Here is a 62261-nt window from a genome sequence, read left to right as displayed (position 1 = left end):
CTTTCGTTTCAGTTTCCTTGTCCATTTTCCTCATTTGTTCCTCCATCGTTTCCATCTCCATCAGCTGTGTTTCAATCTCCTAAACTGATGAGATTTTCTTCTCCTCATACCTATTTGAGCACTTCTCCAGCATTATCATTGATTTCTTCAACACCAGGCTAAATTTAGCCTGGTGTTGACATGTAAACCCGTACCTCTACTGTATCTGCTGGTGTGGTCCAGATCTTAACCATGACTATTCCATTATTCGGTAGGAGCTTCTTATATGCATTTTGAAACTTTCTGAACATTATACCCACTTTACCATTACCATTGAAAGCTGGTTGTATAATCCCATAGCTTTCATTCAAATAGTCTACCCATATGAGTAACTTCATTTGGCTATTCCTAGGTCAGTACACTCCCGATTATCCGGGCTAATAATGATGGGGAGGGACGGCACGAATAATCGGAAAACAAGGATAATCCAAACTTTCACTGAAATGTGTTGCAATGTTCATAATTTACGTAAAAAAAACTTTATGGTATAATTTGAGCAGTTATTCTGTCATTTAAGAATGCTTTCCAAACTCTTTGAGGGCTTTCTTCGCCAGTTCGCAATCTTTTTAGCGACGAGAACGTGGTTGTACTCGTATTATTAATGCTCCATGTAAGGCCTCGTTCCGAAAACCACACATCCGTGGCTGTGTGACCACGGACACAGAAATGTGGTTTGCACGATTGCTTCAAAACCACTGCTCGACGTCGGGAACTACATTGCCAGGCACCACGCCGCGCAATCGCGTCTCGCACAAGTTTCCCGGGTTGCAACTGCTGCCGAACGTGTATCCGTGATCACGGAGCGCGGTCGCGCACTGCAAGGCTTGGAAAAAACGAACACGGTGCTCCCGTGAATACAACTAGCGTGCGATCGCTTCCGTTTTACGATGGGTATTCCAATGGAAATAGTAAGACCGGTGTATCCTAGCATTAATGCAGCAATTCCGATGATTTTGCGTCAAATTTTATTTTGTTATAAAGACCGCGGAAAAAATTGAGCGAGAGTAAAAAAAATCATGCACGGATAATCCGCACCCCGGATAATCGGGAGTCTGCTGCATTAGCTACAGTACACTATCCGGGCTAGTGATGGGGAGAGACGGCAAGAATAATCGGAAAACACGGATAACCCAAACTTTCTCTTAAATGTCTTGCAATGCTCATAATTTACAGTAAACATACAGTATATAATTATTTATGCAGTTTTTCTGTTATTAGTCATTATTCTAGAGTGCATTCCGGACTCAATGAGACCTTTATTCGCCAGTTCGCGATCTTTTTAGCAGAGCGCGGTCGCGCACTGCGAGGCTTGGAAAACGGGAACACGGTGCTCCCGTGAATGCAGCTAACGCGCCATCGCTTCCATTTTACGAAGGGGATTATAATGGAAATAATAAGCCCGGCGTATCCCAGCATTAATGCTGTAAATCCGATGATTTTACGTCCGATTTATTTTTGAAAATAAAGATCGCGGAAAAATTGAGCAAGAGTAAAAAATCGTGCACGGATAATCCGCCACCCGGATAAACCGCAGCCGGATAATCGGGAGTCTGCTGTATATGAGGAATCATTTTTTGCATTTTCACCTTCATGTTTTCCATTTTTCCCCTGGTTGGAAGGGATCTCAAGTTCTCTGCTCCTATCATGTTAATTTTATGAGATGTGAAGATTTTAGTCTCTTGGGTAGTGAAATGTTTTCTTTATTACACAAATAAAATAATTACAAATTACTAATGCTAGTGTTTAGGCCAAATAATCAGAAGCGATGACACTTATGACGGAACACTACTATTTCCATTACAGGACCTCTGTTTTGTTTATTTTTGCTTTGTCAGCAAAAATTGTTGTTTACCATTATTTGAGTCTCATTGTTTTCAAGGAAAATTGTTACAATAGTCTCTGCCCAGGGATTAGAATGGGGGCTAGTTTATCTCCGTAGCAGGGGTGCAGCTAGGAATTAAGGCTATGGGAGGTTTTAGGAGCAACTAATACTGGGAGGTATGGAATACGATGTATGGAGTATGGAATACTGGAGGTATGGAGGTGCAGGTACCTCCCCCAGAAAATTTTTATGATAAATGGTACCAAACGGTGAGTTTAATGGCTTTCTGGGTAATATTTTATTAATTCTTTCACTATTCCATAAGTAACATTTATCCAATTATGTTAAATAGATTGAATTTTTCAATTTCTCTGAGCTCTGGGAGGGTTTTATCCCCAAATCTCACTGCGCCACTGCTCCTGAGAATGCCATAATAGCTGATATTAAATTAAGAGTAGAGATTGCATTTCATGTAGTTGATGGATGACTAGACTTATGAGTGACCTATTTGGCTCATGTGACCTTAAGTAACGTAATTATTTAGTATAATTTTGTGGTAATGTACTCTAGTTATGTGATTGCCTTATTGGGACCAGAGTATGCTATCTTTCCCTCTGGAAGTATACATACTTACATTTGAATGACCAGGTTTCATGTGGTGGAAGTATTCACAAATGAAATTCTTGAAGTTTTTTTCACAGTTTTGTGTGTTGAAACTAAACTGATCAGTGTTATGCATTTATTAAAGCTACTTAAATTTGAACTTGAAGTCCTGTAAGGAAGGAATCCTTTTGATGTTTCATTGCTACTTACAATTTATAGTTACATTCTCACTCCATGTCTTTAATTTAAAATGAGAACAAGAGAAATTAATGCGTTTCATATGGCATAGGAGTGTAGTGTTTTTCATTGAGATTTTATTGGCTTTCACTTGGCTTCACACAACTTTGTAATAATTTATTAGACAGTGTGTATATCTTAAACTATTTTTTTTACAAAGAAAATGGTCATACAGTTTGTAGAAGAACATACAAGCAATTTAGGTTGGTACAGAAAATAGAGATATGAAAGCTTCGTCAAGACTAATGTATAAAAAGAAAATTTTGTTGAGCATTACAATAGTTTAACTTCATTGGTATGTAAATATGTGGTAAAAAAATAAATAACTCTTACATTCATTACATTAACAACTCAGGTTAATTTTTAGGTTCTTGGGAATAAAAACAGGCCAAATTTCCATAAATGGGTGTCTCATTGTAAGCTATCAACTAGATCCCTCATCATGAAAAAGCATGCTCTTAAGAGGTTGGCCAATGTGGGGAAACCCTGTGGGTCCGTATTTAAATATTCTCACTGCCAGGAGGGTGCAGTCTCATCTGTGAAAAAAGGTAGTAGAGAAATTCAAGATTGTAAAGAAATAGATGGAAGAAAATGATCTACACAATGGTTTAATTGAGTATTAGCAAGAAAAATTGTAAGAGCACAGATTTTTTCAGGATTCGAGTAGCTGGAAAAAAGATATCTTGAACAGTAATTGAAGCGAATGAAAATGATGATTAATTTATGAACTTCAGTTTGCTATTAAATCTGGAAATTAAATGTAAAGTATTAGAAGGAATTAATGCAAGAAAGTTGAGAAAATTCCTCTGGGCCATTATTTATTTTCTTTTTAAGATGTAATAGAAATTTAGGCAACCAACTTTCCATTAACCTTTTGCCAAAGTCTTTTTGCAGTGTTTCTTTTGGTATTCATCTTATTTCTAAGATGTAATGATCGAGATTGAGAAGTAAAAGATTAAGAATTGAAGTGCATTATATGACCTGGCACTTTCCAGGTGACTTGCGTTGTTGAAAGCCACTGTGATCATACTGAGATAAATTTCACATTGTCATTGATATTGTTATGACAATTGAACAGTTGGAAGTACATATGAGTAATTATCACTATTTATATGTACTTAATTTTTTGCTACTAATCCTCATAGATCAGGTAGAGAAAGCTTGGTCTTCCCTTGATATTTGGATTAATTAGAATTTACGTTGAAGATACAGGTAATGAAGGTAATTCTTGTTCTACGCGGAGGTGTTCAACTATAACTACTACAACTTTTGCAGCATGACTGCAGGGGTGAATTGATATGTTGCAACTTAATTGTTTTTTTTTGGTTTACCAGAAAGTGGCTCCCTATATTTCATACTTTGATTTTTCAATTCATCATTTGCAGAAATGGCTCAGTGAAATTTATACACGGTTTGTTAAGTATTGTATCACATTATACAGAGAAGTGTTAATCATTAAATTTTTATTAGGTCATGCAAACTTTTGTTAGTTGAATGCTGAGTGAATATAATAAAAGAGGTGCATTTAATACTGTTACATTGTAAACTGTCCACCACCCATCTCTACCAAAAACATCAATAAATTCCCAACAAATTGTCATGTCAATTTATTTGTCTATTTCACTTGCATGTGGTGTTATTACATCAAAAAATATAAAAGTATATGATCTAATTTCATAATGTCTCTCCTTTGTATGTAGGCAAGGACACATGGGCAGCACCTTCATTTAAATATGTAAAAAGTATAATGTATGATTTCACTCCAAAACAAATGAATGTAATTACAAAAGTAGTTAGTTGATATTCTCTCTCCTCCCATTCTAAATCCCACACAGGTACCTATTAGGTGCTCATTCATTCATTCCTGTGCTAACATTTCAGCTGATTCTGCATCCAATGGATCATCTCTCTTAACCAGCCTCTTCTGCAACAAAACAACACAAAATTTGCATCAAGCATCCCAATATCAATATTAGTGCATTAAAGGCCCAATCTCTCTTAAACAGCAGCTCTCTTCAAATTCTCATCTGAGACATGACATGATGACAGAACAAAGTCCCAGCATTATTTCCCTAGCTATTTTATCCAAATCCAATGTGCATGAGCCAAAGTACTAATAATATAGCATATGGAATCCACAACCTTTAAAATAATTAAGCTCAAATCCATTGCCTAGGATGGCTTTTTCATGCATCCCAAAGCTATGTTTTAACCTTTTTTCACCAAATGTCAGCTATAGCTGATACAGTTTTTCCTTCATGTTGTAACTTATAGGTAATGAATGCTGGCTATTGCTGATGGAGATTATTGAAAGAGAATGCTGCCCAAGCAGTGAACTTGGGTATGAAATACACCTTGAGATGCACCTTAATGAGTTTGGTAATTATAGTCGATTCTTCAGCTCATTTTCTAATCCTTTAATTGATATATCCCATATTTATCTGGAATTAATTAACAGTATTGGCAGTGTTTATATGATCATATATTTTACTCAATGGTGTTAACTAAAGAAATGGAAACATTAGAACAGTCCTAGAACATGCAATCACACTGCTGCAGATGCATGATTCTGGATAGCTGGCTTGACAGACTTTAATGAGTATAGGTTAACTTTTCCTGTCCCTTATGTTGACATTTTTCATGCAGAAATCTGGAAGTCATATATTGCAAAATTGACAATTGCTTTTGTTTCACGTGGAGCCCCCTTTATGGATTTGTTACAAAAAGCATGGGACAAAACTGAGCTATAAGAAAATACATTTGTAATGACACTATTATCCTATGTAGCTCTCCCAAGTCACCCACATTTTTCTATACAGAGCAATCAATATCCTGGGACTAACTTTCACCATGCTGCATACATCCATGTTACTTCTGTTAAAGATGAATTAAAATAGCAATTTTCAAGGACTGTTACCCAAGTGTTAATGGCTTCCACATGTAAACACAGTCAATGATAAAGTTATTGAAATTCTTGAAATTTGAACAACTCTTATAAAGAATGAAATGTTAGGAAAATGGACTCAGAGGACACCAAATGCTTATAATGATCTGTTCTGGGATTCATCAGTATTTACATAAATGATAGGCGATATATTAGACAAAATTGCAGTTATAATATTTTAGACCTTTTACCAATGTTTTAAATAATCTCTTCAGAATGCCCTACTAATCGTAATTGTGCTGAGTAAAAGGGAGTCTTTCAGCAACTTAAGGGTGGTATGAATACAATGTTACCAATGGATTTTTCTTGTATTATGTGTGCATTGCTCCCCTTGTAAACTTAAGAGTGCATTAACCTCCTTACAACCTCATCTCCAGGGGCTTTATCTGCAAGGGGAAGGTAAATTGAAAGAGTATTCCAGTTTTTAAACAGTGGTTATGATTTTCTATTTGTGGGCAGTTATTTTCACATTTGTTACACATTTTCACAAATAAACCAAACCATGGGTGGAATAAGAGCAATAACCATATGAAAGGAGAGAATTTTAGTTTCTAAATGAATTTTTTCATGTAAAAGATGGGTTTATCGACATAATACAAGTATTCAGGTATAGGTAAGCTGATTTATAATTCTTTACATTACACCTGCAAAATTATGAAAAGTAGGCACATCAATTTATTAAGTACTGAATGGCAATGCACAGATGACCTTTCTTTGAAATTTTTGCATCAGCTGATATGGTTATTAATTTAGCATCTGGTAGTAAAATTTTAAGATGCTGCAGGAATGTAAAATATTTTTATGGCTTAGCAAATGAGAATTTGACTAATTATAAAGAATAAAGTAGCCATAATTATGTGGTGATTAGAAAAATGATTTTTATAATAATGAAGTAATAACCTGTAACTTTGCCTGAATTGGCATTTGTAAAGATATTTAAGATGGTCGTTTTCTTACCATAATCCTCTTCTTTTCTTTGCATGCAAAATCAGTCTCGTCAATATCCTTGTAGCAGTCACTCTTATAATCAGCTGGTAGAGGCAACTTTCCATCAAACTCACACAACTTGGACAATGGCCTTGCCTATAAGAGAGAGTACATATGACACACAGGGATATTCTGTTGCTTTGAATGGATCATTCAAATTTATTATGTTCACTACATAACAAATGAATCACTAGTAAATCTTAAGATCTATCGGCCATTCATATGTATACCTATAATAAGGTTAATCATTGATTCCAACCAAAGATTGTTTTTGATAGGTGAGGGTAGCGCTCTACTCAAACCAAGCCACTGGCATGTAACTTTCACACTTTCAGGATGGGGAGATCAATTCCTTTCACTGGGCCACCACATACTTAGAGGATTTGTTTGTTGGTGCCGTAAAGGTTCACCTGGGTTATGAATGTAGGACCCAGTAATCATCAGTCCAATGCATTATCCAATAGGCTTCTATGCTTGACCCATGCAAAGTTAAGGGCAATAAATTTGTATAAACTTTTCTCAGGCTCGTTACCATATAGCAAAATTAGGTAAAGACAGCTGACATTAGGGCTCCGACTCAATTCTCAGTTATATTGAGAACGGGCAAGGAGTTGGAGCCAGAAATGTCAGCTACCATTATTTTCTTACTCAGTGATGAGCCTGGGAAAATTTCATGCACAGTAATTGTCAGGAAAGTGTTGAAGCTTATATGTGTATGAATAAATTTCTTGTAGGTTGAAGAAACATTACCTTTTAATTTTCATCAGAATTATGAAACAGTCAATCAGGGATATACCACAGAAACGAAAATTAAGACTGGAAGTAAGAGAAATGTCTGGGATTTTAGGCGATAGTTAGGGGAAAACTCCAGAGGTGCAGGTGCAAAAAGGTGAAAATCGTGGTTGAACTTGTGGTGCACTGCTGCATTAGAGTGGCAACTTAGATGTTTCGTGACCGTCTTGCATTGGGCAGCACAGGGTGGTGCCGACCTGGTGCAGTTCGACTTTATATCTGCTATTTATGGAAGTGCGAGTGCTTGATAAGACAAGTCGAGAAGTTGGCACTTGACTTGAGTGCTTCGAGAATTTCTAAGAATGTAGTAGTAGTTTTGGTTACAGAGCGGTTGAATCCAGTATGTTCAGAAATATGCTGACAGGAAGCGCTATTATGAAACTCACGTAAGAATACATAATTAATTACTCTGTTGACAAATTACTAGATGCTAATTCATGTCTATTTTCCTATTGGAGCTGTTCTAGACATCTTTCTTTCTTTCATCTCCCAATTCTGACACAATTACCATAAAAATTCCTCATCATATTTTCTCTCTTACATCAGCTCAAGTGTTTAGAAAAGAAAATGATCTAGGGTGTTGGGAAAATGAGGATATACTGGTACATACATTATTACATATTTTGCTTGGTCCAGAAAATACCATAGTTCATGCGTCTCAACTTGACTCAATACTTGCGAGTAGTCACGACTCGACTTAAGATCAAAAAGTGTTACTCTCACATCTCTACTACTATTTGACTTTACATCATGATATACCTTGTAGCATTTTGCCATAAAATCTTTACATATGAATGTATATTCATAGAAATAAAGTCAGGGAAAATAAAAAAAATTGGACTGGAAATCATAGAAATTGAAAAAGAAAATACAGTGTGAACCACATGAAAGAGAACCATTCAAATGCAATGTTTGCCGTGAAGGGCATCTTAAAATAAAATATTTTTTGCACCCTTGCTGCTCAACAGGTGAAGTTGAAATATGGGAGTAGTGCCCATTGAACGACAATTAGCTTAATGGGAGACTCACCCTCACAAGCATTCCTTGTCCTCCCTTCCCTTTTCCATTCCCTAACCTAGTTGGCTTCTGCTGTGGGCAGTAGAACACATCTGGAGTGGCCTTATCGAACACAATTGATTTCCTCATCATTCCATCGCTAACTGCAGCAATCAGGTCAGAGCATAGTAATACCTACAAGTATTCATAAAGTTTTAAATGAATATTTAAAATCGTGTGAGTACGAATCACTTTTGTAATCATTATTTAGATGTACTTACCAAACCCACCGCTGCTAACATAGGAATCAGTAGTTTAGCTGAAAGGGAGAAAATAATTTTTAGATATGTAGTTGACTCAAATAGAAAGAGGTTGATATTGTTCAGAAATATGTGAAAATTATTTATAATTGTTCATGATTTTCCTTTTCTGGTTTAAGTAGGACATAATGATGCCTCACTTAAAATAATATATCATCATAAAATTATACGCACAGAAAAATGGTCACACTCCTTATTATGTTCCCTGTAGCATCCAAGTTAATTTATTATTTGAAATTCGTAATTGTTAATTAAATTGTATTGTATCCTGGATGTGCAGCAAGACCTCAACACAATCTAGCAAGTCCGCACATGACAGTTAGGAGTGAGGTAGCAAGGGGTAATCCGGACTTTGAACATTTGAACACAATTACTTTGCTTCATAAAAGAAAACAAAATGTTGAAATATCATGAATAAAAAGCTTTTGTAAAATGAAGTTTTTTAATCATGGAAAGTGTGAAAATTAGTTTAAAATCCTCTACTTTGTACCGTGTTTTTTTTTTTTTAATTTTCCAACCCTGGTTTTGGAACCCCCTGAACAAAATTCCTGGCTACACCACATGGTTAGCATAATAGAATTTAAATTTAAGCAAGATTTCCTACTTGGAACCCTCACTTTGATCAGAAAAAACATCAATTGATGATATGAGAGTAGGATTCTGGGTTTTTCAGTCATGTTCGATGACTTAGTATGACAACAGTTTTTGAAAGCCATCCTGATTTGTGTTCAGGTAATAGGTGAGATGGTCTTCTACATGCTTCTGATTGGGTAGCTCTTTTCTCTGTGGAAGTTTTCAATCTTGATGATTTCTAAGGCTTCTCTGATCTACCTTGGATGGAAGTGGTTCTCCTTTGTCTGCATATTTTCCCCTGCAAAATCAATTTTGTGTCCTCAGGTAAGCTATGCTTCCTCTACTTAATGGCTTGTACAATGTACATGCTCCTTTATCCCTGTAGTTAGTCCTTTGGCATGTTTTTCAATTTCTTCAAATACGTAGGACTTCCCACAGGAAGTCCTACGTATTTGAAGAATTTGATAAACACCTTTGCAAAAATCCTGTGGGATGCGGTCATTTGGTTCAGGCCACAATGTGGTCATAATAATGTGGTCACAAGATTTCATTGTGGATGATGGTCTCACAATGAAATCTTGTGACCACATTATTTTTCTCCAGAGCTTTTTTTTCCTGATCTTCCTGCAATGCATAGGATTGTAAGGCGTGATGCAGGTTTGATATATGCACTCTCTGTAGTGGTATGACATTCTGTAGGTGGCCGTGACTGTATCTTCGAAGACATGGATGGCCGTAATGGTAGAGATTTCTACTGTTGCGGCCATTCTTGAGATCATTCTCTGGTAGTAGCGATTCTTATATAGTATTGTGGCCTGGTCCTTCTACTCTGAATTAATTGTTTCTGCGTTGGAAATGTTGAAGGAAGTTTTTAGTGCATTTTTATCAGTAAAATTTTAAAAAATTGAAGCTTTTGGCTTTGAGTTTTGAATAGTATGCTGACAAATGATAGAAAAGTTATTGGTATCATACATGAATGACAACGGTGCATTATGTAATGTCAAAGAAAAAAATGGTGTATTGAAACCATGTTAGAAGTATGATTTTTGACTGAGAACCTTTATAAAATGTTGATTCGATAGAAGCCTCAGAAAGCAGTGGATAAATTCTCAGAGGAAGAGCTCCAAGTAATTAAATGTAGTAAAGCCTCAAAAGGCATAAATAGCACATGATATTATTTCACAATGCACTATATCGAATGGCCCGCTGTTATTCTAATTTGTTTATCCTTTTGTTGCGCTCTATTTATGCAAGGTACATGCAATTATTAAGTTTTGTTTCCTCTTGTTTGATTTTTTTCTCGAAAATGGCTTGAATGAAAATTCTTAACGTAAAAACATATACTTTATTTTCCTTAAACCTGGTTGAAGTTGTTCGTTGTAGGGAATCGTATATTTATGAATGTTTCAATTGCCCATTCATTTTTCGTAGTAGCTAATTAACAATTTAAAAGTTAAGGTATTTAAATTAAGTGGTAGAAATAGCGTCAAATAAGTCAATCCGTATTTAGGAGTAATGATAAATAAAATATGTACCAACTCTATAATCTTCGATTAATCCACGTTATTATCTGGTTTCCTCAAATAAGCGGGGAATTCCTTGGTGAAATCGATTTTTAACGCTGCAAATGAAGTTTTGAAATTCGGTATACATTTACTTTTACAGCAACGCTGCGGAATATTCAACCCTAGTGTTAATAAAGGTTAAAATTAACAGTGTAACGTTTGCTGTGGTTGGTGTTGAATCTTGGGGTTGAATTGACTTTTCGACCCCGGTCTTATCATTCCCTCTAGCCGAGTCAAAAGGCTGTTTTACACAGGGCACATCTTTGTACAATCTGACGTGTGTACGAAGGCGCAGTCAAATAGCGTTGTGTAAAGCGGTGAATTCCTATAGAACGAATGGTAGAATGCATTGACGTGAGATGGCAAAACAGCCCATTCTAATTTCGTTCGTGCTTTCGCGCAATTTCACGCCATAGTGAGAAATTAATGAATTTCTAACCTGTGCAATTACGTTCCCCGTGTAAAACGGCCCAAAAGGAAGTATCAGAAGCAGGGACGCCGACTTGCAAAAAATATTGGGGGGGCCCAAACCGGGGATCTTGCCCAGGGAAATTTTATAATTAGTGAGTTATAACTTTTATAAGCATTTTAGAAGAGTCATTAGATCAACATTAGAACCCTGATAACTCGAATCTCGATATCTGGACACTCCGAGGAAAATCGGCAAGGCTGACACATTTTTTCTTCACACTCATAACGAATTTTTGGGGGGGCTCGGGCCCCCTCAGGCCCCATGGAGTCGGCGCCACTGATCAGAAGTATTTTATGATAAACTCTTCGAACGAATTAAAAAAAAGGGCTACTTGATAGATTGCATTGCAGGGATTTCCCACGATTCGGGTTTTAACTATCCCTTTTTCAATCCTTCGTGCGAGTTGGCAACTTGCGTTAGATGCCCTAGGGTAGGAGGAATTCAGGGGAAATTTATCATCATGCAAATGCGAGGTGAAATTTACGATTTTCTCCCCAAAAGATTGAACGATAGAGACCATGATTCGTAAGTTTTCGATGTAGTATTTGGAGGAGACGACCGGCAGCTTAGTTTACACGTGCCATAGGGGAGGATAGGTAGAGAGAAACCTGGCGTCGACATTAGCTTGCTCTTGATTTAAGACGCAAACGGGACCACGGATAATCGTCCTGTATGACGGACAGAGTGCTGTGCTTGAAGTGCCCTCCGCTATAAGCTCTCCAACAGGGATGGGGAATTCAATGAGATCTCTCCTCTACCGCCAGGACTTGAACCCGGTCTCAAGGAGTGGGAAGCCATCACTCTAGCCACCACATCACCCCGATCCCCTGTATTAGGTGAATAGTGAGTAAATTCAGATTAGTTGGTATCTCAATATTGTCTATGTTTTTGTGTCAAATTAAATATTCCTTCCACTATATTTTTCGAAGAAGCGGCGAGCTTATTTGCCCTTCCCTCCGTTATACATGTGCCTAAAAATATTAATTGCGAGAAGATAACTGCGGAACCATGATTTTTTAAAGCATAAAAGCCATGCAGTTATTGGACTTCGTAGATTTGGTCCGCGTGATGTGCGCTCTACATGCGGATACAACCATTCTCCGAAGCTTGGAGAATTGGAGGTGAGCGTTTGTGCTCCGGATACTGCCAGCTGAGGGTATTCGTATTGTTGGGATACTATTGATGAGCGGATTTGATCGTAGCCTGTCTCTCGGTGGCTACGATTTGATTCGGTGGGGGATTGTTGAGCGTTTATGCAGTGGAGGTATCGATTCGTATATTGTCTAATTTATTGATGATTTACAAAATTAACGTCCTAGGGCGTGCCCAGGATCATAACTAGGGGGGGAGGGGCATGCCATGGCCTAGGGTAGTGGCAAGGCATGGGATTTATGAGATTATTTCCTTGAAAAAATAGTTTTATTTTAGTTACCTACATATCTTATAATAATGTATATAATTTTTTGTGGGTTTAAAGAAAATTTGTTGAGTACTTTCGTTTCAATTTCATTTTCGTTTCAACTGATTTTGCTTAAAGACTTTTTCGATTTTTGCTTCTGTGGGGGGGTGGGGGGGGAGAGGGCAGCTGCCCCCCCTGCCCCTCGCTGGGTACGCCCATGTTAACGTCCCATCTGACGGACAAAGTGCTTGACTTGACTTGCTCTCCTCACAACCCTTAAGCAGAGATTGGGCAGTCTCCGAGAAATCTCTACCATCGCCGGGATTTGAACCTGGGCCCTCGAGGTGGGAGGTCAACACTCCATATTCACTGCACTAACTCGAACTTTAACCCTCTCTCCGTATTGAATTGACCTACGACCCAGCGCGTATCGTTACTTGCGGCTGGTTCGAAACGAGTTTCCTTCCAATGAGAAACACTGGTACAGAACAACAAAAAAAGACGAGAGGCTGCTTGAAAGGTCACACTAGCAGGGATTTCCTACGATTCGAGTTTTAACTATCCCTTTTTTCATGCAGTCCTGCGAGTGGGCAGCTGGTGTGAGATTCTTAAGTGTATGAGGGCTTCAGAAAAACATTTCTCAAGCCACGTCGAGGTGAAATTGAAGATGAGGAGAAATTTCTCCTGAATTAATTGAACGGGTATTCCCCCACGCGCCTTAGGCTTTCGGGTGAAAGGTGAGATGCGGTCCTATACCTCAAGGAAGCGTCCTCTTACTTTTAACCTTTCTTTACGGCGACTGACTTCGCGGAGGCGGTGAGCGTGTCGTGGGACTGCTAGGGAAAGGTGTGGATTTCTCCTGCGTCCTAGAGCAGTTATGTAGCTGGGAAAACATTATGTAGGATATGAAGAAAGCACAGGAGACCTGATGGTAATTTTTGATGAGTAAGAGGACGCATCGATCTCTTTCCTCCTGCCATATTTTATCTTTTTATGAATTATTACTCATGTAAAACTTCGAAGGTTTCAGTTTATGTATGAAAAGAAACCCTTCCAGCATTTAAGTATGTTAAATATAAAAATATCTTTCCTGAGAAAATGCTGCGGTAAAATTTTATATTCGCCAGCCTCGGTGACGGCGGGGTTGAGTCTTCGTCTGCCAAACCGTACGCCGCGGGTTCGAGTTTCGCATGGGTAACTAAAAAAATTGGTGGTTTTTAATGTTTTTCATCTATATTATAAGAATGATTGTATTCACGGAAACCTGTTTGCGTTGGAAATATTTTCATTTTTTGAGATACGGGAAAATGTTAAGAAGGGTCCGCTGTGTATACCAAGGGCGGATAAGGGGTATGCGACCACCCCTCCCTGTAATTAGAATATATATATTAAGTACATAGGTGGCGCTCCAGAGCTAGATTCAATTTCGCCAGTGTAAATAGCAATGTTTAAACGTGACTGGAAAATATTTTTATATCACTTATCCCGGAAAACACATTATCGCTGAGGGGTATTGCATATCACCAGGAGTCCGTGGAAAGTAGTGAACTATGTCAACAGCTTTTTAAGTGAAGGTTCGTCGATCAGTCAGATTCTTCATTAAAATTCCATATTTTAATATATTATAAATCTAACCACCTTCAATTTTATAAGCGTAGACCCTACTGAAAAATCGTGTCGACCGTGGTCATTATGCCGATATTCAGTTATTTTATTAATACTTATTATTTATTAATTATTTAATTAATTTTCAACCTGACGTGCCCCCATATTTTGGATCGCAGTAAGATGCATCACCAATTGTGTTTTGCCCTAGAATTTAAAATACTTTTGAAATTGACGTTAAATTCGTGTTTTCAAGTGCCCAAGAGTTTTTCTTCATTAGCAGTGAAACCGTTAAAATAGGACAATATTTAAACATTCAAATTCGTATTTCCGCTAATGCATTTATAGTGAGATATGTAAATTATCTATTGTAGTAATGTTTACATTTACATTTTTATGATATTATTAAAATATTTCGTTTTGAATCCTTCGCATTAGATTCTAATGTATTAACCGAGAACTCAACTCACGTTTATAGTTCTTGGTGCTAACATTTGAAGGAAGGTAAGATGAATATATTTTATACCCACGTCAATTATCTTTTTAAGTGACCTTCAAGATTCTTCATTAAAAAATTTAAAACTTGATGTTTGCCATACTCACATTTGCCTTACTTAGTTTTATAGACCATAGAATCTACTGTAAATTCGTGCCAACCATGTTTGGTCATTACACTGAAGTACATCAATTGAATTACATAATTAAAGATTTCAACCTCTAATGCATCCACATTTTGGGTCGCCGCCAGATGTATAACCATTTCCCAGGGAGAACACCAAGGGCAAAAAGACGTCTTATAGGTCATGATATGGTCAATGGTTTTACTTTGGTTTTAAAAAGAAAAAATTACCAGCAAAAATGATGAGCAAAAGTTGTTTAAATAGTTTGCTTAGCAGTTCTAGAACATTCTGGAATCCATTTTCATGAACATTATTCGTTAATTCAAAATATATTTATTTCATCATTAACGTGGTCTATGTTTGGTTTTGAAATGGCTTATAAGACGTCGAATAAGACGTCTTCAAAAGAGGTCGAAAAGATGTCAAAAAAGATGTCATTTAGATGGTCAGAAAATCCTCTCGATCTCATATTAATAATACAAATTCCCTACAAATTTTCCCTATGCCGGAAAGTTGCCAGCTTATATCGTGGTTAGGTCATGGTGGAGGGAAGGAAATAGGTATTATTGACCTGTGATTAAGAGGTTTTTTCGACCATATAAAAGACGTCTTTTTGACCTACCAGAAGACGTCGTGATTGGGTCATGTTGGAGGGAAGGAAAGAGATATTATTAACCTGGGATTAAGACGTTTTTTCGACCATCTAAATGACGTCTAAAAGACGTCTTTTTGACCTTGGTGTTCTCCCTGGGTTAACAGAAATTAAAAAAACTTAACAAATTGAATTGCATTACGGCAAACTGAAAATGTCTAAGCGGCTTTTCTTCGAAATTCGCATTAAGAGCATTCGCACTAAGTATTTACGCCAATCATTCAGAGTACACTTTTAGCGATCTCACTTTTGTGCTAGAATTATTTATTTTCACAGGGGCTTAATCGCAGCTTTGTTTTCTAACAATGCATGTACCAGGTAGGTTGTCCCGGCCAGCCATGCGTCAGGGTATTCTTCATTGTTCTCGTGGAGTAGCTTGTAAACTTCCGTTTGTTGACTACGGAGTCGAGCTCCCGCAGTCCGGAGCATACCGGAGCTCCTCAATAACCTCGTGCCGCAAATGAAAAAGAGATGCCTCTTGGGTACGTGTTGAAATGCGCGCGTCTTGTATGCCACCTGGGCAGTGATCACTCACTATAAGCGGCAATGGATGGAAGCAAGTGCCGCTCGGGGTTAAAGATCTAACGGCTGGAAAAGAAAAGAAGTGAGAGGACGCGTTACTGAAGAAATGGCCGAGGGGACCCGCCACCCCCTATCGTAGTCTGACAATGAATTAGTTAAATGATCCATGCGAGAGGTTTTTTATATATTTCTAAATCGGCGTAGGTTCACGTACATATCATTATTCGCGTATAAAATATTACTTGGCGACCTCGTTTAAAATTAGTTAACCTTGGTGCCAAAATGATGTAGAGTTGTTGGGGTATTTGACCTAAGGTTAAGATGGGGATTTGATATGTATTCCACTATTTGATTAGTGGCATTCCCCTCAGTGAAATATGCATATAATGAAGGGGACTGGGCCCCCCAGAAATGAGGATTTATACAAGCCTCTCACTTTCTTTTTTGACGCATTGCCTTCCATAGCGTAAGCAATCACTTTGAAATTTAATAGAGCAAAAATAAGTTATATATCTCTTCGCCGCCTCCAGTGCGTCGAAGGGAAACATACTAAAAGTCCTTGACAATATTCTTGAACACATAAATAAATCGTTCTTGGGGCGTGTGATAACTTGCTGTTCTAAGGAAAAAAATAATGAGCTTAACATTACTTGCGAGTCTTGGTCCACAAATCAACTTCTGATCGATATCGCTCCTGAATGGATATCGCTTTTGATACAGCGGGTTTAGAAATATATAAAAAACGTGGATTCTCTTTTAAGGCGCTTTCCGTCTCGGATATGAGGCGATCTAGAAAGCGGGTTTGTGGGTTGCTCGCAATCTGCTGCGTAACGCTCAACTATCTTACAGGGAAGTATCTTAAGTGTCACCACCAGATCTCGTTAAAAAATTTCTAGGTTTTTAGGAAATGGATACCCATGGGGTGTAGTTTTGGTTTCAGCCGTCACCGCTTAATATTTTTCGAGATATTAACAACGGAAAACGCCCAAATGTATGCACCCCGAAGCACACCAATACACCGTCGCAATACACGGACGCAGGGGCGGATCCAGGATTTCTTTCTGGGGGGGTGGCACAAGCAAGGCCGTATTTAGGATTTTGTTCTAGGGGGGGCACAAGGATATCTCGTAATGCAAAACGAACGCAATGATAATGGGACCGTATTAAAAATCTTGCATATTTTTGAGGGTCTGGTGGGGGGGGGGGGGTAACGGGGGGGGGGGGGACGGCACATAGGCGGATCCAGGGGGGGCCCTCTGGATCCGCCTGAGCACGGACAACGGTGCTCTTTATCCTGGCAACGTTATAGGGAATATTGTTGTGCTACGTGTTGCATAAATTAAGGCGTTTTCTGGTACTTTCCGTCACTAATATCTCGAAAAATATTGAACGTTGGGGGCTGAAATCAAAACTATCGAATGAGTATCCATTTCCTATCAACTAGCAACATTTGAATGAGATCTGGTGGTGACACTTGAGGGATTTTCCTTGTTAGACAGGAAGGGCGACACCCTGGTAACTGCTTCTAAAATAGTGTCAGTATCTTCGAAATAAGTGGTAGTTACAAAGGCAGAATGGATCATAAATTGAAGGACCGCCGGCTCTTAGCTTATTTTAGCAGCAGAATACTTCTATTTATTTTTTTCAATTTGAATCCCTTTAAGTACATATCGATTTAATTTGGAAACCTTTCACAGAGAAAGAATATTTATAGGTAATTTTGATATTTTGCTAGTGGTCATCTCTATTCACGTACGCAATTGTGATTCAATGGGTCTAGATTACAGAAATACTTTTAAATCCATGTCTTTAGTAGTTACAAAAGTCGTCAGCGATTGTTGGCGATAATCTACGAGGAAATCCACACAGTTATTTTGTTCCTGGGTCTTCTGTTGAAAACTCTATCAAGCCTCAACTTTTTAATCAATAAAAGAAGTTTTTTAAGAAGATTTTTTCCGGCCGCAGCCTTTTTTTTTTACAAATATTGTAGTGATGTATTCCTCTTCGACGAATAAGTCAGTACTCGAGTGTGTTTTTCGGGTTTTCCTCCACGTACTTTCATATGTGATGAAGACATGTTTCGCTAGCGTCACAGTCAACTTCTTCTGGTCCGATTACTTCGTTGGTCAGACCTTTTCGAACCTGATTGTAACAAAAGCGACGTATGTCGTCGTCACTAATGAACGCACGCAGTAGAGGACCTGGAAAATTAATTCAACCGCACAACTCCACGAAAGCCTTAATTTCGAGACAATGGTTGATGAAAAGTGCTCTTATGGTAAATGGCTTAATCGATATTATTATCTTAAGGAGATATTTGATAGTTGGCCCTCGCAATGACGATAAGGCGCATTGGCAAACAGAATTACGATCCGAAACGAAAGAGATAATGCAAGCTGTCATGGATAAACGTTCATAATGGCTTGAAGTTACAAGTGCTCAGTGGAACGCATCGAATTGAATAAAAACACGGAAGAGAAGGAGTCCATGTGTGAAAGTACCCGTGACGTTTTCCACGTAATCTCCCACCCACACCACGTATGCAACTTACTTTTACGAATGACCGCAGATCGGGATTTGCAGAGGCCTTAATGCAGACTTTCCTCTCCGAATATTTTGACTCGACAAAGTATTGAATGTAACCAGTATCTTCGTCTGCGGTCACGCTCACGGTTGCAAATTCACATCAAGGATTCTCGAAAAAACATATGGCTTCGCTGGGATTCGCAAGTGGATGAAGCAAGACTGAACCATATGATTTGATAATGGCGAATTTCATTCTTGGTATCATATTGATTCGACGCTATGGAGTGTATATTTTGTACATTTTATCCTGTGATAAATGAAATCCAAAAATAAAAATAGCAACCCTAGTCGACGCCGAGTCAATGGCTCCAAGTGATGACCTCATTACCTTAAGGCAATAGATATTTGAAGTTTGGAATTTTAGTAAGTGAATATTACAGTGTAATGTTAAATCCCTTGATTCTCCTTATTTATTGGTGTTAGTCATTAGTTTTTACTTTCCTATTATTATTAATTTGCATTTGGAAAAATTAAGTCATTTTAAACACATTTATTAAAAAATACACGAGCTATGGATCTATAAATAGGAATCAGCATATAATGAAATAACTTAAAAGCCAAATCTGTGGCTAAACGTTTTGTTTCTTAGGTTGGCTACTGACATCAACAATAAATCGGCTATGGGCTCCATTCCAATCATTTAATGACTATCGATTTCATTTATTTCCTAGTTCTAGTAATTTTCAGGGTTTAGCAAGCCTCATCAACATTTGCCTTTATATCAGTTATGAAAATATCAACTCGGAAAAAGTGCTGGTGAAAAAAATCATAATTTCTTAGATAGAGCGTAATGGTAACATGAATCCATTTGATATGTCCTGACAATATCAAGATGAGAGAAAAGTTTTGTGCCGATGATACATGAGGAATAAAGACCGGTGGAGTAGATGTAGAGCGTTGGGAGTGCTGTGGCAGATTCAGGATAGGGACAAGCGCGGGGCTAAGAAGGGGGTAACCTCCCAACAGTAGTGGGGGTGTGAACAAAATTACCATAGATCCGCCACTGCTGGAGTGAATATCGCAATATTTCTGATTCCTCTTCTTTAAATCGTGATGAGCGAAAGGTTTAGAGAATGAAATTAATGATCGATCATAAAAGATGATATGTTAGACTTAAAGTTCCTTAGGGTGCGATTCATAGACGGCACTTTAGGCTAAAGTATACTTTAGCCGGGCTAAAGTCTGCTTTTTCCGTTTCATAAACGCCACTTTAGAGGAAAAATGGCCGAATCGTCACTTTACCGTAAAGTGCCCAACCGGAGCTCACTTTAGGGCTAAAGTGTCCTTTACGGATGAATAAATATGGCTGCACCGGCTGTTATTGAAGTTGAAATATGAAGATATTTGGGTTACGGAAATGAATATGAACTAATTTTTTGGTGAGAACACAGCAGCAAACTGGCGCGTTTCAAGAAATAACCATACAAGTAATATATGTCTTTTCCCTGAATATATATCGAGTCGGTATTGATGGAGTTGACCCAATTCTTATATTTTGAAGTTTAACTCTATCGGTCGTGTGATAATTACAACACAGTAATTGGTTGAACAGGTTGGCATAATTTATGTTGATTTTATATACAAGTTAATTGTTAAGTTCTTAGGTTATTTATACGTTCATATTCTAGAATTTTCCTTAAAGATACTTGAATATGATAGCAAAATTCTGTTTACATTGGCGTCAATAGCCTTCGTACGCGAAGAATTGATTTTCATGTCGTTTGGTCAGCCAAATGCTAGCTTCTATACCTTGAATTGCATTTTAAGCGTTTTTATTCAAATTTAGCTTAATGTACTCTTGCCGTATGCCTCCATATCACGTTTAACATGTTTCTGTGATTTTGAAACTATATTGAGTCGAGTTTCTGTTTCCTTTTTCGACTATGCATTTGAATGTTTGTAATGATGATATAAGATCTCGTCATGAAAGGCAGCAAAAAAATTAAAACATACTTTCCTTCATAATCATATTATCTGCAGCAAAGCAATGTTTTCTCGAGGATGTAGGATTGTTATGAAATTTCATTTACACAGCATCACAGACTTCATTTACATTTTTTACTACAAAATTCGTGAATGGATACTCGGGTTAGGTATTCACATATGTCGAGGCATCATTTGAAGCAGACAAAGAGATATTTATTGATATAAATCCATTCTCACATTCAAAATGTTTCATTGTGTGGCCATTCATTCATTGGTTTTGATGATGTGGGTATTCTTGAATGTCCATTTCTCTAGTATAGTATATAACGCCTTAGCTCAACACTCTAAGAATTAAAATATTGGTAAGCAGAAAAGAATTCAGCAAACACCCATACCTCATTCAAAATATGCGTCCAACTGAGACAACCACTGATCGGTATATCTTCAAATAATTGGTACAGTTTGTGGTTAACGCGAGAGAATTCCACTATTTCACCCACCTTCAATGAAAGTACACCATCAAACTTCGCCTAGAATGTAGTCCTAACAACCGTTTGCAGTTAATCATAGAAAATGTCGTGAAAATATCATCATTTGAATATTTACATCGCTGGAAACATCGAAGGGCAATGCACGAAGCTAATTAAAAGTGAGCTTTTATTCAGCTAACTCAGTCATTAACGTACAAAAAAGGTAGTGGGGAAAAGCTTTCAATGATGCAGTATTCATGTACATTCGCACATAATATGAGAAAACGAGAAAATGCAGCTTAATAAAATCTTAGCAAAATACAACACGAAAACCCAGTCGCTAGAAACAATTGTAAACAAGTACGCATTTAAAATCGTGTGTCATCTTTTTCATCACTTTTTCGCAGCGTTCATTGCCAACACTCAAAATTTCAATGCATGATCGAGACTTTAGGAGCTAAAGTGCCACTTTATAAAGTGATATCCTTGAAACGACTCTGCATCGAACTTTAGCTAAAGTCTCACTTTACCGTAAAGAGAGACTTTGTTAAGTGAGCAATTTCAGTGTCGTCTATGAATCGCACCCTTAGTGCTTGGTAGCCAGGCCCAGAAAACTCGGCCAACGTTGAGTTCCTCTTGGCTTCAATAAATGGTCACAAAATAATAAGAATTCATTTATTGGTTTTCTCCTTGAGTATTTATGGCTAAAGGGCCATTAGCTTCCGCTTCAAATTCATATTAAATGAAAATATATACACGGCAGTATTCATCAGTTCATTCTAAATGCGGTATCAATTTTGTGATCAGCTATCTCTAAATGATCTCAATTACCATGCATTGTCCTCTCGTCTTTTGGAAGCTCAGCAATCAACGATTTGTTTCCTATAGTTGCATGCTCGAATCACGATAATAAATATTTTGTATCTCTCGATCGAGGTCTCCATGAGGAATCCATGAGGTTCCATAGAAGGTAACGATTCTGTTGTTTAAATTATGATTGCTATTTTCAGTTGATTTCCAATCAGGCGTATTTCGATAACCAATAGAACTTTTCACTTTAAAAGATCAATTTTTATATGGTTTTAATCCCAAAAAGAATTTTATTTCAAATTCTACTATCCAGGTCTTTTTCATTCCCAACCTCATCAGTCAACGTTATTTTTTGAAAAGAGCATCAAATCAACGTAAAGTATTATAAAAGCGTAATCGCTCTATCGCCGATGATATTGAGAGATTAAGCGGTTCTTTTCCACTGTTGGATTTAGTTGTAATTACACAAAAATCTTGATAAAGGTTATTTTTGACAAATTCGAGTCTTCCGGAAATAATCATTGGCTATAAGTTTCATGGAAAAAGAATCACGACTCTCCACCTGAATTGAAAAATGAAGAAGAATCAAAATTGTGAAAGTATATTTTGTATGTTTATTATGGACTATCAATCGATGGTAATTATGGTCTATTGGTCTATACAGGGTAGAATTCGTAAGGCAAATGAGTTGTCAGAAAATATTTCGCTCGAGGATTGAGTTGTTGAATAGCGACGTTAATAAAATCCCGCAAGATGTTCGACGTGATATAATATTAATAATTCAGTAGAATGTTGCGTTTGACAAATAATCAGATAAAAATGTAGCACAAGGACCTTAATTAACTACGCAGGTGAATAATACTCAATATTCGCACCTCATTATTCGCTACCGAAGCATGAAGAATTAGGTGGAAAGTCAGAATTTTGAGACGCCATATCCTTTTAGAAAAACTTAAGTTTGAAGGCACTGCCGGAGTTTTGTCCTGCCGGCGTAGTTTGAAATGAGCTCCTCCTTAATTTATCTACGGAAACTTTTATTGCAACGTGTCCCATTCAATTTGGATTATTTAATTCCCATTCATATCCAAGATAAAAAGTAGTTAGCAATTGTCGCACCTTTTTTATTCCAGGGATTATCATCAACGGAAACTTATTAATTATAGTTGATATTTTATTTCTTAAACATATAGATGTCATTGACGAAAATAGTATCAAAGGTTGTGTTTACGATATCTCATCTTTATTAAATTCTCTTCGCCATTTTTTCTGTCTCTTCATGACCTCTCTAAATTCCCTAACGCGGAAGTAGCTTCTCTAGAACTCTCCAAATTCTGCTGATATCGTGCAAGTCCGCGACCTGATTCGTAGTTCTTGCAGCAAATCTTTGCGGGAACGATTGTGGAGATGCATATTAGATTTTGTACGTTTCAAGTTGAAAAACTACCCTCGTTTTTGTTCCTTTACAGCAAAATTAGAGTAATAAATGGTGTTAACTGTACTTTCAGTCAGTTAACAGTCGTAAATCTTCATCTTACTCCGCCACAGCTATGATAACAAAATGGAACAGATGCCTGTGGTTCTATTCCCAGTTTAACCATTACATTGTTAAATTACTTAAAGCTTCAGGCTTATCTCATCGAAATAATTCAATTATGGAAACTTATACAAAGAAAATCTTACTACACCACCACACTTCGCAGAGAAAGAGCTGCTATTTTTAAATTATGCACGGCATCTGGAAATTTACCCCATGAAAAATAATTAATTACAGCCAAACTAAGGTCTATTCAATGAAACCACTACCCATCCCGAGAAGCATTCGGCATTCCGAATATGTACCATAATAAATATGGCATTGAAAAAGGCGTAGCAAGGTACGTGGTCTCTCCTTGTTAGTAAGATTCAGTGGCGCAGCGAGGGGGGGGGGTTTGGGGGATAACCCCCCCCCCCCCCCCAGAGCTCAGAGAAATTTTTAAGTTTAATCCATTTTACTTAATTGGATTGATATTACTAACATAATGGTGTAAGGATTAATAAAATATCCCTCAGAAAGCCGTAAAACTCACCATTTTGAACCATTTACCTTAAAATTCCGCAATTTATTAATATAACACATACCGCTTATCCTGGTGGGTATTCCATACCCCCACACACCCCGGTATTAGTTGCACTTAAACCCCCCCTAGCCTTAATTCCTAGCTGCGCCCCTGGTAAGGTTCACTTCAACATCGTAAATGGAACGTTACTAATTGCTATTTTTTATTTCCCCCTGCGTAGTTGTTTTTTATTTTAATTTATCTCCTTTCATTCCATTCCTTTTCATCCTTCGTAAGAGATGACAAAACCGGCTATTATGAAAACCTTCGTGAATTCGCAACCATACGGGGTCGGAACCAGGGGAGCACCCAAGGCTGGTGGGGGGGGGGGTTTAGGTGCAACTAATACCGGGGTGTGTGGGGGTATGGAATATCCACCAGGATAAGCGGCAGGTGCGAGATTAATAAATTGCGGAATTTGAAGAAAAATTGTTCAAAATAGTGAGTTTTACGGCTTTCTGAGGGATATTTTATTAATCCTTACACTATTCTATCAGTAATATCAATCCAATTAAGTAAAATGGATTAAACTTAAATATTTTTCTGAGCTCTGGGGGGGGGTTTAACCCTCAAAACCCCCCCTCGCTGCGCGACTGGTCGGAACAGTCTAAAGCGACTGAAGTGAAAAGGAAGCGGTGGAGGATCTATTGTTGCTTAGGAAGTCGTACGTCTCGCTTTCGAACCTCTCAGGTGGGCGGGGACCTATCTCAAGGGAAAAGAAAGAGGGCCAAAAAGAACTGTGGGAAACTGCGCTGCTGTCATTCGAGATCCTCTCAGAAGTTTTTTTCCCAAGCCGGTGTTCCCGATACGATCCGCCTCAGATCTGCGACCGTCCACGGAGAAAGCTGTGATCGACCGAGCATCATTATGCCTTGCGCCCCATGGACATTGGCGTCGCCATTTACGGTTTGTTGCCTCTGACTGGACTGGGGGAAGGAGCCTATCTTTACCGCTCAAAATAAAATGATGCGAAATTCTGGACGAGGAATTAAGTTTTCAAGGCCGTCAACACAATATCCTCCCGTCATAAATGGATCTTACAAGAAATGGGCGCATATGAAGGGAGGCCTCAGGGGGCCCGCCCCCCAAAAATGAGGAGAGATTTTAGTGATTAAGCTATACCTGTCGTCTAGCTATGGTAGTACTTTCAATCCACCTACTTGCACTATTGTATTATCTTGTTTGAATTTCACACATATTTCAATAATGAAATATCATTCTTATGGATGAAAATCCTTTGATACTATACTAATTTTTATGGATTACGATCCTTTAATACAATACTCACGTATATATAACGTAATGTAACATTAAAATATACGTATGTATAGAATTAAAATATACTATAAATAATTTTAAATAAGAATCAAATTTTAATCATAAAATACCATGATTAAAGGCTGATCTTTATTTAAAATGACTTTACCCAAACTTAATTTATCTTGTACTCCCCACCGAAAATATCTTTACGCAACTGACAAGAAATAACAAGGATGTTAACATTTTTTCTCCTGTTCAGAGACCTCTTAGACACACCTCACTGAACATATTTGGCTAGGCTCACCCAGCGAATAATACCTCGAACACCCTAGAAATCAAATTTTTAATAGTTTTTACTTGATCCTCAAGCATGAAGAAAACGTCTGTATTGTCATCGCAGGAGTAGGGTCATAACTACTTCGAGTTAATCCAACACATTACCGACGAATAGCCTGAAACAGAATATCATTAAGAGCATCAACCCATAAGTTGTAAATATCAGTTATAAACAGTTGGGTATGGGAAAGTGCATTTCCTTTTCCTCACACGAATGGGGTGAAATTCGGCTCATAGAAATGTTTATGTTATTTAAATGCAGCTCTGATGCCTCGAAGGTATTTGTCTTCTTTTTTAATTCTTGATATTTTATATTTGGCTGCTCGTGGTAACACCTCACACCATTCTCATTTCACAATATCTTGTTACACTGTTTCCACACAAATGAAGTTTATGAATTCTTAGCGGAGTTACAGCAATAGATCTCACGCCCATGCGAACAGCTGACCATTCAGAACGAAATTCTTGTTTCAACAAAGGACCACTTTCTGTGGCCACTGTTAAGGAGAAAAGTAAATTATTTAAGAAAGGAACGTAGGATTTAAAAATTAATATTCCACGAAATTAATTCATTTCCTACGCTTCGATCATCGAACAGCTAAAAGTTTAAAAAATTGTAATTCTTTAAATTTTGATCTTGCGAACTGAAATCAGGTTATGTTTTAACAACATACGCAATTACTTCTCTCCTTTTTTTGAATCAAGGACGAATATGAAGTGATTAGTTGTGGCATCACATTTCATTTTTACCGATTCTCTCACATCGAAGTCATCCAAGAATTCGTAGGAAGTCCGTCATCGGCGTTTCTTGACTCATCATCAATTTTGAACAGTTTTCGCATCATATACAGTTGCTTGCCGTGCATATAAACATCATTATATGTATTTTTGACTGATTATAGTTTATCTGATATTAAGGAAAGCTTGCACAGATCCTTTAACTAAAGAAAAAGATAAAAAAAAACACCCGTTACACACATCCGTAAAAGGCTCTTGGCCTGACGAAGACACTCGCACTGCGTGGGTGAACGCTTGAGTTGTCATGACGATGACCCTTGCCGTTATAACGTCTTCTGTTTGCGAGTCTCACACGTGCCTCAAAGTATCACCAAACGGACTCTACACAGGTATATCTGCGCTAACACATTGCAAATACTGTACTCACCCATTTCGGCTATTTATCCTTCGACGGGAGGTGCGACCAAGGATGTATTCGTGAGCTGGTTGCTTTCGCCTTCGTCAACGGTGATCCTTCGAGTGACTACGCGCCTGCCTCCTCCTCTCAACCTCCCCTCTATTCCCAATCTCCCTCCCCTCCCTCCCTCTACCTTGGCCTCAAGGACGGGTGGGAGAGAGAACTTTCGAAACGCCCTCGGATGAAAGTGGGAGCCGAAGAGCCAACCAAGCAGCAGTGGCCTTACGAAAGAACGAATCGCTCTTATAGCAGTCTCTAGCGACACGTTAGGTGCCGTAGAGACGCAAAAGACCTCTCGGGCGTCCGTCCGGGTGATAAGGCTGCAGACGCGTCGCGACGTTTCGACGGAATCTTATCCATCGTCACCTAGGCATCAGAAAAGTAGCTCCAAGTACTCCTCTGAATAAAAAATCCAGGAAAGAGTCTTATCATACAATTATTAAGACTTTTTGAAGAAAATAAAGAAAGAATTAGAAACCGGCGACTACAAGGAAATGGGCCGAGGTTACCCTCCCACCCCCCGAGGAATGAGGATTCATATGGGCCCCTGGCTAAGGAGTTTAGAAGAGGTCTCACGGAAAGAGAATCCATGGCGAAAACTCGGAGCGAACGTGTGCTATTTTTTCCTTTGTCTACTCGCCTTCCAAGAGAGCTTCTCAGCGGACAGGTAGGACGCGGCAGTTGAATCAGCAGAGCCACCTGTGGAGGCGGAAGTGGTCGGAACTTTCAACGACTGCAAGTGAGAGGGAAAGCGGAGCACGCATGAGTATGCCCAGCGTCTAGTTATCCAAGTTTTCTTATGTTCGATATATAGTAAATGCAATTACGCAACGCGCAAGAGAAAGGAGTTTAGTTACCGGGGCAAGTGATGACTTGACATAATACTGCACGCGATTTCAAAGTATAATAAATTTTCTTTATTATTTCTACTGTATAAGATTCCTTTTTCTCAACTTATACGCAGCTGAACTCTACAAATGAGGCACCAAAATGCACAGAATTTATCAGAGAACATGCGACGGCAATTTTAGTTCTTAAATATTGCTATTGTTTCCTAAAATTGATTTTTAAATAATAAAAAAAAAACAAAAACAGGATAATATTCCTGACGTTAACGGCGCACAAACTGATACATTTGTTAATTTGCAACAATATCTCGCATTCTTTAAATAACTTTTATCAAAATGCGGCTGATTCCACATTCAAGTCTCCTGTTGATACGTAAGTATGAGTCATCATGTGCGTTTAACAGAGGATAGTGTAATTACTTTCAATGCTGTGTTTAAAGAGGTCCTCTGACCCCAGGTTGTACATGAACATTCCAATTAAATTTGTACATAAGACCCTGCCTTTTTTTTCTACATTTTAAAATTAGAAACGCGCCTATCCCTCTGTGGACCTGCATTGAAAAGAGCGGGGGAAGACCGCTGGGAGCGTGCGCAGCAAGCTCGTTGTGATTTAATACAAATTAAACATGGAGGGGAGAAGGGACATTTTGATGGAATTTCCATTTATCATAAAATAAAACTCTCAAATTTACACCTGTTCCAACGGATTCGTATTTCTAGAATTGCATGTAAAATTATTGAAATAAAATTGAACTGGAAATAAAAAGAAACACTAAAGTAAATCAAGAAGATCGAAAATTAACGTGGTAATTTATAGAATCGCCAAATACTCATTTCTCCTTGTAGTGTATATTGCTGACTTTCACGATAGGCACTACCATGGCTTAGTGCGATCTTTCTGGTTGCAACGTTAAGAGAAGATTGTGCTCATCACTCACGACCGTCAATTGATATCTGTACTTCTCTGGGATTCTATGAAATTTCCCTCTCCATTTCCATCATATTTTGGATTTCATGGGCACCCATTGATTACAATTATCGTAGCAATATTCTTGCCTCGAAGAAGCTGACGAAAAATGGCTCGAAAGTTTTAGCTTAATAACATCGAGTATTCTCTTTAATACATCATGAAATAGAACAATTAACAAAGTATTTATATAACTTTTAGACTCATAATATCCTTATTTTGCGTGTCAAATAAAATGTAATTTGTATTCTTAGATTTAATAAATAATGAGAAGATGCATTGACCTCGATCGTGAATGTTTTCTGAAATTGATTTATTATATATTTTGGGAGTACATACTAAAAAATAACTTTGATCAAAATATCTACGTGACTAGTAGGGAGATTGTTTTTAAACTAAATGCTTGGTAGGCCACTCTGTATTTCCTCTTTGGTGTCGGCTTAGTAACTTTTATAATGTATTTAGCACATTGTAATCGATAGAAACCAGGGAATAGTACATAAAATTGTGAGCAGAGAAGCTTGTTCTTTTTATGACCCTTTATAACCGTTACGAACACCTACTGTTCAAATAAGTTTCAACGCTTCAGTGACAAAATAACGGAGATCTCAAGCGAAGAATGCGAAAAGTGGAACTTAATACACGTAGCAAATTAGGTCCTCGGAGAAATTTTTCTCTCGGTTCTAGCTTTGGCCATTCACTCTCAGGTTCTCATGCTTGTGAAATAGTTCACACGAGTGGAGAAACCATAATGTAGGATTAATTAGTATATACGGACTCATTGGGAGATTATTATTTCACACCACATTCACATTATTATTCACATTATTATTTCACATTATTTCACTAACTTCACTCATTCAATCGACGAATATCTGTATCTCACTGTAGGTACTTGAGGCAATGCTTGCGAATATATTTTATACTCTGATTTAATTACGTTGATGAAAATCAAATGGATCGACCGAGTTAGTAACGAGGAAGTCCTAAGAAGGGTAGGAGAGAAGAGAAGCCTCATGAAAACCTTAATAAGAAGACGGAACAACCTTATAGGCCACATCTTGAGACATGATGACCTGATGAAGACAATCGTCGAAGGACAAGTGGAAGGCAAGAATGGAAAAGGAAGACCCCGAACAAAATATATGGAACAAGTAAAGAGAGATGTGAAAGAGAAGAAATACGTCGGTGTGAAAAGATTAGCTGATAGGAGAACTGAGTGGAGAGCTGCGTCAAACCAATCCTAGGATTGTTGACCAGTGATGATGATGGTGGAAGAAAATTTCTGTTTGACCGTTTACAAATCCAGGCAACGTATCGATGACTGCTAATTTTCGGGTTCTCCAGCACTGTCTGTCGTTAATAGTTGACAACTTTGTTTGCTTTGCTTTCGTCTTCAGGTCGAAGGTGAGAAGTTTTCATTTTTTGTCGTCTTATATAGCACTGTGCGCTGATTGGTCAGTACTATCTTCCATACGTTGCTGATTGGGTAGCCGTTGTCCCTGTTAATATTTTGTGTTTTGTGAATTTCAATTGTTTCCCTGATTTGCCTTGGGTAGTAGCGACTCTCTTTTGCCACTATCTTCGCTTTTTTGAAGTCAATTTTATGGCCCGCCTCGTGATGATCGTGTGTGATTATTAGTGAACTGTTTCAGTGCATTGAAATTCAATGCGTTCCATTTCAGTATAACAAATTTATATTGTAAACAACACAATTTAATAATTTAATGCGAATTTTACGTATTGCTTATCTAAAAAAATGACGTTGGTAAACGTAATGGTGGGGCTAAAGTTTGAAATCTAACATTTTTGACATACTTTTTATTTGCTCTGAAATTGTGGCTTTAAAGCCACCATAAAATTTTGCGAACAACGCTTCATCGACTAGCGCTGAATTCTAGCTTGAAATTGATTAATATCTATCTCTTGAAAGTGCGTCCTGTAATATAGGTGAAAAAGATTCGGACTGATTGTCATGAAACCCAAGGTGAACGCTCTCCGTGGAAGTTCTTTCCGAACCGAAAGCATATAGATGCATTAAAAAATGAAGAGTTTCTACTCTTTTTTGAGCCCCTATCAAAAACCAAATATGCTTATTGGTTTATAGATTTTGAGGTAATGCTGAATTTTTCTGCGGTGCCTCCTAAGTGAACAAGGTTTTTTTTTTATTTTAGAGTTCCATGATCATATATGTTTCTTTGAAAGGCAATGGTTGTAAGGTGGATTTTCGTTCACGAAGCCTACCAGAGCATTTGAAAGATAAGAGAAACATCGTCATACTTATGTTACTTTAATACTGAATGCATGAAATTATTAGTCTTAGAGTTGTGTCAGTGATAAAACAAACTAACCAGCCTCAAGTTACCTACTAGCAGAAATATCAAGACTGTAAAAACAGCAGGTTGATTTGAATTGATTGGAATAACACTATTAGTGGAAATAAAACCAACTGGTTGGCTGTAATGAATTGGCTTACAAAATGGTGAACCAAAAAGGAAAAGTAAAAAAAAACTGTGGTCTGCATCTCCATCATATTCTTGGGTCAATTGGTGGACTGAGAAGAGAAATAAATTGCTTTTTCTTATAAACTCACCCACGACTCATTGGAAGGAAGCGTCAATCTTAAACATTCATTTATAATCCTTTTGCTTACGTAATTATAAGATGCAGTAACTTGCCCTCCTAAATGGGATAGCGGTTCCAATGGGATTTTCTCTGATTATCTTGTAGCGTTGTTCTCAGTTTAAAAGGTCGTTAAATTTTTCCAAATAATATTCCTGCGTAAAACAAGACGTGTCGGATATTGCGTTCAAGTTCAATATGCGCTTGCTGTGATCCGATTACGTCTGAGAAGGGTAAACGATCACGGAAAGTCTAATAACGTCGGAATGTGCGGGTACTGAAAAGTAAAGACGCTAAACTATAATGAAGTGCTCTTCCACTTTAATGTTTGTAGTCCTTCTTCCGGGTTTTTTTTCCCGTGTGGGTAAGCTTCACCACCTCCACCAAGCTTCAAGTCTCCAGGTCCCATTACCAGCCGTTTCCCAATTCGCAATTATTCACCCTTCGTGTACTTTTCGATCGTCAACTTACGGATGTGACGACAGCAAGGGTGGATTCAATCGGCGAGGGCGCAAGGGAATGAAGGGTAAGTGAACAAGGGAACGCGGATGCTCCCTCGTTAACCTGCCCTCGTATTGCGGCATTCATTTCCATATAACTCAAAAAGTAGGTAAGTACTGTAATGAAGAGCCTAATTTTTAAGTTCACGTGAATAAGATATAACGAAAATTATAGGTATCAGTTTTTTTCTCATAACGGCTTAAATAGGAATTATGCCATTAACCAACATTTTTGGTATGCTTAGAAAATATCGAAATAAGCACCAGGCACGTAGCTAGGGGTTTTTATGGACTTCAGCCCTTACCCCCTAAAGATTTTCCCTTGAGTCGACTACCCGCTATGCATCCAATGAGACTAGTAGCCTAGGTGCCCCTCTCCTACGACACACCATTTGTTAATATAGTTGAATTTAATAATGTTTGCGAATGATTCACGTTCAATCTCGGAGGAAACGGGATAAAATTTACTAATTAATTAATTAAAATATTCAGGGGATGAAACTGAGAAATGAAAATTACCGAGAGCGATACCATCATTATCTTTGTGGCTAAGAAAAGACGCAGGTGCATAATTGACCGCCGGGACTCTGAACCGGTAGAATGATTACAGACCCTCCCTTCGGCAAAAGCCAAAGATGGCATCATTTCAACGAAATTAATGGTTTATTAAATGAAATTTATGTTTTCCGATACGTGCGATTTGACAACAAATTACCGAAGCACCCAAGAGCCCCACGATGGAGATTGGCTGTGTCTGATAAAAATGCGGGTATTTAAGTTCAAGCTCCGGTAAAAAATATATATGAAAGTATGCTTTTGCTGCAGTTATCCGTTGAAGTACACCTGGAGGATCACTTTTTTTCAAATTTCCATCCAAATGACGTCAAATTTTTCCCATAAATCCCCGTTTCTCCAAAAATCTCACGGTAATCGCGAAGGTAATTGATCTGTGAGACCTATGGCGACACTCCTACTAAGGAAACGGTATTAAAATGGTCATTCTTTGCGGGGTGAATTAAAATAGCCTTTCAAGTATTTGTGTTAGCTGAGTCGTTCCTTCCTGAGGACACGAACATAAATACTCTACACAGGATTCTCCAATCCCATGGTTCCATTGATTCTCACCAGTCGCAATAAATAGAGGCGTTCCAGTCGGTAGGATACAGGTAAACATACGTACTAGCCCGTAAAAGATGCACTACGCGTTGAATGTAATCGTTAATTGCTCAAAATCAAGCTCAATTAATTAATATTAAGCTTAATTTCGTATCTAGTAATTTAAAAGACGCAGGCAAACAGTTATGAGTGTCATGTAGTCCCTTCAAAACATACGTATTAGCCCACATTACGAACTCGTAAATATGGTCCAGTGGTTAAGGTGCTGGATTGCGATTATAAATGTCCATATTCGATTCCCACCACCGGTAATTTATTCCATAATTTTCTTCTACTTTTTTCTTTTTCAGAAACCTGCTATTCGCAATTATATTCACGATTTTCACTGATAATTTGATTTCTGTGCGAGGAAATGTTTTTGCACTCTTCCGACGTCCGATGTTTTCCCATTTTTTCACACGGAAGCTTCCTTTGAATTGTTGCATTTTTGTGTCGCATTATTAAGATACACATGCATTTCGTTTCCTTTTGTGTTGAAAAATAATATTTTCAACTCATTATTACCATATATGCCTACTTTTAGAATCAGATTTCGTTATTATTATAACTTCTAACACCCTGCCGAGAAGGAAAAAAACGTAACAGGGAAAGCTATATTCTTATATGATTAAAATTGATAATTCTCTTGACGGAAAAAGTAAGATTCACGCATGAGGACAAAAAACTCCTCGCACAGAAAAAGTGAAAATAATATATATTATAGTGAAAAGCAGGCTTATGTAAAAGAAAAAGTTGAAAGTAATATTGAAAATAAGTATCATTGACGGGTTTCGATCTTAGAAACTCAGCGTGAGAGTCGAATACCGTAGCCGCTTGTCCACGGCAGTATTGATTCCGGCGGAGTTATGAAGGGAATTCAAAGAGAAAAACGCTGAAGGCTACCAATCCTTGCGCCCGCGGCAACAGCCCCGCAGTGGAGCCTCCTATCTTCTATATTATTTCTACTGTACAGATACCTTTTTGTCAACTTATACGCAACCAAACTCTACAAATGAGTTACCAAAATGCACAGAATTTATCAGAGAACATGCGGCGGCATATCTTACTTCCTAAATATTGCTACTGTTTCCTAAAATTGGTTTTTAAATCGTTAAAAAAAAACTAAAACCGGTCAATATTCCTGACGTTAACGGCGCACAAACTGATACATTTGTTAATTTGCAACAATATCTCGCATTCTTTAAATAACTTTTATCAAAATGCGGCTGATTCCACATTCAAGTCTCCTCTTGATACGTAAGTATGAGTCATCAAGTGCGTTTAACAGAGGAAAGTGTAATTACTTCCAATGTTGTGTTTAAAGAGGTCCTCTGGCCTCAATTTGTACATGAACATTCCAATTAAATTTGTACGTAAGGCCCTGCCTTTTTTTTCTACATTTTAAAATTAGAAACGCGCCTATCCCTCTGTGGACCTGCATGGAAAAGAGCGGGGGAAGACCGCTGGGAGCGGGCGCAGCACGCTCGTCCCTTTTATATACAGCCCTTGAGGTAACTGACTGACTCATGGGTACAAATTCCCGACCACTTCCAGACCTGCTGGAGAGCTGAAATTTGGCACACGTGCGGGGAACCCGAAATGATACGGAGGAAAAATCCGAAAACCGGATGTTTCCGCCACATCATCTACGATATGTAGGTAACAAATTTCTTTCGTCGTCCTTGATTAATCAGAAAAAAATTAAAACATACCAAAAATTACTATATTCAAAAGATTAACTCAACATTTCGACAATTTTTACTTGAACTTTTTAGTGTATTACTCTCGAAATATGAATGTCATAGGGGTAACTTTTCTTAGATATGATAGTAAATGGATGTGACCCTATAATATCGTCATCTTAAATCATGACCATACATTATCTTCACCCCCTGAAATCCCCTAAAAAATTAAAATTTGCATGTAAGTAGCCTTTTCGGGTACTTTACGTCACAATTCCTCCGTTTTTCCAAGCCTTACCACTCATCGCGGATTTGATGTGGACGATTGATAACCTCTGGCAGTACAAACCTATAAACCCCCGGTAACCCAACATACACCCCCCCCCAAAATAAAATTTTGCATATAAGCCTCCTTTTTTGCTACTTATCGTTACTATTCCACCGCTGGTTCTCACCCCAACGACACATCACTACGTGATTTATGTGAACGACTGGTGACCGCCAGGATTACACACATATAAACCCCCGGTATCCCCGTGAAACCCCCTGAAAAAATGTAAAATGTGCCAATAAATCTCCTATTTGGGAACTTCTCGCCAATATTACGCCGCACTAACCGTCCCCTATGAGCTCTAGATCCGCAATCTATGGTGAGGGCGGGCCACCGTAAATCATACGGGAAAAAATACCTGAAAACCCCAGATCACCTCCCGAAAAATCCCTGGATCCCCGCCGAAAAAAAAATTTAAATCGCCTTTCCGATTAGTTTTCGTCACAATTCAGTCGGTGTTCACCACCCCTACGACTAAGAATTTTCTGATAAATCGCCTCTTCGGGTATTATCGTCAGTATTTCGCCAATTATCCGGAAACATACGACTTATCCGCACGGCATTTATGAGAACAATTGGTGACCACTGGTTGAAGTATAAAACCCCCGCTATTTCGTTGGAACCCCCCGAAAAAAATTAAAGTTTGCCATGAAGTCTTCTTTTATGGGTACTTGTCGCCACTATTAAGCCGCAGTGCACTATCCTTTACAATCATCGCTACATAATCACTGTGGACGATTAGTGACCGCATATATAACACATTAAAACCCCCGCATCCCCCTGGGCGCCCCCCTCGGTGGAGAAGACCCGTTATGAGGACTAAGCGGAGCAGCCGCGGGGGGGGCTCCTCATTCCCAAGGCGGCGAAGCCGCCCCACAACGAGGAACGGCGAAGCCGTTCCGAGGAGTAACTGGCGTAGGCGCGGGGGGGGGGGGGCTTCAGTAACCCTCGGGCGGCGAAGCTGTTCCGAGGATCAAGCGGCCCAGCCGCTGTGGGCTTCCTTCAACCCTGGGCGGCGAAGCCGCCCCTGAAATGATTAACGGTGAAACAATTCGGAACTGCCACTGCCCTCTGGTCGGCGAAGCCGACCCCTGACGGGGAACGGCAAAGCCGTTTCGAGGACTAAGCGGGGTAGACCCGGGGGAGCACACTCAACCCTTGGGCGGCGAAGCCGCCTCTCAACGTAGATCGGCGAAGCCGCCTCTCAACGTAGAACGGCGAAGCCGTTCTGAGGGATGAGTGGGGCACTACCCTAACCCCTGGCCGGCGAAGGCGGCCCCTAGCACATTCGCGTGAGATTATTCGAATTAAAATTCTTCGAACAACTACAATAGTAGACGGATAAGCCGGACCCGGGGTTCTTAAGGGGCGGAGCCCCTCAACGAGGGCGCTGAGCGCAGCGAGTATATATTCTATGGAGATCAATGGGAGAATAAGGGTAAAATATTATAATGCAATACAATTAGATGGCCAACCACGTCATCAAATTTTAATGCATCCCAAAGTACATCCAATGAAATATAATTTGGTATTTGGCATGCCATGGTGACCTTTGGTGACATGCATCATAATATGTAGAACAATATGGCCATGCTGGAAAAAAATTACATTTATTCACAAAATTGAAAAATCAGCAAGATGAAAGCGTTCGAATAATATTTTTTCAGCTAGTTGAGTTCATCATGAATGACCTATTGCTCTTACAAAATTTTTGAATGCCATGGTATGATCAGGGTGCGTGGCAAGTAAAATTTTTCCTTTTACAAAGAGCATAATTTCGAACTTGATCACCTATTGTTACATAATGACTGTGAAACTAGTAATATTGTCTCACAGGTTGACGAGAGTGAATATCTTTTTTGATATCCATTCCATAAGATTGATCAAATTGAGATAGTTCTAATTTTAACATATTTATCTCGCGCGTGATTTCATCCAGTTCGCATCGATGTGGCATCCATACACTTTGGAGTGGAACATTTGGGTTCGACAGTCTATGCAGCCCTTCATTGTATGCCCTTATCATAGATTTCCTCTTCTTCTCGAGAATTTTCAGATCGCGTTCCATTTCTTCGTACTCTTGCAGATAGGCAGCCATATCTGCTGCACCTCTCCGCTGTCTTCCTCGCGGCTGAATTTCACCAGCCACAATTCCTCCCACATGTCCGGTTCTGCCTTGGCACTGGTTCGTTTCCTCCATGGATGGTTTGTTGTGTTTACGGCAATGGGTGCGGGAATGATGTGTTCTTTCTCCTCCTTCCCGTGCATCGTCGTAATACTTACGAGTCATCTGCGATGAAAAAGGAAGCGTTCGTTATGAATAATGTTTAGCTGATATCTAAAGTGGTCAGTGGCGTAGCCAGGGGGCACAGGGGGACACGCACCCCCTAAGACAATTCATTTAAGCAGAACAATATTGACCTATAAAACAAATTTATTGTACTCCACCAATATCTAACGATTTGATCGTTGGATTATTCTTCCTCATAGAATAATCCTCCAAGGTCGTTAGTATATTAATTGCGTATGCTTGGTTTCGCTTATGGTAGGGCCCGCCCGCCTTTGTGACGGTGCAGGATTCCTCGTCCCTTCCCTTCCTTCCCTATCCTCTCCCCGGAGGCGTCGTCTGGCTCTAATCGCGGCGGCGCCTCCTTCCTTGTTCCTTCCCGTCCTTCCCCTTCTGAATGCAGAGGAGAAAAGTTAGCGCTTACAGTCCCTGACCCAGGAGTGTATCCCCGCGAACCCGCCCTAGGGTTTCGTTACCATTGTGCTCCACCAATATCTAGCGATTCGATCGATGGATTTTTCTTCCTCATAGGAAAATCCACTAGGATCGCTAGAACATAAATTGATTATGCTTGGTTTCTCTAATAGTAGGGCCCCCTTCGCTTCTATAGCGTTGGGGTGTTTTTCCCTCGTCCCGTCCCTTCCGAATCTATCCTTTCCCAGAGGCGTCGGCGGGCTCCCATCGCGGCGGCGCCTCTATCCTTTTTCCTTCTCTTCCTTTCCCTCCCCGGGTGTCTGGGCGTATAAGCCCCTGGCTTGGCTCCCGGCCCCGGTGCGTTGTATCCTTCGAAGGGTTCATCTAGAACCCTCAAACTCTTTGTACTCCACCAATATGTTTTAGCCAAACAACTTCCCGACGACCGATTAACTGTGTAATTTTAAGTGTCAAAATAGCATAAAATGCGTTTACTAGAGATGAAAGTCTTCATATATTCCCCAGAGGAGAGTTCAACCCCCTTATCCCCTCTGTTCGTGCCCCCCAAACTTATCGTTTTGGCTACGCCTTTTAATGTGCTCATAGAATTAAGTTTTGAATGGGGTCATTCAAATATTTTTGTGATCTATTTTCTTTTAATGTGGAGTATTCACACAAATATTGAAAATTTAATAAGTGAACAATACTTATTCATGACCTATGATTAGAAGAAGGTTAAGACATGCGAAAGGCTCATAGAAGTGGATTTTATTGTTCGTGAGATTCACATAAATACTTATCCCAAACGAAAGAAACAGCACGAAAAAATAGCATAGGCAGCCTATCAGATCCACCGCGGCATCTAGATTTTCACCGTTTCAATATCGGCCTCAAGAACAGAAATCGATTCCCGCTCTTGTGCATATTTAGTATGTAACTCAGAGGAAACAAACCCTTTACCCTCGGTAAAGGTATTTTAATATAATTTGAATTATGTACTTACATTTTGGGATGAATGCATTTGGTAGTTAGAGTGGCAGGAACACTTGCATCCAGGTGAAATCTGACCGAAGTATTGGCGGGAAGGGGTCGTCTGTTGCGGGTGGAGCTCTTTATACTCCTGTCGCCTCATTTCGTTGATGATTATGTTCGTCAACCTATTTAGTAGGGCCCCTCTTATTATAAGGGGGTCGGGATGTTCCCACAGCCATTCGTTTTCTGGCTCCTCCCTCATATCCTCGTAAACGCTGTCCAGGAGTATCTCAACTTCCTCAATTTCCTCGCCTCTCCAAGCCCGGTCCACTAGCTCCAGGAGATAATCCAACGGCATCTCTGAGATTCCCAGATTTTCTGCGGGTCGCCTCGGTGGTGGTGGATGAGTTGCAAACCTATTACCGGGCATCGCACCTTTCCATTGTTCCCATTCTTCTGTGGGACCATGTTGGCATGGGTGCCTGAAGTCATGTTCAGCTTTGAAGCGATTATTCTTCGCGTCCAATCCGTGGGTACAGAATTTTATCTGCTCAGCTGGCTCATAAGGATCGTGGAAGGCTCTACGTTGTTGCGATGGAACGTAGTTTTCGTTTATAACGACACCTTCGATGTGAAGATGAGGGTTCTTGCGATCCATTCTGTGGGTCCTGTATTCCATCTGCTCAGCCGGCTCAAGAGTATGGTAGGAGGCTCTGGTTTTTTGTGATGGTATGAAGTTTTTATTTATATAATCACCTTCGGTATGTTGACATGGGTTCTCGCGGTCCATTCTATTGTCCCATTTCTTTCTATTGTCTTCTACCAACATATAAGGATGCTTGTTGCCGTCAACGCGTTCTGATGGGATATACATTGGCTTTAATGAATCACCTTCACCATGGCCAAAAGCGTCATTGCATCCCGTTTGTATGTTACGGCACCATGTTTTTTTCTTAGGCGGCATAACAGAATATTCCAAGTCATGAAATTGCTCTGGTGAGAAGTGGTGTGCATTAATACCGTTCCGATGAAAGGAATGATTCTCGACACCAGTTGCATTTTTCCTTCCAATTATTTTACTCTCAGAAGGAAGATAGTTGCCGTAATAAATGTGTTCATTTGCGACATCACCTTCGCCATGGAAGTGTGTATCCCTGCCTCCCATTCTGACATTTTCCCCACCTACTCCTTTCCCATCTGACGTTTTGAAGCCATCAGCTTGTCTTGGCGGAATGTTGCGCTCGTTTACTGCGTGACTTTTGGCGTTACGGTTCCCATTTTTGTGAGCCTTTCCCTTATCCAAGGTTTCTGTCTTCCGTTCGGTTGGCACGCAGGAATGATATGAAGCGCCAGGATTTTTTGGCGGGGAATGCTGAGAATTTACCCCCTCATATTCAACGCTGACACGATTATTAATGTAATCTGTTACCTCGTGTCGGCTTTTTGCCTTTATCATATTACCTTCTTCTTTGAGGTTCGCACGTTTGCGAAAATTACCCTCATACCTGCATTTTGTTTTCTGTTCGGTTGGCACGTCAGAATGATTAAATGTTCCTCTGTTCACGGGTTTGGAATAGATTGAATTTATTACATCACCTTCGGCATCTGGGCGAACGCTGGTATTACCACTTCTACAGTCATGTCCTTCTATTTGCTTTTCATCCGGCATGGGAAGACGGTTTTTGTCGTCAGGCGAGGTTTCATTAGCGATGACTGAAGTTTGTGTCACTGGATAGTCTTGAACACGTTCTTTTTTGGCCGAGTTCGCTCCATCACCTGCGGCATCTGGGCGAACGTTGGTGTTACCACTTCTATGGTCGTGTCCTCTTTTCTTATCATCCGTCATGGGAAGACGGCTTTTGTCGCCAGGCGAGGTTTCACTAGCGATGACAGGAGTTTGTGTCACTGGATGGTCTTGAACACGTTCTCCTTTGGCCGAATTTGCACCATCACCTACCGCTTCGTTGAGTTCCGAGTACAAAGCGTCGATCAGGTCTTCTTCAACGACTTCCGCGGCCAGCAATTTCTCCTCGGTGTCGTCGAAGTACATTTTCGGACACGGAGGCATTGGCTCCCCTGGCCTTGGGGGATTCGTGAGCTTGTGTATCCCCGTGAGAGTTCCGGATGCCATGTCATTGAGGAGAACGGACAGGTGGATGTTTCGCCTCTCCTTTTCGTCCAGGGTCTTGGGAATCACTCGGACCAGATAAATCAGCCATTTTCCTGCCTGGTTGCGAATCTCATTGGGAATTTTAACCAAGTTCGGTTGAATGTGCTCGAGGTGGACGATATACTCTTTATCCAGCCTCTCCTCCAGGCTGTTGCCCATCACACTTCCAGAGATGCTCGATGCACATCTCTTTAAAATCCGTTCCATGATGTACGTGGCGGAAAATATAGATGGCGAGATCTGCTGTTTGGTATCAACTCCAAATGCACTGAATGGAATCGATTATGAAATTCAACTGCAGGATATAAATGGAATCTCGTATTTGCACGAGTTCTTTTCGAACTCTGCTGGCCGAAGTCGGAACTCCACCGGCTGTTGTTGACTGCAAACGCCTGCAAGATGACTATTTTCTTCCTCTGCTACTCAAGTGATTGATGTATTACTCACTGTAGCTGTTTTATACTGTAAACAATGCGTTTAAACCTCGTTTATAACACCACAATATGCTATCGCATCCGCTCTCTATCGCTTGGAAAATCCAATTGATAAAATGTCACCGTACGGCTACGTTTTCTGGTTGCCAAGGTAAACGAAAGTATTGTTGCCGCGCCAGATATGCCGTCTGCTGGCCTGCGGTAGAGTATGCGCTAAGTTCTATTCCCAATGCTAAATTCCATTGTTATGAGCCGAGCTCTGTCCACGTAGAGGAGGGTGGATGAAATATTTGTGCGTTTTAAGGATTATCATGTTGTGTGATTGGTAAATACCATTTAAGATCACCATATTTATACGTCGGATACTGATTTTGAAGAATGTTGCGCAGTGTTCAATGTAATTTTTATTTTGATTATTATGGAATAAATGAGCTAAAATGTCTCTCTATCTTTACGATTATACGATAATTCGTTTTTGGTGACAATATTAGTAATGAAAACAATATTTTACTTCACCGTGTATTTATTTAAAGTCTAAAGGTATTAGCTGATTCGCCAAAAGCCGCATCTATTTATTATATAATGTGCCAGTGTTCTTTCATGGATGAATAGTTCATTTATATTTTGTGAACTTCCATCGTGCTTTTTAATGTTTGATGTCTACAGTGTAGCCGGAGATCCCGCGAACATCTTCTGGCCAGTCTTTGAGCTTGTCGCGGAAACATATGCTGGAATAGGGCTTACGGAATTATGAATCAAACTCCACTTCCCGTTTGAAGATGGGTAGTTAAAAATTACATTTAATCAAATACATTCATGTCAGAGTTAGTAAGAAATGGTTCACCACAATGTTATTTTGTCTTCTGTGGAATCTCTACACTGCTAATATGTGAAAAATTCTTTTCTTGGACTGCATCATACACTGTTAAATAAAACGTTGCCTTTTTAGTTTTAAAATCCCGTGATTATTTTATACGGATATTAATGAATGAGAGCGAAAATACTTTCAAAGCGATGGGAGATTCTAGCGGTGATGAAAGAATGCTGAGGTGAACTTAGAGGGATGTGTGGAGAGAATTTCATGGTGAACACTGGAATGAAGGGGCCGCAATAATTTGAAACAAGGTGCCTTTTTTTTTAAAGCCACCGTAAAGGCAGTTATCTAAAAGAGAGAAGTCCTGAGGAATACAGAGCGAAAAAAACACGAGAGAAAAGCTCGAATGTGTGAATGATGAAGAGTTGTAAGTATTATCGCAGCTGTGAGGTAGCTACTACTACTCTTTTGCTTCGTGAAGACTCGGGTACTGAACTCGATTGTATGCTACATAATCGATAGACTTTATTACCAGGGTCTTAATACAGCAAAAGAGTAGCATCAATTACATAATTTCAACTCTTCATCATACACACATCCGCGATTTTCTCTGGTATTTTTTCCGCTCTGTAGTCTTAGGACCTCTCTTATTTAGGCAACTGCCTTTGACTTTTTGCTGTGGTTTAATCCATTACACAATTACAACAAATTTGGCATTTTTCAATTCTTATTTCCTTTGTTTCCCTCCAAATTCTAGGAAAAGTCTGTTTTTCAATTATATCATGCATAAAATAGGAGTAGTATCAGATAACTAAATCATTGGCCAAAACGACAATTAGAACTTTGACACACTAAATCGCCGATATGGTGGTGCTACCACTCTCTGAAGTAAGGTTTTATAGCTCACGACGGTGGAAGACAATAAAAAAGTGCTTAAATTCACGAAGTGGCTCCTTAATTCAGGACTGGCTAAAAATGCCATCGCATCATTTAGGAGGATGCGTGCAGAGAAATTCATGGTTAACCCTGGAATGAAAGGGCCACAATAATTGGCCCTTTCATTCCAGGTTCCATTCATAAAGTGGGTTTTTTTCTTCAAAAGCCACCACAAAGACAGTTATCTAAAAGAGAGAATTTGAGGAATGCAGAGCGAAAAAACACGAGAAAAAAGCCCGAATGTGTGAATGATGAAGAGTTGTAAGTATTATCGCAGCTGTGAGGTAGCTACTCCTACTCTTTAGCTTCATGAAGTCTCGGGTACTAAACCCAATCGTATGCTACGTAACCAGATGACATTTTGAGCCAATGATTAATAAATCAGCTCCTTTTTTTAATCTACGCACTTTTTCATTGCCCTTCGCCGGTTTCCTCTTTAAGACCTTAATGTAAGAGGGTGGTAATATCACCACATCGCTGATTAAGTGTGACAAGGTTCTAATTTTCATTTTGCTCGATGACATAATTATCTGATAAAACTCCTATTTGATGTAGAGCGTAATTGAAAAAACTAAATTTTCCTGAAACTTTTTAGGAAATAAAGGAAGTAAGATTTGAAAAATACCAAATTTGCCTTAATGCTGTTATTAATAAAACTTAAGATGTTTGATATTCGCGCCCTGCAGTGGATTTTATTTTATGGCCTAAAGAGGGCAGTTAGGGATTTGCCACTAACCGCGACACCTGTCGGAATATTTTTTCGTTATCTAATACTTTCCTGGGCTCATGAGGCTACGAACCCAGCCTCACTCACTGACGCACCGACTAACGGGCATCATCTTAATATTCAAGACGCCTGACCGTGAAGCCTATAGCCTGGCGGCCTGGGGTAAGTCACTCAGTGCTATCGTGGAGGCTAGTTATCTTTTTCGATACAGTCCACTTTGTGTTTTAATTATGAAATGTCCGGCAATTCAGTAGGTCTCTCGGATTCCGACCACTAGGGTGGTTTCCTATTATTTTTTATTGCCTAAATCAAAAGATTATTACTCCTGGAGTACGTAATTCACGCTTTTAGATTTTTAAATGACGATATCTATTTTTCGCGATAACATGAAAAGTGAAAATTTTCAAGAGCGCGAAAACGCGACGGCTAAGTATGAATGCTGGGAAAAGCCCGTGTGACATCTGGTGTGTGAGGCTACCTGGGTGCGAGGCAATGAACGCCGCTACTTTGCAGGCTTCTTGCTGCCGAGTATGGCGGTAGCGTAGAGTACCCTGCTAGCAGGTAGCGCTTGGATTAAATAAGGATTATTTATACCCTATCAAACGAAGAAAATTTGCCTATCATAGGCAATTTTAATAGGTGATTATTAAGAAATGTTTCCCTGAGCTCTGTGCCTCATGCATGCATTGGTAATCTCAGAAGATGCAAAACTCCTGACTACTCCTATAGCATCTTGGTCCCTGTTACGTCACGTGGAGTGGCATCGCAAGGGCGCCAATCAGACCTTTTTCAAATGAGGTTAAAATTGACCATTAACATTCGTCTAAGCTGGGATTTCCAAAACCAAATAATTTGTATATTATGAATACACCAATGGTGGGTAACGAATCGCAATCAATACCTTTCGTTTTCTTTGATGAAGGAAACTACCCTATTGCGGACGGAGTGAGATACATTCGCTATAGGTCATATTCATTTTATGAATGCTTACGTGGTTTCAATAAGAACCAGGACTCACCGATGCAGCGACCTGTAGAAGAGTCATGAGAATGCTTGAAGCTTGATTAGAAGATCTTTAATCATGGGTTTTTCATTTCGATTTATCCGGGTTTAAATGAAACAATTTGCTAATATATCCAGCCTCTCCTCATTCCCTCACGTTGAAATTACCTTATTTATTCGGTATTCAGTAAACTATGTATAGTATTGAATGTGGTTTACCTACTCCTACTCTTTCTTTATGCATCGTATACTATGTAAAATGGTGGAATTTTGAGCCAATGTGGAATGAATCAGCTCCTTCGCGAGTAGTAATATAAACTATATGGACACGAAGCTCCAGACGCCGGCGAGTGGGTGGGCTGGTGGCGGCCATCCGATAGAAGGTGTAAGTGGAAGGTCGAGCCGACCCACGCGAAGGATCTCATGTGCGTGCTGCCCTCTCGAGATTTCATGTTGATTGGTCCTATGGACGAGGCGTCAGGAAATTGGCGGACAATGCAGCTGAAGGAGGGACTCACTCGTCCAATGGCACAAGCGTTTCTCTTTTCATAATGGTCTCCGGGTGAAGGGATTCAATCAGCGGCAATCCGACAATTGCCGCTCGACTTGCGAAACGTCATCCCCGAACATCGCGTCGGAACCACGGTCTTAGAAGATGAGAACCCAAGGCTTCTTTGGCCATACCATTTCTTTTCATTCGTCCAACTGGGACATCTACATTAAGGAACAGACGTAGAAGACACTTTCGCGACCAAAAATGTTTTTGTTTTACTTTTTCTAATCACGAAGAAAAATGTTAAATTCAGTGCGGACCAAATTAATTTTCGCCGTTTGGTGACCACTTTCCTCGTGATACAGACGGGCATCTAGGAAATCAGAGCCATCGCTCGAAAATGGAATTTTTCACGCCTGTAATCGGGATTCAAATTTTAAGTCGTATTGCCAATGTTTATTTTATTTTTATTTTACTTTCAAACCACCGGATACAGCTTTTATTGGCCATTTTATACCGGGGTATTCAACAAGTGTAACAAATTTAAACGTACAATAACAACCATGCCCTGGACCGGGGAAACCTACCCAGGCGGGACTCGAACTCACGACCTCTTGTTCGGCAGGCGAGGGCGTTACCCCGCCGCCACCGATGCCGGCAAGTAACTGGTTTAATGTTTGTTCCCTTTCCTTGTTACCGCCACCAAGACCGATGCCGCGATGCCTACCTACTGCATCTATTTCGTCTATGAAAATTATACAAGGAGAATATTTCATTTGAATTCAATATTTTCTGGCGTAACCGTTTTGGAAAATGTGACAGGATAGACCATGCTGTGCTTTATCAATTAAACCGTCTTTATGTTTGTTTTTATGTATCCCTTATCTTATTAAAGGTCTGTCGTTAATGACAGAAACGGTAGCAACCTCCGTGAAAATGCAATAATGTTTCTCGGACTTTGCACCGCGAGGTGCTTTGTAATAGCGCCGACGCTTCGCAACGATTCGAAAAACGACTTTATTATCAACATCATTTCATTTCAGTCTGTCAAACTTCCACTATGTCAGCCTGAATCAGTTGAACTTATCACCTGGACGTATTTTCAATGCTCGAAGTAAATGGATTGGCCACCTTGAGATTGTGACCAAGGATAAGAAATGAAAGTCAAGAATTAAGTCGTTTGTAAATAACAAAACGTGATATTCGGTATTTTCGGTTAAATGCGATTCGCAAGTTGGTATTATAAAACTGTGGGCATTCATCTACGCGAGAGACTTTGCAAGAACATGAAGAATTGTGTGAGGAGATAATTAGAAGACGACACACAGAATGCTTGCCAGATTTCACATTTTCGGTATGAAAAAATCACACTGTCGTGCTTCTATAATTGTAAATCAAAACTCAAAATCACTACCTCGCGGGCCGATCAAAGACCCCTCCAAAACAATGCAGCCCCCGACCGCTTCATTAATTGTCACAGTGATGGCCAATTAAAATGTATGTCCCCTGAGTAAGAGAATTTTTAAGAGATGAAGAGAAATTACATGTTTGAGTTACATAACCTTTTGTTACCAATTTCGTTCCCTATAACACCAATTTCATACCACTTTTCTCATGTCATAGTGAAATGTATATGAATTAGTTACGATTCAAATAACCTCTTTCAATGAAACTTATAGGATAAGATATTCTAAGAAATGTAATGAATTCATAGTATTGTAGATCTTTTGAGAAATTGTCCATTCATTACACCAACTCACAATCAGTGTAGGAATCTGAATCAAAATTTAAAGAATTTCGGTTCCTTGTAGCATGAAACATGCGTAATCAGACTATCTAATATAAAATTTAAGTTCGTGAGTATAAATAATGGATTTTGGCCTCCTTTTTGAGATTTCAGCTCACTGTGCGACACTCCGCCTCAAATCGTTAATGAAGCAATGAATTCATTTTCGAGGAATAAATTCATCTTTCCCGATTTAAGCACGTTTTCCAATCACAAAGCGTATTCCCGCTTTTCCGAACACCGAGCACTCGATCTCCTGACATGAGTTTCGCCCAAAAAGTGAACCTCGATCACCTTGGCAGGAATATTTTGGTTTTTGAGAGTCACTAGTTCGTGCGAGACCATAATAAAAGCATTCTTCTGAAGATTGAAAGCCTGCACATCCTTAACACTCACTTTAGATTCCGAAAATGGGCATTGAACATCGAAGGCCGGACAGAAAATAAAATTACTGAGTGGGCACCACTGTGCATATGAAGTAAAGGCAATGGTAAATTGGATAATTAGAATTAATGAGGCGCGCACTTTCTAATTACGATAGAGTGCTGATGCAGTCATTTTATGCGGGCAGTTTATGCGTCGGTCTTGCATGCTTTCTTTTCCCCTTTCATTCCTGAATTTACTGCCCTTGTACTAAAGCCTCCAATCCCGGGTCTTCTGGTACCTATCATTTTACTCATTGCCATCTTTGATCTTATTGTAGGTGGGCCTCCTATTCCTTCGCTGACTCTCTCCTTACCAAGAGATAATGCCGCTATAACCTTCTTTCCTGCGAACTTTCCTTCACGCGTATAATTTTCGGCAATCCCACATATTCAGTTACTCATATTAATTTGTTTATTTTTTCCAATCTCGCTATTTTTTCCTCTATTTTGCTGTTTTTTGTATTTTCATAGTCACTTGAGTTGCCACCCCTGTGTTTTGTCCACCGGTGCCAGTATAGTTGAAGAGTAATTACTTTTTAAATTTGATTCAAGCCCACTCTAAAATGTAATACTTCCGTAAAGCAATGGCATTGGAGTGTTTGTACCTGATGGTAACGTGCTATTTCGAAGGCAGGGGCCTGCTAATGAGTTTTAATATATTATTAAGTTATTGCTTTTAAACTACAATAATAAAAAATTACTACGAATACATGCCTGATAAAACCGCCAGCAAAATTTGTATTTTTCATTTGACTAATGTTCTTCTCTTGTGTTGTATTTGTTGAATGACAGCTAAGACAATTTGCTGCTTGGGATAAGGATAGAAAGGATAGGACCCGGTGTTGGTATTAGCCTTCTATTTACGAAGGAGTTCAAGGGGATATCGGCTGAAAGCCCCAAGTGACGGCCTAAGTGTTCCACTTAATGTGTCCTCCATATATTAACCAAGCAGAGATCGGGATGCAAATGGAAATCTCGGAGACTGACGGGAATCAAACCCGGGTGGATGATGTTGTTGGCCGGCACACTTGCCACCGCATCGATCTTATTCTTTTTGGAAAGAAATTTACCTAGTTTTTTTTCTAACGTTTAAATCGTCTCCACTTTCTCAGTGTCCTTTTCATGAAATTGTTCCAGTATCCTGTAACATCCGCGTTATTAAACGCCACGTTAATATTTTTGGGATCATTCCATTCTCTCTCACCGTCTTGAACTAGTGTCCACGATGATTGTAACAGTGAGTGGGCGTGTGCCTTGAGTCACGAGGGGCCGGAGAAAGAAATCAGAGCATAACGAAAGACGTAGGAAGACGTCCAAGGGAAAGTCGCTGCCGGGAAAATAATGATAAAATGTAAGAAATGGGACTTGGAATACCTGGAAAGCTTTGTGCGCAGAATGCGGTTTATTTCGAAATGGGTGGGGCTCGATTGTTTTCGTTCGCTTTGAACATTTATCTCGCGTCCATCGTTCTAAAGAATAATTTCAGTTTTAGTGTGACAGATCATAGAAATCATTCTCGATTTTGTATTGAAAATGCAGTTAAAAATGTAGCTGTAATCGTGCGGACAATCAATATATTACGGTGATGTTCCATAGGAAATATCTGTACTGCAATTATGGTGTACTTGCGTCGATCGTAGAAGCGTATCATATCTACGCTATTTTTCTCTGCACGAATATTCCGCAAGTTCATATCACGAATTTCAACGCATTCTATGTTTAAGTTTTTATTTTGTAATACATACCTGCCTTGATTTTATAAGTCCAACAGCTCCCGGATATATTTATCTCTTAGAAATACATTAAATACGTTCCATAATTCCTTCTTTATCTCTTGTGTGACCTGCTCCGATTACCTAATGATGAAAAATTAGGAATTCTAATACTACAACATTTATTTATACTGTACCTGTGTTCCCGATCCATTTTGGACGAAATACCCATTTTTCTCATTTGATTATAGTTTGTTCCTTTTCTTTTGAAACCGAGACGCATTTATTTACCAATTTTTGGGATGCTTAACCAAGATTTCCCTGCTATTTTGCCGACATTTACCTTCTATCACCTAAAATTAAACCCTTTTTTACAAGAGAAGTAGGTTAAAAAAAATTAAATCAAGTTTTAGTCGCGTTTAGCATCATTTTTTTGCCATTGGTACCCCAAATAAATCCAAAATATTAAGTAATAAAATAGACGGGGAAATATTTCATTTACCAATCACTAGAATTCTGTAATTGGGATTGAAATAGAGCAAATTATGAATGCTGTTACATTAAAGTACGTAGGCGCATTTTGTAATTTTATGACGAGAATTGAAGTTCTTTAGACCCTGCGGAATCACGTGGCGGTACTGGAAGGATTCTTCAATATGATTGCGAATACTGTCGTAAATGACTTATGTTTCTTGTCGAGATGTTGCTGTTGGTGTTAGCGTAAGTCAAAGAAGGAAAACGAATCGCCCCTTATATATCCGTTTATCTTATATTTCATTACAGAGGACATTTATTACAGTGATCTTCAGGCGTATTTTTAACATCATTTCAGTTTTGATTGGGATATCATAAAAATATCACGGTCGCTCTCGATTTGAAAATTTGTTACGAATCGTGGTGTTATCTCCTGGACAGGCATAGATTAGCACTGGCTAATTGTAATAGCTAATACAGTATGCTGAATGTGTTGCATCACCAAAGGGGATTTTTGAGTTGATACTGAATGGCATTTCCAGGCAAATTCGCCTGGGAAACGTCTAAGTGATGGACTAAGGATGACGGTGCAAATGTTAGTATCACATGCCAATAGGCATCGCTCTTAGGGTTGACAGAGACAGACTTCTGTGGACCATAAAAGCCGGAAAAATCGTTGGTGACAGGTATGAGATTCGAGTTTGAGCAAGTGAGTCAGAAAAAGGAGAAGCTGGTGAGAAGATTCCGGGAGGCAACCAGGTACCTCCCAAGCATGTATTACGTCGGAGATTCGGCGTAATGCACGTAAAGATATATCTTATAACATACCTAATGAAGGGAATGCTATGAAAACGAGATAGCAGGATAAAATGAGGATAATGGATGGGGTAACTACAACGTCAAAAATCTATTTGGAAATTTGAATTTGTGATACATTTTATTACTTTTTTAAACTTTTGTAATATAACGCATTAATTACCTTTCTCAAGGCAATGTCTTTTAAACGAGCCAATGAATGTATTTCTATCTTCCTTATTAACGTACACATGACGTCTTATACCAAGAGTCGGAAGGCGCAGCGGATGGGAGGTCAGCGTAACCGCGACACTCAAAATATTTTTTCTTTCTGAAGTGAAATATTGCCGCAACCAGTTTTTTTAATTGCAGTGCACGTTTGTATCTATAGCATGTTTAAAAATGATAACAAACTACTGAATAACTACATGGTAAAAAATCAATTTTAAATTTGTTAAAAAATATGTATTAAGTTGCTTAAATTTCATGAAAAATCCATTAATGATCTTTCTTAATTCAAGAAATTTAAGATGATGCATTTCATGTTTTTATGTCTTCCTTATTTCAAGAGGTATCACATCTAAAAATAGCAGTTTTAAAACATTGCAATTTATTTTAAATATTTGTATGCCTTAAGAAAAGACTTTAGGACATTCATTATCTAATAAAAAGAAGACGATTTGCTATGATTCGGGTGGAATGACCCACTAATATGAATCATTTAGAGACGCTACTTTAAGAGTAGGAAAGAAACTAGCTTTTCAAAGATTTGTGCTCACTATAAATATTTAATCCACTTTTGAACTATTCTTGGACGGAAGCAATTCACACATACGACTTCGTTTTTGTTTTATGATATTTCCACTTTTATCGTTGGCCCATAGACTCCGTTTTGATATCAAACGTGGGTAGAAACAATGATAAAAATATTTAATTGATCTTAAAACATGAAGTCATTATTAAGTATTCCATTGAATCCTGAAAAAAATGTGTGTGATCCCTTCCGGTGCGTTTTTTTAAGCTTAATATTGATGTAATTCCTTAATCGAAGCCAACTTTCATGAACTCGCAGGGGACATTAAGTCAACGGCTATGATACTTTACGTAGCCCTGCATTAGAGTTACGTAGAGTATTACTGCTTAATATCGTACAAATATTTGATTTTAAAAAACTATGCGTAAGGAGATTACAAACAAATTTATTTTTTGTATGGCATTATAAATAAAGGTGAAGGTAGTAGTCGAACTAGGAAAATATGTATTAATGTCTCAAATAGAAAAGTAAGAAACAACAAGACTTTCTATGTTATGAAAGCGACTATTGTTAAAATGCCACTTCAAATAGAATTTGTAAGTCCTTTAATACACTATTTAACGGCCTTAATATATATTTGAGCATCGGAGGAAATTTCGCTTGGAGGTGATGGAATTAAAAGAAAAATGAATTTGTAAATTAAAATAATGTATGTTCATGACCGGTCTGTCTCTATTACACAGAAAGTGTATTAATTTTTGTTATAACTGTTCATCCTGTAATTGTATTTATAAGTTAGATGCACGCTAAAAACAATAAATAAATAAATTAGCGTTAAGGAGAAGTGATTCATGTTCAATATTACCTCTACTGCATGATACCCGAACCTCCATCATGCAGGGAGCGCTATCTATTCCTCTTGCAGTGCCTGGTATCTGTGGTTTGCTTGGGCAACCCTTGGGTGAGGGCTGAAGAGGGTGCCCATTCTTCACTCAACACTCGAAACCCACTAGCCTCGTTACGCTGTCGTAAGCGCGGAACCTAACAAGTTCGCCATGAAACACCTCACAGTGTTTATGCGACGCTAATCTGAAGTTATTGAGGGTTTCCCGCTTTACTCCAATACACCCGGATTCCAGAATAGAAAAGGTAGGAAAGCAATGCTTATTTTACATTCTCTATGCCGATAATTCATGCGTGAAAGGAGCCATGATGCCTTGGCTCTATTTCTATGTGAGCGTAGGTATGCAGTCTACGAATATTTCTTCTTATCTAATATCGTGGTAAGTTGAGCTAAATATTAATGTTAGTGAAGTAGATTGTTTCCGTTGCTATCTAGAGTGTAACTAATAGATTAAAAATATTATATATTACCCTGTAGGAGAGTTTAACTAATTCTATAATGAAATATTTTAAATAAATTTTCAATAAAAACCTAAATTAGTCTCGTCAAGCAATGAGAATTCTCCGTAAGCCAATTGTGTTTGTTATTGAAAATACTAAATAACAGTGTTATTTTTCATTTATGTCAGGCTTGCTGCAGTGCATACCACTGAGAATCATACAAGCAATGGCATGAAACACTTACTGAAAATTTTCGGTAGAGAATATTAATTCATGAAAAACCTTGGAGACTTCAACGTCTGATTTATTGTCGACATGTAATTTAATTTGGGATTTGTTAGATGAGGCAATGAAAATTTATTTCTTAGAGGTTTTATCTATTACCATTAAACTGGACTTATTTAAAATTTGCTCATTCATCAAGTATCCATTTCAAGAGGTAATGAGAGAAATTGGACTCGCTATGTTTGGACTTCGGAAGATATTTGCTAGTAAAACGTGTCCTTATCCATACAAGTTGGTATTTCTTAGAATCTAACGTCATTCGTGGAATTTATCCTCCTAATCATTTTGACTCATCAATATTTCCGTAATAATAATACCCTAGTGTAAGTAATTTTATAATGTTATTTATCAATCAGTTGTTGACTTTTAGATCAAACGGATATACTTCCGGTGGCATTCTAACTTTATCTGCTGCATCATGAGTGTGGCTTTTTATATTTTAACTGGACAAATGATGTAGTTCAGCAGAATATTTTGAAAATCGATAAATTAATATAGTAGTTCAAATTTTTGATTCCGCTACAAGAAATTCAGTTTATCTATGCTTATAGAATGTCGTTGATGTGGTGACCTCAAACATATAATATTGCGAACTTCGCAATTTTCACTGGAGATAAATGTATGTTACTTCAGGGGACTTTGCGCATAAGGTATCAAAAATTTATGTGTAGCCATCCATTCATGGTGACAGGTGTGAGTTCATTTGCGTCAATTGATGAGCATTTTGAGGAAACTCTTGCGTATTTGTTAATTATTATCGACTTCGGTGCCTCCGAGAAATGTGCAGAATGTTCAAAGCACGCAACGGATACGAAATATTAGTACAAATTGCATTTTATAGTTGAAATTTAATGTAATTTCACTTTAAATCAACAAACGTTTGTCCCGTATGATCTCAGGCTTAGATGAAAATTTCTTTACGGGCTTATATTCGCCTTAAACGAAACACCCCGAGACCGCTATGCGAAAAAAGAGTGCGTTTTACACGCATTTTAATTTTTTCACATTTTGCAAAAAAACGTGCCTTGAAACACATTATGCCTCCTGTTTCTCCACTAAATAGTCGTAGAGTTTAAATTTATGGCTTATTTTAAAGATAAGACTTTGCGCTAGGCAATACGTGTGTACCTAAATACCATTGACTAAATACCATTTACTGTCACTGTCATTTTTTAATGATAGTAAAATTGTTATTAAAGTTTCTCATATACGTCACTCCAGAGTAAGATCGAATTTTTATTTTGTAATGTATACGTGTCTATCTTGATATTACAAAAAATAAAATTTTTTGAAAACTCGTAAATGGTTTAAAAAATTTTAATCATTTCCAATTTTCTCCCACGTGGCTTTCCGGCTCCTCTATTGGAAACACATATCTTAGGCTCATGATGCAAGTACCTACATGGATGTGATAACTGCTCCAGACCATGGTTTATGACCCATAGCTTCAATAACGAACTGTCGACCCCACCAATATTTGTTATTTATATTATTGACAATGTGCTTTTCACGAGCCTTAAGCGAGGGATGAAAAGGCAATTTGGATTAGGCAACCAGCTGGTATCGCTTAATTTTCTCGTTTTCTAATATCATTATGGTCAAGTAAGATAAACATTATCGTCATGCAAAAGCATATTAAAAATCTCAATCTACTTATAAGAATTTCACCGCCTCAGTGATGTATTAGATGCCTATTAAAAACTCGAGTCACTATTTAAAAATTCAGTTGTTTTTTGTTTCTAGTGATTCAGCGAATGTTTAAAACATTGAAATATCAGTAAAATTATAAATTGTATATTTTCCTTGTGGTAAAATGCAATAACACTTTATTTTTCATAGATATTGTACATTAAATTGGTTTAATTAAGGCTATTAATAACTTTAAAAAAATTTGACATAAATATTTACAGGTTTATTCTCTGTTGCAGAACAACAGTCTCTCTTTCATGCATTACAAATTAATGTCGATCAGAAGTCTCTTATAAACCTACCTGTCATCGGATACAACTGCAGGTAGCTATTTGGTTCCACTTCTTCTGCCTTACGAATGACACAAGGTAGAGTGATTAATGGTTTCTTGTGGCCAATGAAATTCTGTTTTGTAAAAAAGGATGTCCGATGAAATGTATGCTCGAGTATCATAAACTCGCCCTCCCCATATTATTTGATTGGAAAGTTTGTATGTAATTTTGCACCTGTTTTCCTAGATTTTCATGTCATTTGTACGAGTTTATTTTTAAGGATTGCTATGACTAAAATTTTTACTTAAGCGTCACGTCAAAAGTTTGGTAAATGCGCTCATAAATGTTACGAAGTGATTTTACAAAATATAGCACACTGTAATCACCGAGAAAACTTAACAAAGCCTTAATTATTTAGTTATCACGTTCATCACTGGGGCATTATTATTAAATGCATGGAATTATCCTAAGGAGTGCCTCAAATTTTATGTTTATTTACTACAGTTCACGGCCTCTTATTGCTCGATGGCGTATTTTATTATGCAACCTGAAAAGCTTTATTGTCTCTTTTCAGCAATCGTAACATAGTCGCCTGCGTAAAAAAATATTAAATTTCGGTCGTGTAAAATTAGGAATTGTGTCCTCGTAAATTATATGGATTTAATGCACAACTGTTGGCATCTGGATGAAATGTTGCTTGGTATAATTAGCAAGTATATATATAATCGGTACGAACTTCCGACATGTCGGAAATGATTACTATATTGGTTTTACCTTTCTCCGCAGAGCAACGCATAGTCTACATGCCACCTGCAATGACATAGCTAGACTCCCGAGGACCCAGGGGAAATAAACATTATGACTCTCCCCAGTAACCCCGACCTTTTTAGTAAGTATTAAAAAACCCTAATTGCTAACATGCTATATATCATTGGCAGTACGCAAGTATAATTATTATCTCAGATGTGTATTTAGATAATATTTTTGCAAATTGCGGCCTTCGCGACCACGAATACGAGTAAGTAATGCTGTGGCTGCCCCATTGTGGCTACCCCACTCACAGGCCTTGAATAGAAGTAGACTGAGGAATACGTCATGAAAGTGATGGAGATATGGGTCAAGTGCTGGGTGGCAGATCTACCTCTTTCGAGTATAAATTAAACATCGGAAGTGAGAAGGTGCCTTTGCCTAAAACCTCTACTAGTTTTCTCTTATCAGCTTTCCCATTGATAGTATTTATCAAAAGAAAAATTCAACGTGACGTTTGCTGCTTATTGTTATAGCAATAGCCCCTTACCGAGGTCTATGACGACCTTTGTGCACTTTACGTTGACGGGAAATGGTGTACCATTTCCTTAAACCTCCATTTACTTTCTCTTATCAGCTTCCCCAATTATATTCACCAAAAGTAAAATCCATTGTGATATGTGCTGCTTATAGTTATAGCAATAGCGCCATTTGTAGGTCTGTGAAGCCTCTTTGCACCTTACTATGACGTAATATGCGGAATATTTGCGACAGGGGTCTGAAACCTCTTTAGCGGATTAATGGTTATTCGTGGACAATGGCCTCAGAGTAGAGGATGTGTGATTGGGTCACTCGGAGCCGCTGTTTGCCCTTTGAGGGCGCTGTAGGGTGGCGCTTTGATACCCGGCATTGGATCTCCTCCTCAGAGTAAATATCCTTACTCTGAAGTCTCCTCGTCCCGAAAGAGTCGAATAGCGAAGAGATCCTCTCGGGAAACAGTGGACGTTGTGTTCATCCCGAGAATAGAGTTTAGATGGTGTGATTTGCCATCAACCGAAGTTGACAATACCGTATAAAAGATATTATATAGAAATCCCATCATACATTTTTTTAGCGTTGAACTCAAAATCTCATTTAAGAGTAAACAATATTACGGTGTTTGAATTTAGATCTCCAAGAGTGTGGTCCACTGGACTTAAAGAAATAGAATGCTGATATCCTCAAGTGAAGCCAATTAATTGCACATCTACCCAACTTAAGAAGGACCTCTATTGATGGAATTATTCCGTATATATAGACCTTAGAGAATTGCGCTTCATGTAAATACGTCACGCAACACTTTTACATTTGCTTCTCAGCTCAATCGATAGCATGAATTTATGACTGGGAAGGTAAATTACTTGGATCCCATGCGAAAATTTTACACGTCGAATTCGCAACCTTAGCTATCGAATTTTGCGCACTTTCCCATGCAATGATAGTGAACGATGCAAGGAGGTCTCGAACTGCCTTCAGGATGGCTTTGAGTGATCACGTGCGCGGTGCAAAGAGAACCAACATTCCATTGTTCAAATTCAGCGATGGCGTTCGAGAATCTCTCATCTGCGATGATCGCTCGTGGACAATGCTCAATTCAGAGACGTTGTGTCCGTGGGTCACTCGGAGCCACTGTTGGCCCGTGGTGGGCGCGGGAGGGTGGCGCTGGGGCACCCGGCCCTCGGCCCGAAGAAGTCGGAGATGGATGAGGTCCTCTCCAGGAACTGCAGGAAGTCCTCCTCTCCTCCAGCCCCTCCGCCACCCTCCGTGTCCTCGTCTGGCCTCCTTGGCGGGGACTCCGCCGCCTCCGAACTACCAGCATCCCATCCGAACCTTCGCCACACCACGCGCTTCGCCTGAGACAGCCATCTCGCAACGTAGCTGACCCTGCGAAAGTGAAATAGTAAAGATATTCACATCTACATAATGCCCTGCGAGCCACCTCTAGGGTGTTTGACGGTGGGTGACCAATCACCAGCATGCAGAAGGATTCTCACGTGAACACCACAGGGACATAAAAATGTTACGCATTCTAACAGATATTCATGCAAAGGCAAACTTGCCAACTATTTATGAAGGCAATCTACCAATAAAGATAGAAAACACTAAACATACTGTTAAAAACAACAAGGAAATTCAGAAACATACATTAAGAAAGACATAAGTTAGTAGGCTAAACAACACGTCAACTCACCCATTTGTAAGTTCTAACGCTAGGTACTGTTATAGTATCTCGTTGATCGTGGAAAAAACAGCATTCTGAATCTATCTGCTCTGCAGTCTATCTCTCTTATTTTATTTTTATGATATGATCTACTGCAGTATGTTGACGTCCTTAAGATATGGAATATGATATTATTCACGTTAATTACCATTCGAAATATTTTCCTGGACATGTATCGAGCCTGGTCTTGGCGTAGCCTGTCTCCTAGGGCACCGGGGGAAATGAGCGAAGGAACTCTCTCCAGGAATTCTGAACTTTTTAGAGTATTCTCCAAGGTCGCATACGTATTCCGCATGTTTAATGACCGTCAAGAATGGTCGAAAAAGGTCCACTAATCCGCACGTCTGTATTCCGCAAATGACCAGAGGCTAGTTGTTCCGAGGGGCTGTGCGTGAGATCCTGCAAGGTACAATCTATGCTACGTGTACGAAATAGTTTGAAGTTGTGATGTTATAATATTTCTGTTATACTGGTTAAAAATTCACTGAAAATTGAAAGTGAACTTTAATATTTTTTTTGCCTGATCAGTTATGCATTTTATATGCCTCGAACAGCTAACAATTTTTTTCACAATAAATCAAGATGTTATCAGCCAATAGGACGCAGATATATGCAACTATATGCCTACTTAGATCCGAGAGATGACATTGCCGTTGGCATAGCAGTAATATGCGAAGTTTGGACGCTCGCGGTCAGGAAAGTTGAGTAAGTGGTAATGTGCGGAGTACGGGCAGTCGCGGTCAAGGCAGCTTTGGTCACTGTGCAGAAAACGGACGTTGTTATCTATCTAGGCAGATAAAATGTGCGGAGTACGGATGAATCGTTCACTTTAATGTACTTTTTAATAGCATGCTATGCATCATTAGCAGTATTTACATTTAATTATTATCTCCTGTGTTTATTTACGAGGGTGGGACCCAAAAATAACCAGACCGGACTGGCTCTTATATTTTGGGCTTCTCCCACTAGATGGATGTTATTTCGTGATTTCTGAGTCAGTATGCGACACGGCGCGGATATAGACGGTTGTAGCGAGCCAATGTGAGAGTTTACATTCGAAGATTTCTTTGACGTCTTCCATTTTTGAAATGGCTTACATTCGAGAACATCGTGCTTCGTTGAAATTTTGTTCTCTACTCGGTAAAATTGAGTTGGATACGGTTCATATGTTGTATACAACTTATATAAAAATAATTTAAGTTCACGAGTGGTATTTGCAATTCAATCGTGGCAGCATGTCGATCGAAGACATTCAACGCCCGGACCGGCCTTTCAGGTCCAGAACTAATGAAAACGTGAAAAAATAAACTCTTACCCTTGTGTACGAGGATAAGAGGCGTACTATTGACGGACTCACTGAACAATCTGGTCATTCGTGGAGTTCATCACAGCGAATTTCAGCTGAAGATTAGCAATAGGGTAATTTCCTTCATCAAAGAAAACGAAAGGCATTGATTGCGATTCCTTACCCACCATTATTGTATTCATAATATACAAATTATTTGGTTTTAGAAATACCGGTTTAGACGAATGGCAACGGTCAATTTTATCCTCATTTGAAAAAGGCCAGATTGGCGCCCATGCGATGCCACTCCACGTGACGTCACAGGGACCTAGTTTCTATACGAGTAGATAGGAGTTTTACATCGTCTGAGATTACCAATGCATGCATGAGGCACAGAGCTCAGGGAAACATGTCTTAATAATCACCTATTAAAACTGGCTAAGGTCGGAAAGTTTTTCTCGTTTGATAAGGTATTAATAATCCTTATTTAAGCCAAGCGCTACCAGCTAGCAGGGTACTCTGCTACCTGCCAGCATCCTGCGTCGTATCAGCGCTCAGAGCCTCGCCCCAAGGTCACCTCACTTGCGGCAGCGGGAACCAGAGCGACGTCACACGGAGTTTTCCCGGCATTCATACTTACCCGTCGCGTTTTCGCGCGCTTGAAAATTTTCACTTTTCATTTAATCGCGAAAAATAGATATCGTCATTTAAAAATCTAAAAGCGTGAAATACGTACTCCAGGATTAATAATCTTTCGATTTAGGCAATAAAAAAATAATAGGAAACCACCCTATTGAGACGAATCGCGGCGAAATTCATCCCCCGATCGTTGCCTCCTGGTAAAAAGCGGCACGTGTTGCTGATTGCCGCGACTTGAGTTTTTGGTGAAAAATTGCATGATACTGCTTCATCACCCACTCTTCTCACCATATCTCGCATATTTTGAGTTCCTTTTGTTAACCCCGATGAAAATGGTGATTAAAGGGAAATGTTTTGGTTATATTTCGGAGAAAATCGAAGGCGGCGCTGCAAGGCATCGGAAACGACGAGTACCAAAGGTGTTTTGCTTTGCGGAAAAAACGTTTTAACCAAGTATCAGTGTAAATGGAGAGTACTTCGAAGGTGACTAACGTTTTTAAGACAAAAAATTAAATTATGATTTATATAAAAATTGTGTCCGGTTATTTTTGGGTCCCTGCTCGTAAGTCATTTTTTTGCCAATTCTTCCCAGTGGCTACTCCTAGCTACACCTTCCTTTGCTAGTGGCTACTCTTTCGGTGTCATTGCATAGACCGCTATGGTATCCGGATACCTTGATTCCTATGGCAATTTGCCTGAAGTCCATATTATAACCGAAAAACTGGTTTTTCGGTTGGTCAGGCAACCCTAAATTCCTAATTAAATTGGCTTACGAGAGAAACTTATAAATTTCACAATCTTGTTAATTTTAATTTTGGGTTATTAGTTAAATGAGGCATTGCTATATTTTACTACGATTTTACATTGAAAATATTGCTAGTCCCATTTAACCAATATTAAGAACTTCCACAACACCGTGCCGCATATCGTATAATTTAATTTTGAGGCTGACTCGAGAGTTTTACCCGTACCTTTCTATCAGTGGCTAAACGCTTTAATCAGTGATCTCTCACGATCCCGGCGGAGAAAGCTGTTCGCTTAAATTCTACGAGGTCGACATTTACCAAAATTCAGCTTTTAAGTATAGTAATGGTTATTTATGGCGCGAGTTAGTTACCATATTAAAACTGAGTTATCTAATATCTATATTAATACGTTTTTGATGACGTGTAGTGATTAACTTTAGCGCTGCAAATATGTTGCTATCGGATACTATGCTTTGCAATATATTTAGACTATTCAGTTGTTATTTCAACTTTTTTAAATCATTAAATCAAAGATTTTCGTGTGGGTTGGTGCTATAGTCATGTTGCTGACCCTGAAAGCTGAGGCTGGGTCAGTGGGCGGAAAGCTGGCGACTGCGGCTTGGCGTGATTGTCGAGTCACTTCGATGACGCACTCCGAGACCGTGAATTCCCTTAACGGCCTTGTACGGAGCCAGGATTAAAAAATATATAACAATAAATAATGCTTCATCAAACTGTAAACTGTTCAAATTACATGAGTAATTACATTCTAAAGCTACTAAAAGTGACCCCTGAGGCCTATTTCTATCATCTTTAGAATGTCACAGGGGCGTATATTAAGGGGAGTGGTGGTAAAGGGGATCCAGGGCTCCAGAAAAGAAAACATCTTTTTACGTAGTTAGCCTGCTTGTAGCCTGCCGCTTAGAGCTGTCATTGTACTTCATTTTTATCTACTTTTTCGAACGTATCTACCTATTTTTAAAGTTTCCAATTTGCTTTAAATGTAAACTATCATTGAATGTGTTTATTTGAAATGAATTTCCCAAAACTTAAATTGATTGATATTGGCCTCTCCCGGAAATATGTTCACGTGCTAGACTTGGGTTACGTGATTACTAAAGAAAAGATATTTCGCCGAGCGATTCTGAGAGCATCATCTTAAAACCACACTATATTTTCTGGCCCAGTATAAACAATAGAATGGAAGAGATATTTATTTGGAACGCATAGGGTGTATGGTTACCTAGTCACAAAAATGCCATTTTATGCGATCATCGTGCTTATAATATTCATTGTATAAGAAACTTTCATGTTTGAACATGAACATGTCTTTTTGCGAGCACAAGGATTAAGTGACCATTGCGAGATTCCGGGTTCCTAAACCTCGTTTTTTTCTTGTGATAGGCGCAGCACTATTACTCAACGACCGGGGTAGGATGGCACAAAATCTCCTATGAGTCAAGAAGTTACTATACGCCGAGAAGCTTTGCAAGAGAAAGGTATGAGTTTTCTATATATTTGTTTTTTTTGTCATCATTAAGTTAGAGTATGCTTCCCTCGTAATGCAAAGGGACTTTAGTGATGCATTCACGAAGACCTGAAGTTCCTATTCCACACGATTATATTACACATTGTTTTCCGATTAGGCAATGGGCATAATTACTAGTTGAACTACTGAATATGCCCAGGTGTATTTGTATTGTATTATCTCCAGTGCTTAGCAAAATCGACGTGACATAATGGAAAATAGAAGCCTGATGCAATTAATAAAATACGTAAAGAATGTCGTATGTATTCTTATCGAAATAAATCTTATATAAACTACATTCTCGGGCTTCTAGCCGAGTGAGAAAAGTTTCGGCTAACG

General features: G+C 38.9%; 1 protein-coding gene across 2 annotated transcripts; it reads right to left on the bottom strand.

Annotated features, from left to right (window-relative positions):
* Positions 1-2761: 2761 nt before the first annotated feature.
* On the bottom strand, positions 2762-26917 carry LOC124166672. 2 transcript variants are annotated; one of them, XM_046544308.1, is made up of 5 exons: positions 26798-26917; positions 8702-8739; positions 8454-8615; positions 6603-6728; positions 2762-3237 (listed from the first exon to the last, which is right to left on the bottom strand). In XM_046544308.1, exons 1-5 carry the CDS (start codon positions 26799-26801, stop codon positions 3202-3204), a joined length of 366 nt encoding a protein of 121 aa, XP_046400264.1. In that variant the 5' UTR covers positions 26802-26917; the 3' UTR covers positions 2762-3201. The 2 variants fall into 2 exon arrangements, with proteins under 2 accessions (XP_046400264.1, XP_046400263.1); XM_046544307.1 differs by lacking the exon at positions 2762-3237 and adding an exon at positions 4294-4625 and having other exon boundaries at positions 26798-26916.
* Positions 26918-62261: the final 35344 nt, after the last annotated feature.

Source organism: Ischnura elegans, chromosome 10 (assembly GCF_921293095.1).
Source record: "Ischnura elegans chromosome 10, ioIscEleg1.1, whole genome shotgun sequence".
Lineage (NCBI taxonomy): Eukaryota > Metazoa > Arthropoda > Insecta > Odonata > Coenagrionidae > Ischnura > Ischnura elegans.
This window is presented reverse-complemented; position numbering and strand designations above follow the sequence as displayed.

Excerpts from the sequence above, each read along its gene's own strand:
- LOC124166672 (XM_046544307.1), bottom strand. Across the intron at positions 6,729-8,453 it reads GACAAGGAATGCTTGTGAGG|GCAAGGCCATTGTCCAAGTT; the intron begins GTGAGTCTCCCA and ends TCTCTCTTATAG. Across the intron at positions 4,626-6,602 it reads AAGAAAAGAAGAGGATTATG|AAGAGGCTGGTTAAGAGAGA; the intron begins GTAAGAAAACGA and ends GTTTTGTTGCAG.